General features: G+C 38.1%; 3 protein-coding genes across 5 annotated transcripts; all 3 read right to left on the reverse strand.

The window, feature by feature from the left end:
* Positions 1-10017: 10017 nt before the first annotated feature.
* On the reverse strand, positions 10018-20724 carry LOC132632908 (uncharacterized). Of its 2 annotated transcripts, none has more exons than XM_060349054.1 (2): positions 20509-20724; positions 10018-10773 (listed from the first exon to the last, which is right to left on the reverse strand). In XM_060349054.1, the coding sequence occupies exons 1-2, from the start codon at positions 20620-20622 to the stop codon at positions 10639-10641; spliced, it is 249 nt and encodes an 82-aa protein (XP_060205037.1). In that variant the 5' UTR covers positions 20623-20724; the 3' UTR covers positions 10018-10638. The 2 variants fall into 2 exon arrangements, with proteins under 2 accessions (XP_060205037.1, XP_060205047.1); XM_060349064.1 differs by lacking the exon at positions 20509-20724 and adding an exon at positions 19770-20086.
* Positions 20725-23010: 2286 nt separating this feature from the next.
* On the reverse strand, positions 23011-26527 carry LOC132632482 (LIM domain-containing protein PLIM2b-like). 2 transcript variants are annotated; one of them, XM_060348556.1, is made up of 5 exons: positions 26208-26527; positions 25300-25399; positions 25170-25195; positions 24955-25044; positions 23011-23548 (listed from the first exon to the last, which is right to left on the reverse strand). In XM_060348556.1, the coding sequence occupies exons 1-5, from the start codon at positions 26340-26342 to the stop codon at positions 23246-23248; spliced, it is 654 nt and encodes a 217-aa protein (XP_060204539.1). In that variant the 5' UTR covers positions 26343-26527; the 3' UTR covers positions 23011-23245. The 2 variants fall into 2 exon arrangements, with proteins under 2 accessions (XP_060204539.1, XP_060204459.1); XM_060348476.1 differs by having other exon boundaries at positions 23015-23548; positions 25170-25198.
* Positions 26528-27460: 933 nt separating this feature from the next.
* Positions 27461-30546, reverse strand: LOC132632629 (desmethyl-deoxy-podophyllotoxin synthase-like). The gene is made up of 3 exons (XM_060348667.1): positions 29915-30546; positions 29187-29581; positions 27461-28301 (listed from the first exon to the last, which is right to left on the reverse strand). The coding sequence occupies exons 1-3, from the start codon at positions 30420-30422 to the stop codon at positions 27684-27686; spliced, it is 1521 nt and encodes a 506-aa protein (XP_060204650.1). The 5' UTR covers positions 30423-30546; the 3' UTR covers positions 27461-27683.
* Positions 30547-72089: the final 41543 nt, after the last annotated feature.

The raw sequence follows: 72089 nt of genomic DNA on the forward strand, positions 1-72089 counted from the left end.
GTCCAAACATTCCCCCGGTTCAGGACGGGAGCCTTCATGCACGTTCTTGTTCCTTTCTTCCTTCGATCTTTGATCTCACCGGTTTAACATATATCCGATTTTTACCGTATACAATTTCCACATTGATCATTAATATTCTTCAATTATGTTTTAAACGGCGGTTAAACTTTAAATACTCATCCAAAAAGTGCTAGTCCACCGAATTTTCCCAAAAAATAAAGTTGTGAATTTTTAAGAAGAAGAGAATAAACCATTAGGCGGAACATTTACAATGTCTTTTTTTTTTTTTTTTTATGTTTTTAAGGTATAAGTAGGCATTTATAATATTTTAGGAGTCCATTAAGTTATGTCCGTTAAAATCATAGTCTGTTAAGTTATGTCCGTTAAAATCAACTTAACCATTCTAAAAGACACTTCCAATAGCCACTTCAAATTTTTACTTACATTTTCTTTTGTTCTCAATAACTAACTACAATAACACAAGCCAATAGTCACTTTTAATTTGAGTTTATATTCTCTCTTATTTTTAATGGCTGATTATAATAACACAAATCTAAAGCAATAAGTTCGGTTGGATTCGTAGAATGTGTCTAGATCCCCCTTGCATAGCACATTGTTGTCATGGCCAGTCAAGCAGCAATCTTCAAAAAGGTTAATTACTTACTACATGTTTTAAATTTTAATCATCAATATTGCTTTTTCTTTCCCACGAAATATGGCATATGTGAAATTCCATTTGCCAATTTTAAGTCACTGGATTTTTACCTAGACTCTACAACTCTTATTTTGATTAGTGGAAGAGCCAGCATCCATAGTATTACTAAAAGGAAAACATTTCCACAACATTCATATAAGAGATGTGCCTTTCCTAGATAAGCAACATTCATATACGAGGCATTCCCCCTACGGTACATTTCCCCATAGGTCATACATACGAAAGTTTCTTCTTTTAATTTGTTGTGATAACGACAAATAGGGCCAACTCGAAAGATAATGAGTTTTCCCCTTTACCCTTGTCTACTTAAATATCAAGATTTTGGTCCGAACTCGTGAAATGCATGTAATTTACACATCACATACTGCTCTCTTCACTAATTGAGAGTGTTTGGATTGACTTTTTAAAGAGCCCAAGACTTTTGTAATCCCAAAATAAATTTTTGGAACCAAAATAACCCATTAAAAAAAAAGAACATAAATAGGCTTCACACACAGATTTTGTGCGTAAAAGGACCAAAGTGTAGTTTTACACTAAAGTTCCTTTTACGCACAGAATATGTGCGTAAAAGAGCCAAATACCCCACCCCAGCCTTTATTCTTTGGAAATCAAACTGAAAATTAAGCTTTTTTCCATACTTTGACCGAAAATTAGTCACGTTTCAAAACACCGGAATATAAATAATTTATATAGAACTTAATATCTTTTTTAGCGTACAATAATGTCGGCTCATTACATCAGGTATACCTATATGTTTGGATCGTCGTTTTAGGGGTTGTAAAGTGCTCTGAAGTAAGTTTGGAAACTTGTTATCTTTAAGTTTTTTTTGGTACTTTGACCAAAGATTAGTCACGTTTCAAAACGTCAGAATGTAAATATTTTATATAGAACTTAATATTTTTTTTAGCGTACAATAATGTCATCTCATTACATCAAGTATACATATATGTTTGGATCGTCGTTTTAGGGGTTATAAAGTGCTCCGAAGTAAGTTTGGAAACTTATTATCTTTAAGTTTAATTGTCATATTTTATAGGGTTTTAATTAATCTAGGATATCGCATGAGTTATTAATAATCGACAATAAATACTAAAAGAACTAATTATCATTAAAAAAAAATACCCAAAAATATATATTATATTAACATAAAATGTACATTTTATTTAAAAATACACAATCTCCTAACGCCTAAGGCCAACCCCACCACCCTCACTATCATCAGGATCCTCTCTCCTCTTCTTAATGACAGGATGATCTATGTCATGATCATCCTTTCTTCCCTTCTTCAGGCCCTTGGTGAAAATATGCTTCCAGTGGGAGACGGCGGCGGTCTTCACCTGAGTAGCCTCTGTAGATGCCTCAGGAGATGACTCAATCGGAGGAGACTGGACCACAGGAGCAGAAGAATGAACCTGAAATAACATATAAAAAATTTAATGTTTCATAAACTAAACATGAAATAACATATAAACAATTATTTAATAAATTATTTCTTTGTAAAAAAACAAACCTGTGTGTCGACGGCCTCCTGAGATGGCTGGTCAGAGGGCTCCTTAGCTGACTCCTCAACTGTCTCCTGAGCGCTACCCAGAGTTGCAGCCGGAGGTGGAAATGGGTCAATCTGGACAGGCGGAGACGGGTCCACAGGCGCAGAAGAATGAACCTATAATACATGTAAATAATTTAGTTTAGATTAATAAAATAATTAATTAATACATTATTTTATTGTAAAAAAACAAACCTGTTTGTCGACGGGCTCCTGATATGGCATGTGAGAGGGCTCCTGAGCGGCCCGCGAAGCCGGAGATGCAGATGGTGTCGTAGGCCCAGCTGTAGAACGAAGAAAGTAGTCATCGAAAATAATATCCAAGTCCTCATCTCCGCCTCCCATATGTAGATCACCAACTGGAACCTGCGAAAACGATGCCTAAGGATCATAATGTGGGAACATCTCTGGCGTATATCCAGGTCTCTGTGAAGTCGACGGCCTGGAAGAAGAAGGGTATTTGTAGCCGACGAGCCTGACGGGCTATATCGTCAGGCTCATCTACTAAACCTCTGCCAGCCCGCCCACCTCTATCAGCCCTACCACCCTTAGGAACACCCTCTGGTACATCCTCATCGACATGATGCCACTCCTGTGCCTGTGTCATACCAGTGTCGGTAAGATGAACTATCCGTGCTGCATATGCCGCTATCCCGGGGTCGGTGGACTCCGTAAGGGGAATGCTCTCATGGCATATCATCAGAGTCATCCGTAGCTGCATATATTTGCAAATTTTAAGAATTGAATAAATTCATAAATTAATACATAATAAGACGACGATTGAATAAACTTACCAGCGCCTCGTACGCTCCTGAGAGTGATGAATCTCCTCAGCCATCAGGACGCGGCGTCGAGGGGTTGGAAATCAAGGAGCGAGTGATATGCATGTACCAAGTCATGTACTCATGGACCGGAGTGTCATGTCTGACCGCCGCTAGAGTCGTCATCCTCGCGTTCCATGCATTGACTTCCTGGTGCATACGCGCCCACCATGCCGCATTGTCGATCGAACGCTCGTCCCTGGTGTAGTGGTAGTGTTCCCAATGTGTAGCCGCGGGTATGTTCTGCACATGCCCAAACTGCCGTAATACACGGTCGGGTGTGTGATGCTCAACGATGTCCATATGGATCAATGGACACCGTGCAGTCCACATGTGCTCACCAGCCCTACAAAATTTCGACAGCTGCCCAAAATCTGATCATACGGCGTCCATATGAAAGCCTATAAGAGGATTTCAACTAGTTAACAATAAAAGACTAACAAAAATAACAAACTAATGTTAAATCAAAAAACCTTACCTCGGGCGCCGTCATGCGGTCTAACTGATCCCTAAACGAAAGAATGACATGGTGCGTCTCCACACCTCTGGTACGGCCTCGCGACCATCTCTGCGCGTATGGCATATCCTTAGCAACATAGTCATCGGGAGGATGAGCAGCTATGGGCTGAAAAGGTCTCAATCTAGTCCACACCCATATCTGTCATAGTCAACAAAAAAATTATTTATCAGTCGTCGTTTCGAAAAAATATATTTAGTGTTTTATCTACACACACTTAAATATATTACCTGAAGAAGAGGGCTAAATGCAGCGACCTCCACCCTCTCGCCCATAGAGGCTCGATCAAATCCTCTGTACACGTAAGCCAGGACAGCGGCGCCCCAACTATAACATCCCAGCTACTCTAGGTCCTCAATAAAGAGTAGATACCTAATGCTCATATCCGCACCCGACGTGTTCGGGAACATGATGCCCCCGAATATGATGAGAAGATATAAGCGAGCACGTCGGTCAACATCAGCCTGTAGCGTCGCCTCGCCAATCGGATGCTGCAGATCTACGAGGCGCAAGTGAGCATGGAGGGAGGACTGCAACAATGATGTGGCGTGATTTTACGCCACAGTCGATGCTTTTTAACTATAGGTTTTACTTGTTTTTAAGCAAGTCTATGTTATTTTACGTGGTTTTTAGTATGTTTCAGGTAATACGGGGTCTCTAGAGCCAAAGTGTGGAAAACAAGCAAAAAAACTGCAAAACTGGAAACAACTGGAGGTTCTGGAAATTATTGGCGAAATATTGCTCTGCGCGTTCGCGCATGAATATCACGCGTTCGCGGTCACGCGCGTCCGTGACTCTGCGCGAACGCGCAGTGAACACACGCGTTCGCGCTGAAGTAAGGCGAGTGGAGCTGACGTCATCCACGTGATCGCGCAGACACATGGCGCGATCGCGTTGAAGGAATTTCGGGCCAGACCGAACAGAACTCGGATTTTTACGATTTTTGATATTCCAGTTCCTATAAATAGAAAACTAGGGCAAAACATTAGATATCTTTGGCAGCTTTCACAAGTTGGAGGCTAGGGTTCCTACATAAATGTTCTCTCTTCTATTTAATCCTTGTTGATGGAAATCTCTTGGTGACAATTAAGATTGACACTCTTGTTGTGCTTATTTATTCATTTGCATTATTCTTAATCAAGTAAGTTTTTGCTATTTTAATTATTCTTGTTCTTGAATGTTTTCAATGGATTATCTAACCCTTGAACTCGCCCATTTACTTTGTTTGAAACTCAGAAGAGGAAGAACGGATTTGGGGTAGAATAATTAACATGAATTTGGGGCGTTAACCCGCGTCTAATGGAAATTGACCTAGGAATAGGCAATACCACTTGTAGCCATATTCGGGTGTTCTTAATGCTCCTAATTGCTTGAGGGATCTTCAATTGGGTAGTCTAGTTAATCTTCGGAAGAAGTTAATTTAGAGTCATTATCCGAGGCTAAATAACATAAACTTGCTATTATTTATAATTCGTGAAATAGATTGGATCGTTACTTGAGAAGTAGTTTCCTTTATTCCATTCTTGTTGTCATTGATCAATTTACTTGCTTTCTAGATTAGAATTTATATTTTCATATTTTATCAAAACCTTATCAAAAACCACCATTGATGCGTTCGGGCATAGCTATTGTTAGTGATAATTCCTAATCTGCTTAAATCACCTACATATTGTTCTCTGTGGGATTCGACCCCAACCTTGTTGGGTTACTATATTTGACAACGTCCGCGTTATACCATTAATAGGTGTAATTTGAGCGTATCAAACAACCGACTCTGTCCACACATATCCCCCTGTAGAGGCTCGAAACCAGTGAGCCTAGCCATCTCCTGGCGATACGGCAGCATCTCCGGAGGCTCCACTCTATACAATGCCTGTCCATCAATCTGTAGACCATAAATCACCTCGACATCCTGCAGGGTGATGGTAGCCTCGCCAATGCGGAGATGAAATGTATGGGTCTCCGGTCGCCAGCGCTCAATCATAGCTGTCACTAGAGCCCTATCGTGCACAAGCCGACCAACCTCGATGCACCGGTAGATACCGCCCCGACGTAGTATATCTATGTGTCACACCCGACTTTACTAGGGTGTGATGGGCACCCAACCCCATATTCGGAGCCGAGCGAACCCGCTGACTCTTATTACGTGCATAATATCTTTGGGCTCTTAAATCGAATAAGAATGAAATACATAGTAAGCTTTCAAAATCTTTCCTTTCCCTCGTACTCAAATCAAATGGAATCTGTAATCACATGGACTTTATAACATAACATAAGATGACACATCGGCTGGTGGAGCCGTTTACAATACCGACACTCTATACCCACGACTCTGTCTGCAAAGTCTCTAACATTATTCAGACATCACAGCACACATACTCTGACTCGGCAGCACTCCAGGAACAAGTGGAGCTTGCCAACTCCGCTGGAACGTCTTCTCTAATAGCTTCAGCTCATCTGGGTGTACCTGCGCGGCATGAAACGCAGTCCCCCGAAGAAAGGGGGTCAGTACGAGCAATGTACCGAGTATGTAAGGCATGAATAGTAACATAGTAAGAGATGTAATTATGAACAACAACAGAATAGAGATATAGAGCATATCATGAAATAAAAGGGTAACCTGTACATCTGAGTGCCTCTTAGGGAGGATGCCATGCATGCTTAGCTTTCCTTTGAAAACATTTCTTTTTCATATACATAGAAAATAGAACATGTCATAGCGCCGAACAACGTCGGCTCCCCCACATATATCCCGCGTCCGGGATGATAAATTACGCCAACTGACCAGGTGGCAATGCGTCTATAGCGCAACATATGGCCCTTTTCCCCATATCCCCCATATACATATACATATATCATATACATATATCATATAAGCAGCATGCATGAGAGCCCAAAGAAAGTCATGTATCCATCGGAGTGACGTAAGGTCGGTAACCTCCGATTACATTATGGAATAACCATGGTCGCTTTGTCTCACCTTGAAGGAACAATTATTATAAGATGAGACGAGCAACGAATAACAACGTTAAGACTCGATGGGTACGTACATAAATCGACACATGAAGGCTCCGAAACAAGTTTCGGGTCGATCCGACTTAATATAAGAAAGTTATGAGCGTTTGAAGTACAGAACCTTCTACGAACATTTCGGAAGCTATTTTTGGAGAATCAAAGCAATAATCATATCAAGTACCTTTCGAACATGAAATCATACTTATCATAGTCATCATAGAAATATTCTCATCCTCGACATCATCAATGTCGTTGTAAAACATATCCATCGTTATTGTCATTAAAGCTTACAATACCATAAACCTTTGTTTTGTAAAAAATACGGACATTTTGGAAAAACATCAACAATCAATTCAAGACGCATTCTAACATTAACAACCTTTGTCATACAATTTAACGACATTTCATTTATATTCAATTCAATTCACATTACATTCAAAACGACTCAATCAACATACTACTTCACCCGAAACCTTCCAATTCCAACAAGAACAATAACAACCCATTTCCTTCTTTCAAATTCAATCACAACAACCCAACTTACAATCTTCAAAACAAATGTCTCACTTCCAAATTTATGAATTCCACCAACATTTTACATTAACAACTTCATCTATACAAATATAAGAATTCATGCTAATGTCACATTAACTTCCACAGCGACACCACAATGATTACAACTTTATTTCAAGCCATTAAATCCTCATTTTACACCATGGAATCCACAACACAACAATCAAACTACTAAATAAAATCAATTCATTTGTTCTACACAATGCAACTATATTCGGCCAACACCCCCAACATACCAAATTCATGATTTTCATCCATTTTCACACACTACAACATACACCACCATCCATAACATATGTAAAAGAGGATTGAACACATACCTTTCTCACTCAACTTCTTGGCTTGGCTAAGGTTTCCAACTTGCACAACAAATGCTTTGGTTGCTCCAACAATCACTCCATGTTAATTAGGGCCTTCAAATTGGTTGAATTGCTAGAAGAGAATTATTTTTCTTGACCAATTTTTCATGACCTAAGTTCGGCCATACCATGGCTGAATGACTCCTCTTTTTTTTTCTCTCCTTCAAGCTTTCTTATGTTGTAGAAAATGATGAAATTTCTAGATGATTTTTCTTGCTAACACATCTATATACATAGCTCCTTGAAATAGTAAGTGGACACATGTCCCTTCTCCATTTTTCTTGAAATTTCTTAAAAATAGTCAAAGAAGACTAATTGTCTTCTTAAGCAAGCTTTGGTCCATATATCTTTATAATTTATAATTAGCCCCCACTTAATAAAATATGGCATGTGCCACACGGCCAACATGGCCCCTCCAAGAACCTTCTCGAATATTTTGTGAAATTCCCATTTTGCCCCTGGCCTTCCGCAATTTTACCATGAGTCATTTTGTGAATTTCCCTTTTTACCCTTAACCTTTCTCAATATTTCCTTACTAATAATATTCATAAATAATATTCATAACCAACTTGTACATTAAAATAATTTTGGAAGATGGTCATTCCCTTAACTTACCACGACTACCTTGAAATATCCGAACGTACAAAATACGGAATATAACACTATGACACGGGGATGTGGGGGAATAGCCTCTAGAATATCCCATGCTGACTCCCCCAAACGGGTACGGACCACTCTACTAGAGGATACCGGTGCATCCCATACATACTGGGACCGATGCTCATGCTGCAGATAAAGTACCTCTCTGTTGTCGAAGGGTCCCAGCTCCATGGTGGTGTCCTATCTATTTTAGGCATTTTAAATTAATCATTAATAAATGAAGTAAGGATTAAAGTGGTATATTTTTTACGCATTTTAAATTAATCATTATTTTTTTAATTAATCTGTAATACGTAGTATTAGTTATGTAATCTTTTACCGAGAAATTATATAAAGGATTGAATCCTAAACTAAGGATTTTCAATTTCTAATTAGCAAATAAATAAATTAACAATTAAAGATATAAAGATTAATAATTAACAAATCAAAAAATTAACAATTATCTAGCAAACAATTAGCATATAATTAATAAATAAACAATTAACTAACTAATCAAATAATAAAAAATTAATTAGCATATAATTATTAAATAAATCGAGAAACTAACTAATCAAATAATTAAAAAATTATTAACAAATAAACAATTGGCTTAACAAAAACTAAAAAAATAATTAGCTAGTCTAACAATTGAAATAACTAATCTAACGATTACCAAATACTAAATAAGCAACTAATAAACAATTAACAAATTAACAACAACTAAACAAAAAAAAAAATAAAAAAAATGAAAAAACGCGCTAAAAACAGCCCTTTTGCGCACAAAAAAAGTGCGTAATTTTTTTTTTTTGTCCATATTCACACAATAGTAATGCTTAGGTTAATAAATTAACAACAAATGAAGAAACAAAATTAAAAAAAATTAAAAAAATGAAAAACGGGCTGAAAACAGCCCTTTTACGCACAAAAAAAATGCGTAAAAGTATTTTTTTCGTCCACATAGTAATGCTTAGGTTAATAATGTAATAGAAAAATCGTAGTGAAATACCTAGATTGAAGCTTTGATTTTGAGTTTTTGAATTGAATTATACACTGCTTTATTGCGAAGAAACTTATTCCTAGGCTTCAATATACCACTTTTGGGTTGGAAATCCAACAAGAAAACGATGTTTTTGATCGCATGGGACCTCGGAAAGGGACCTTTAATGGCTGGTTTTCATTTTATTTTTCGAATTCGGGGGGTCCAGTGGGGAAGACGACGGGCCCGATATATTTGGCTCTTTTACGCACATATTATGTGCGTAAAAGGAACTTTAGTGTAAAACTACACTTTGGTCCTTTTACGCACATAATCTGTGCGTGAAACCTATTTACGTTTTTTTTTTTAATGGGTTATTTTGATTCCAAAAATTTATTTTGGAGTTACAAAAGTCTTGGGCTCTTTTTTAAAAGTAATTTATGAGCCTGTTTGGATGGGCTTATGTCTATAAGCTGCAAACAGCTTATAAGCTAAAAAAAATAAGTTGGGGTAGTCTAACTTATTTTTTTTGGCTTATAAGCTGTTTTCAGCTTATAAGTTGCTTTAGATAAGCTAAGTCAAATGGGCCCAATTATTTTTTTGAGCTTATTTTAAGCACAAAATGACTTTAAGCTGGCCAACCAAACACTCAAAAAACTAAAAACAGCTTATAAGCAACTTATAAGTCAATCCAAACGGGCTCTATATTCTAAAAGTTGGAAATACCCAACATCTTTTGACTTACTTTTGTACTTTTTCTTTTTGCCTAAAAGTAAGTGCTTAAAAGCGTTTTTTATCTTTTTCAAACATCACAAGTAAAAAAAAGCTTAAAAGTCAATAAGAACTTAAAACAAGCTAATCCAAACACCCTCTAAACCAAAGCCCCGAAAACAGGTTTACCCAAAGTTGTGATACAAAAATGCTCATTACAGAAACATCATGAATGGTCTGCTATAAGACATATTTCCAGTCTTGCTCTGAGATTGGCCAAAAATGTCTTTCTTTACTAGAATTCAATATTCACAACCACTTATGATGTCTCTATCCTTCGTTGTCGCACTACAGAAGCAATCCGTCCAAGATGGCAATGCACATAATTGATGAAATTTAATCAGCACCTGTTGTACACCCCTAAATGGAAACTGCGCCTCGATTAGACATTAGTAGTCTTTCACCCTTTTAAAGTGAACTTTTCTGAAAGAGGCAACTCATGAGAGCAACAGTTTGAGGTTGAGCTTGTCAGCATATAGACGAAAATTTTAATTCATTCAACTGATAACAGATCCCTGGATATCAAAATAAACATGCTCCGGTATGGATAACATTTACAGCATTGATAACACGCTTAAAGGAGGCGAATCCTAATATTCACATTCACCTTTAGAAGAAAAAGCGTTCAGAAAAGGAAGTAGATAGAGTTCCAGATGTTGGTTAAGTTGTAGTCCTACACTTTACATGCTTGGGCGAGGAAAACTAGTTAGCTGCCGGACTTTTGATGTTTCTCCAAAGAGCTAGGAGCCTGTTTCTCAGCCTCGTGTTCTTGAACACCCTTCTTTGGTCTAAAGATCGACTCTTTGAGAGAATGTTCTGCTGACTGTATTGCATTTTTAATCTGACATTTCAAAAGCAAAACAACACATCAGGAAGTGCTTATTCCAGAGAACTAATATGCAATATATGAAGTAAATCCTTGAAAGGTTACTTGATAATAACTCTCAGAAAAGAGAGTAACTTCACTCCTACAGGAAATGACATTTCTAATACACTATGCTAGTATTTCCCAATGTAGCAGCAACTCAAAGTGATCTTCTCTACCTCACACAAGGTAGGGATAAGGTTTGCGTACACGCCACCCTCCCCAGACCCCAATTGTGGTTTGAATGAGGTTTGCAAGATCTTTTACAGTGTCTTTGGAAGTATTAAAGGCTTCCTTAAAACCTAACAAACCAACCAACCACGTGACAACTGACACCTAAGGGGATCCTACTGATGTCCAAATGATGACTGCACTAGGGTAGGGAAAGAGACTCCACACTACAGTGTCAATTACCCAAAACTATAAAAGCATGGGATTGTAGGAAAGGATATAGATAGTCCAACAGAGCATGAGGAATATTACCAGCACTGAATACAGATGACATATCCATTAAACTGCAACCTACCAAACCCTCAAATGCTTGATAATAAGAAGTCTGTTACAAGACTCAAAGACACTTCCATTTTACTAATTAAACCGCCAAGCTAGTTCAGGCAAAAAAAGAAATATGAATCTTTTTTGTGGGCTCTATAAGAACCAATAAGGAAAATCTCAAACCTCAGAAGTGAGTGCGAAAAAACATGAAGTTGAGATGTTATGCATGCTACGTAATGCTTAGCCAACTATAACCACCATGAGTTTTATAGCTCCAATGGTCAAACACAAAGTTCGGACACAAGTCTTACAAACATTACTTCTGCGGATGTGAAAAAGAGGCCAGCTAATTTCTTGCTGACAAGACACAAGGAAAAAACAAGTCTGCCTTTAGTCTTTACTACTACTTCCAAACATTCAATTTCCACAGAGCATGTGAGTACACCAAGAACTACTACCCAGCGCAGACTAAGGGTGTGTTTGGTAAGAATGGAGAAAATTTTCCATGGAAAATGTTTTCTTGGAAAACAAGTGGGTTTCTTACTTTATTTCTAGTGTTCAGTAAGTAAGCAAAAAGATGTTGTCCCAAGAGCATTTATATGTAATCTAACAAACACTATTGCGTGGGGATGGGGTGACCAACAAACATGGAAAAATTGAAAATGTTTTCCTCCATACTAAACACACCCTAAAAAGTCACTTTATGAGAAATAGACTTCCAACTGCAAAGCCCCACTTCTCCTAACAGGGTTCCATGCATCTGTGCGTAAACAGACTCGAGTATGGGTACTGACAACTGAGTAGTGGGTACAAGTAAAAAAGGTGCATATGGTTGTTGGAGATGGATAGGGGACAACTCCATCAAAACAAAAGATGAAAGGTTCAGATAGTTTAGAATGAAAAAGTATCTGAGTTATAAGACATATCCTATAAAGGACTTTGAGCCATTGCTAGTTCAGTTCTGTTAAATGTATAATTCAATTTTCTAACTTGAAAATCCATAAAGCACTAGAGTATCTTCAATTCTTCATAGACAGATGCAGTTATCTAAAATGCAGGGATTCAAGATGAATCCGAGGTTTTAGAACTGAGCAGGAGCTTTGACAGAGAAAGCTCGAGTTATTCAGTTTAGGTTTTAATGGAGGATAAGAGATGAAGATAGAGATAGAAGTAGAGACCTGTATTATATTTCAATTGATGATTGTAATCTGTTATTGTACAATGATTTATAGAGAATTCTAAAAGAGTCAAGCACATAACTGCCCCTAACTACTTCAACAGATTGTAACTAACATAACAACACTAATTCGTGTATCAGTACTTCCCCCCCTAAAGACACCCTTGTCCTCAAGGGTGTGAAAATAGTGAATTAAATCCTCCCAGATCAAATGAAATTGAGCTAAATCAGATGGAAACTTGTGCTGAACAAGATGCTCATGCCTAGATTTTGTTATATCATCAATCTTATCTTCATAATCTGCTGGCACAGTTCTGTTAATGCTCCCCGAAGTAACTGTTATTTCAATTCTATAACCAAGCATCCCATAGTTTCCAGCAACGTCAAAATCCACCATTGGCTTAACTGACTTGGTGTTACTCTCATAGTTAGCAATCAAGATACCTTCAATGTTGAAAGTATTTTGCCTCTTGGCCATAATGCAAACGGCACTAACCTTCCCTTCTACATTGGCAGGAGCACTATTAAACACACAAGAGAGAGCTATGAATGTCTTTTTAATCTCCATGTCATGTTCATCAAGTTCCATTTTCTTGCTTTCACCTACAACCACTTCTTTATGAATCTTTCCTTCAAGTGATCCAACTGCAAATGCTTCACACTAGTCTAACTCCACTTTCTCTAGCTTTTCTCTCATTCCAATGAAGGAGTTCTCACCATCTCGACTGCTTTTTATTTCCTCCACACTCATAACTGGTAAAGGAATCATATTAACTACTCTATCAAGATTAAATTCATTTCCACCAATTCCACGTGTCTGTTCCAAGCTACTGACTACCAAAGTTTTTTATTCTGCCCGGAAGATGTTGAACTTGTCTTTTCAAGTGAAGGGGAAGAAGACTGTAACAGTAGAAACTGAGAGCATCCATTTCCCTTGAGATCACCCTTGTTCTCAAGGGTCAAATATGAACTAGAGATTTGATAATTGACTGCTTCTAATTGTGCAGCGATGTCACAGTTTACAAAGTACATCACATGGTCATACATTCTCATCTTCAACATTATTGCTTTCTTGTTCCCAATCACACCCCGAGTTGCCAATGATTTCTCAATCTCTTCACATGGGCATGTCTTCTTCTCACTCTCCAATTTTAACCATAAATCACAGGAGGTCATGATGTGGGAGAGATTTGTATCAGAACGAGCTTGCCATGAGAGCACTTCCTTCCAAGCAGCTCTTGAATAAACATCACAAGTTCTGATGTTACATGCATTTTTCACTCCCGGAAATCTAATTCAATCATATTGGAGTTCAAAGAATTGCTGCTGGTCTTTATTAATAACAAATCTTATCCAATTCCCATTTATTAATAACAAACTTATCCAATTCTCAATGTTTTACACCAACTCCTTTATACTTCCCCATATCATTATCCAAAATCCTATTCTCATATTCCAACATGAACCCATTACAAGAATTTACATTAAAATAACCATCCAGAATAGGGTACCAATAAGGCAAGGGTACATAAGCAGATATCATGTTATTCCTTGACATCCCATTTCTCTCAGGCATTTGATTGAGCATATAAGGAGCGACTACATCTCTTCCAAATTTAGAATATACTTTACCTTCATTTTCTGTAAAAAGTGTGGCAAGAAGCATGTCTTCAAGAAGTTCTGGTTCTGTTGAAGCATCTGGATCCAGAAAAGAACTTTCAACATATTCATCACATTGTGGCTGAGATTGTTCCCCCAATTGTTGCTTCAAGATCCATCTACCCATTAATTCCAGTGCACATTTCAAGCCTTCTTCCACATTTTTGAGTTTAATTTCAATGTTTACGAAATGATTTTGAAAAGTTGACATTCTTCTACAGTCCAAGAACTGTAAGGCTCTGATACCAATGTTATCTAAAATGCAGGAATTCAAGATGAATCCGAGGTTTTAGAACTGAGCAGGAGCTTTGACAGAGAAAGCTCTGAGTTATTCAGTTTAGGTTTTAATGGAGGATAAGAGATGATTGTAATCTGTTATTGTACAATGATTTAGAGAGAATTGGAAAAGGGTCAAGCTCATAACTGCCTCTAACTACTTCAACAGAACGTAACTAACATAAGAACACTAATTCATTTATCAATGCATAGAGTAGGGTATTTTCTTAAGTACAAGTGTCAAGCTTTTCATCCCAAAGGAAGTTGCAATTGTCAAGCTACTTATAGTTACCTCAATCAAATTGCTATTACAGGTTCTCAAATTTGTTAAATTCATTTCAATTGCATGCAGTCCTCTTACATCCAAAGACCATATTTGTTTTAGTTATGTTAGTCTGTTTCCATCTTAAGCTTTCTAAGAGTTCTTTGGCCATGTCAGAAAGACATACTAGTAGAAAATAGAGATAACTTGTCATTAAGAGAAAAAAAATAGAGATAACTTGCAGTAATTTTAATTTTGTATAACATTGGACAGATAAGCTTAAATGGAACGACATGACCAGTAAGGACTCATATATCCACCCCAACTTGCTTAGGATTGAGGCATAGTTGTTGTTGTACTACTCCAATATTCTAATTACCAAAGTTTCTCCAATATTCTAATTACCAAAGTTTCTACAGCATGTTCCAGAATAAATCAATCTATTTGCTCACTCCTAGGTTTTTCGACTCTAATATGCTAATTAAGAAACCAATAAGAAAAGGGAATTTCGACGGCGAGTGTGTAACAACCCATCAATTTTTAGAAGAGTTTTGCGCTATAACCGTAACTAAGGTTATTCAATTGACAGGTAATTATGGAATATATTTATTTAATGTGTGTGAATATATTTTATTCGTAGGAATAATATTTGCACACATATAGGATAAAGTTGGTGAATAATGTAATTGACTAAGGGTGTGTTCGGTATGGAGGAATTCTAATTTTCTCAGGTTCGCTTGGTCAGAATTTTTGAAAAACATTTTTTTTAGGAAAATAAGTTCCTTAAAAATGAGGAAAATGACTTCCCCAATGGAAATAGAGAAAACAAGTAACACAAGCAGCATTCCACATTGATTGTCTCCTCCCTACTCTCAAACGCACCTCATCTTCATCCCACCACACCCCGCTGCCTGCCTACCCCGCCCACCACCCAACCCCATAGCATTTGTTTAGATTACATACAAATGCTTTTAGGATAATATTTTTTGCTTGCGCACCGAACACAAGAAAATAAGAAACCCACTTATATTCCTTCCAAGAAACCATTTTCCTTAATCCCGAGCACACCCTAAGTGGGTTAATTTTTACCTTGTACATAATGGTTGGGTAAAATAGTTATTTTGGACACTTAATTTAGTCAGTGGTAAATGGGCGAAGTCCACAATTCATTCAATACCCTATAACACATGGTCCATGTATAAGAATGAATTTAAGTGGGTAAGATTTGACATGTTAAAGGATAACATCAAAAGTTTCAAGCAAAGAATTTCAGGACACGAAATTGCGTCGACTTAGAGCTTCGAAGAGGAGATGCTTAACTAAGCTTTGTTATATTATTGACTTGATTTATTCATATTATTATCTTTCTAATAATGTGGTGGTGGAATGAAATTAGATTCCAAGGGACCATTTACACGGGGTGCCAGTTCCTATGTCTATTAGAATTAGGTGAGAATTTGTGGATCAATATTACAAAATGATATGAGGTGTCAATGATAATGTTATGATGAGCTAATCATTAGGCAATAATGATGAATGGTTAATGGGTTCCTACGTAATTGCTAGGTTTAAAGTTACTGTTTTTGTAACTTAGCTTCAGGTTTCGAGATTTCTCCCATGATTATCATGATGCAATAACAATTTTGATATATGTAATTGAATACAATGGGTTGTATTTACACCTTAGAATTCATGGTATTTGAGATGTGGAAAGTGAGATTTTAATCCTAAGTTAAGAATTTGAATAATTGAAGATTTGATCAATTAATTGGTAGCGAGACTGAAACTTGAATGTATATTCAAACTTGTTGGCTTTTTGGACATGTGGGGGGTTTCGTCCATATTGCGGGTTGACTTTGAGTTTGTCCGGAATGCTAATCTTTGAAAAGTGATTTTTTAAGTGCAATTGACCGTCCCGAACCTGTTTTTGCGTAGATTGGGTTACTTTGGAGGACTAAGGATACTATTTTGGACATTTTGAGCTTATCCGATCGTATATCCAGGTGAGGGAAGATTTGTGTGCCGCTCTTCTGACCTTGGCCTTTGCTTGCTAATCTGTTTTCGACTATTTGGCGCATGTGTGCTCGACAAACTTGTTAATATGGTAATTCATTTCCTCTTCTGGTAAAGTTGCTGCCATGTGACCTGAAGGTCACAGGTTCAAGCCGTGAAAACAACCTCTTGCAGAAATGCAAGGTAAGGCTACATACAATAGACTCTTGTGTCCGGTCATTCCCCGGACCCCGCACGTAGCGGGAGCTTAGTGCACCGGGCTGCCCCCTTTATGCCGTGATTTGAATATTACTCATATTGTATGATTGTTATGGCTTGTTATGGCTCTATAGCCTTATGATTGATGTATTTACTTGATTTCACCTGTTGTCCTTGGCAGTGTTATCAAAGGCGCGCTTAAGCCCTGAAGCGAGGCTCAAAACATGTTGAGCGCTTCGCCTCGCTTATGTGTGCTTCAGTGTCGTCATCAAGGCTCTAAGACATACTTTTCCTTGCCAATGAGCCTCTCTTGAGGAGGTGACACTAGATGATTGATATTTCACTTTATCTTAATATTTTTACAATTTCTTTGTCCATATATTTGTTATTCATGCTTATTATTATTAATCTTGGACTAAACATATATATATTTGTATTTTTGCACCATTGCGATTTTTTTCATTAAAGCCCTCGCTTTATATGCGCTTCGCGCTTAAAGCCCCAACTGACCTTAGAGCTTTTTTCGCGCTTTTCGCTTTTGATAACACTAGTCCTTGGGTGTATAAAATGGTTGGGCTAGAGTCACCCTCTACATCCCGATGAGACCCAGCATAAGGCATCCGACAAGAGTCACCCTTCGCAGCCGGAATGGTAAGACAGTTGGGCCAGAGTTACCCTTTTGCAATTTCGAGGTTTTATTGTTGTGTATTATAGTACTATGCCAGCTTGCATATAATCATCTCATCTTTCTTGACATAACTTCTATCCTCTTTTACACTCTGTATATTATTTCTGCTTGGCATATTAATATTCAGTTCACATTATATATATCCGCTGCTCCAAGTACGAGGTGGAGAACGGATCTAGACCACTTAATCTTTGTGACTAACCCTATCCGCTACACATACGGTGCTTTAGCTGACGCTTCGATTGAAGAGTAAGTCACCCGACACCGAGTCCTTACCAGCATTGAGGTGAGCCATCCATCGGATCCACGGAGCCCACCCGTCTACTATCTTTCTATCTCCTTAGGTTTAGTGCAGTTTACATACCCGACATCCTATACTTGTTCTGATATTTGTAGATGTTCCAGACTTAGTTTATTTTGGCTCTCGTTGGGTTTGTTGAGATATTTGCTCTTTCACTATTTGCATTGACTTCGTTATCTATGATATGGGTTATTTGAGAACTAGTGCAAGCAAAGGCCAAGCTCGGAAGAGCAGCACTCAAATCTTCCCTTACCATATGTAACTCAATTAAGCTCAAATGTCCAAAACGGTATCCTTAGGCCTCCAAAGCAACTCAATCTACACAAAAGTGGGTTCGGAATGGTCAATTACACTAAATAAACCACTTTTCAAAGATTAGCGTTCCAGACAAACTCAAAGTCAACACGCAATACGGACATCCTGAAACCCGACACATGTCCGGAAAGCCAACGTCTATGAAGTTTTAATCTACACTCAAACTCCAATGTTGCTACCAAATAATTGGTCAAATCTTCAATTAATCACAATCTTAACTTAGGATTAAAATTTCACTTTCCACATCTCAAATACCATGAATTTGAAGTTGTAAATATAACCCAATTCGCCTAATATTCAATTACATATACCCAATCTATGTTGCTCGGACTCTCCAAAAATATTGTCATACCGTGTCAGATCCTCCAAAATACACTACTTAAGGAAGATCCTACACGCACCCGTCCCCATTTTTGAAAAATCCGAGCAACATAGTACCCAATATATCAAAATTGTCGTTGCAACATGATAATCATAGGAGAAATCTCGAAACCTAAAGCTAAGTTACGAAAACAGTAACTTTAAGCCTAGCAGTTACATAGGAACCCATTAACCATACATGCATTCATCATTATTGCTTAATGATTAGCTTATCATAACATTATCATTAGTACCTCATATCATTTTGTCATACTGATCCACAAATTCTCACCTAATTCTAACAAGCATAGGAATCGGCACCTATGTAAACGGTCTCTTGGAATCTAATTTCATTCCACCACCACATTGTTAGAAAGATAATAATATGAATAAATCAACTCAATAATATAGCAAAGCATATATCCTGAAGGTTAGTTAAGCATCTCCTCTTAAATGAATTGTGGACTTGGCCCATTAACCTCCAACTAAATTTTTGTCCAAAATAACCTTTTTACTCAACCATTATGTATGCGGTTAAAATTGACCCACTTGGTCAATTACATTATTCACCAACTTATACCTTATATATGTGCAAATAATATTCCTACGAATAAAATATTCACACACATGAAATAAATATATTCCAATAATTACCCGTCAGTTGAATAATTGTAGTCACGGTCAGAGCCCAAAATTATTCCAAAATGGATGGGTTGTTACAAAGAGCAGGTAATAATTCCAAAGATCCCCAAAAAACGTCAGGACCAATCGAAACCAGTAAGGCTAAATTCTTCACAAGCAGGAAACTTTATGTAAGAGAAGGCATCTTATTCAGAGACATATGTGGCTATTAACGGTAGATAATTTTAATCTCCACAGAGTGGGCTTTTTATGTATCAACTCAAGCCAAATTGATCCATTATTTGTTCAAAGTCTTTGATTCCTAACACTCTGTTTGGATGGTTGTTACGTAATGTTTCATAATGTATGGTATTATATTGTACTGTACCGTATTATATTGTTTTGATGAATTGACTCTCGGGAAGCGAAAAGTGTCACATAAATTGGGACAGAGTAATTTCTTACATTCAAAAACAAAATATTGCTTTCACGATCAACTACTGACACACAAAATGACGAACTAAGAACCAAAAGGGTAAAATTCAAGATTAAAACAACAAGATGCAATTGAAGGAAAAATTCAAGGACGCAATTAGAAAAAAATTACCGGGTCACGAACATTTGGTTCAGGGCCATAATCAGCAGTAAGAAGGAAATAAGAAGCAGTAACAGTAGCCACCATCGTTGTCCTTCTAACGAGTTTATCAGTTCTGGAGTTCATTTTTCTTTGTGGATTTTGCACACTTAGTGAAACTATTGGGGCTAAAAAAAAGAAGAAGAGGAGAAAATGTTTGGTATGACAGAAAATGTTTTCCTATTCTCTCTTGTTTGGTTGTACTAAATATCTTGGAAAATATTTTCCAATGGAAACCATTTTCCTCAATACAGGAGAAAATGTTTTCCTTAAAAATTTGACGGTTTCCGAATCAATAAAAAAACACCAATACATCCCCCAACCCACCCCCCACACTATCCACCCCACCACCCCCTTTTCACCCCAGCCCCAAGCCCACCTCCACAACCCACCACCCCCATCCTACCACCCCCACTCCCACAGCCCCCCAACCCCACCCCACCCCACCAAAAACCGCACGTGTTTTGCTTTGAATATATGCAAATGCTCTTAAAATAATATTTTCCAACTTGCGTACCAAACACGAAAAAATATTATCTTCAAAACATTTACCGAGAAAATATTTTCCCGTCATACCAAACACACACTAAAAACACAATATTACTCCAGATCAACAACTCAGACATCAAAATGACGAACTAAGAGCCAAAAAGGTTAAATTCAAGATTAAAACATCAACATACCATTGAAGGACACAATTAGAAAAAATTACCGGGTCAAGAACATTGGGTTCAGGGCCATAATCAGCAGTAAGAAGGAAATAAGAAGCAGTTACAGTAGCCACCATTGTTGTTCTTCTAACGAGTTTATCAGTTCTAGGGTTCATCTTTCTGAGTTCTGGAGAGTGAAAGTATTGGGGGTAGAAAAAAGAAGAAAATGAAAGTAATGGAAGCGATTAGAAGAGTTAAGAAAGTATTTTGGGTATTACGGAATGTTCCCTTACTCTTTGCGAAATAACTTTGAGGCCCCACATAATTAGACTTCTTGCATTTTTCACTTGAAGAAAGGAATACAAGAAATTGTAACTACAGAAAGATCTCGTATAATGTCTTTCATGGGTCAAATTTGAAATCAAATAGATTTGCCCCTCAGTTAGTAGTTGGGGTTAACTATGCCCTCATCGTTACTAGTTGGGGGTCAAAGTTGCCCTAAACTATGCAAAAGGAAACAAGTTTGCTCTTATTTTTAAACAGTGAAAGCTAACCACCCAGAGTTGTCACTTGTCACATGCTTAAGTTTAACTTATTTAAATGGAGGGTATATCTGTAGATTTTGCATAGTGTGGGGGCAAATTTGAACCTTTCGCACAATTCAAAGGAAATTTGACCCTTCCCCCTAATTTTGAGTTTTTTTATTGTTCTTGTTCCTCCTTGCCCTTTTCACGCCAGTGCCCCTAACACCAATCACCCTCTCTCCTTACCACCATTGTCAACACCACTACCTCTACCACCATATTCTCTTTCACTTTCCTTTCTCTTTCTCTCTCCTCGTTACCCCACAACTACCTACATCACTAGGAGGGAATGCGTTAAACGACTTGAACATGCAATATATAATACTTCCACCGTTAAGGTATGTGAACCATTAGACTTGACATAAGTTTACGAAGAAAAAAAAGACTTTTGAAATTTATGGTCTAAAACAAGTCTTGGTTTGTGTGGATATAAATCATTTTTGTAAGGGTAAAATGGAATTTTAAAGTTAAGTAGTTTCCAATTAAGGAAATGTAACATTATTTCTGGAACAAACTAATAAAGAAAGAGTGTCACATATATTGGGACAAAAGGGATACTATTTTAATGCAGGTATACAGCCGCATATGGGACAAAGAAGGAAGAAAGTGTGATTGGCGGTAGAGATAGTGGCGTGGAGAGAGAAAATAGGAATAAAAAAAATATAAACTCAAAATTAGGGAGAAAGGTCAAATTTACCTCAGTTTTAAGAAGTTAAATTCCCTCCGTCATTAATTGCGTGACATGTGGATCACCGAGTGCTAAGCTTCTACCATTTAAAAATAAGGGTAAATTTGTTCCTTTTCGCATAGTTCAGGGGCAAATTTGACCCCTCATTAGTGATGACGAGGGCATAATTTGGCCCAACTATTAATGGAGGGAAGAACTGTTCCATTTCGCATAGTTCAGGGGCAATTTGACTCTTAGCCCTTCATTGTGCTAAGCTTGTGCCGTTTAAAAATAATACAACATGGTGGTGAATTTTCTCGCAAAATAGAACGAAGCAAGTTAGTGAATTATCAACAGGTCAAAACAATACTACAATTATCCTTGCCCCACGATGGCCGCCAAACTGTTTACCCTCAAATCAATACAGTTGAATTTGTTAACGTGACTCAAGGACACGCAGATTGAAATGACAATCAGATTGCTAATGCTAATGCTAAATTGCTCGTTGAACGTAATGAAGTTTAACGAGGGATAAAGGACAATAAGTAAGATGACAATATATAGATATTGAACTAGATTGAGCCTGATCTCCGACGTAGCTGCCCAACAACGTTGCCGGAAAAGAAAGAAATCACAGTGTCTCCAAGCTTGCTAGTTGCAGATTACACAGCCTGAAAGTAATATCTTGTGAATAAAGAAATTGTGATGATTTACAAATGAGGGATGAGAATCTATTTAAAGCTGAAATCCTCAGAAACGTTTTCTGCAAATTTCACCCCCATAATGATCCTCACTCTCAGGTTACTTCCCTTACGTGTTGGGTTGTGTAAGGCCTGGGAGAGATCCCAAATTCTTTGGGAACGGTTGAGCTCCTGACCTTAGCTTGACCGGCCATTGATTCGCTCCCAGTGTCATAATTCCGGAGCTAAACGGGTTACCGGGGTGGCCGCGGGCTTATTCAACCACGAGTTTGCTGCACCCTGTCTGATCTTACATGCTTTGCCAAGTGTCACCTTATGATTCGTTCACCCGTCTAAGTTAGTTTTTATCCCATACAAGCAGTGACGGAGCAAAAATTTTCACCAAAGGGTGTCAAAATATAAAGAAGTAAACATACCGAAAAGACAAGGGTAGTCAACATATAGTATATATCTTATATTTTTATCTAACTATGCAGTATAGATTTCCTGCGAAGGGGTGTCAATCGATACCCCTTTGCAAAGAGTGGCAGAAGTACTCAAACTCAAATAAAATAAAATTGTGCTATAGATCGAGAGAGGGGGTGGGATGCATATATAAGTGAACTTGCTACTATCTAACATGATTAAAGTTATATGGTGTATATCTTCTTAACATGTTTACAAGCTCAACAAGAAAGAAAAATTCCAGGCAAGAAATTTGATTAGAATAAGAGGGATTGTCTATTGATCATCAAAAGAAAAGGAAAAAACTTTATTTACTGATCAGAACACATAAACAATTTGGATTTTTTTTAGAAAAAAAAATCAATTGATCAACAATCCAATATATATATATATATATATTTTTTTAGGATTCTTGTGACTCTTCCTCATCAGGCTCCTTTTCTGGCTGCTCATCTGTTTTTTCCTTATTAGCAGCCTCTTCTTCTTCTTCAGGTACTTCAGTAGCTGCTGCTTGATCAGCATTCTTTTTGTTATTTGCAGCCTCAAGGACATGTTGATAAGTGCCTTTCTCCATAAAGAGTTGTGAAAAATGGTGCTTGCAATAGAGGATTCCATCAAGTGATGCATAAGTTGCATGTGTGAGTGGACACCCTCCATGAGCACACTTGAAACATGACTTGTGGAATGATTCTCCTTCCATTGTCACCTAACATAAATTTCAACATCCATTTTATCAATCATATATTTATTTTTTCCTTATAATTGTTGCACTAGCAGTGGTTTATGTAGAATTTTCGGTATGCAATGTCAACATTTGAAGAAATGAACAAATGAATAAATCACTGCAGTAACAAAGGGTGCCTTTTTCATATTTATACCAATATAGACATATCTAGTAAAAGGTATTCGACGAAGTGGTTTCTCATAACACCGCTTGGGGCAATGTGTATCTGCCCTGGGCAGTAGTGTGTTTGGTACGACGAAGGTGAGGAAATATTTTCTAGACAATGTCATTTTCTGGTGTTTGGTTACTCGAAAATATTACCCAAAGAAAACAGTTTTCTTCGAAAAGGGAAATATCACTTCCCTCACTTATGGCGGAATTCATTTTCTTTACAACTATTCTAATTTTTACAGTAATTAGATACTATTTGCTCCAACTAACACTTAAACATTATTATTAATCTTAAGTACTCAAGAATTTCATAAAAACTCTCTCATTGTTGTCATTATTATTATTATTATTATTATTATTATTATTATTATTAATCTTTAGTATATATTTTTGAAGGACAATTATTTTCACTCAACTAGGGGTGACAATTTTGGCCCAAGTCCAATTGACCCGCCCAGATTTTCATGGGTTTGGGCATGACATACAATTATGATGGGCTAAGTTTGGGCTAGCCCAACTTGACCCATTTATCCAAGGTAGCCCAAAGCAGTCCATTACTTTAGACCAAATTGACCCCATCATTATTGGGAAAATGACATAAACTACCTACTTAAGACTTTTTACTACAAAACATAACGTTATTTTTTCTTATTTACAAAACATAACACTACAAAATATAAGAATCTTCATTTTTCATTTTTTTGAATTATTTTTTAAATTTTTATTTTTTTTAAAAATATTATTATTTTTATGTTTTATTTTTTTAATTTGCTCAATGCTTTAAAAAATCAGTCAAAATTTTGTGTATGAAAAATTAAGGATGCATTGTGTCAAAATTTGAGTATAGCTTGAAAAAATAAATTTATAATTTGTTTTTAAAAAATATTGAAATTTTATTTGTTTAAAAGTTATGAATATTATAAAGAATTGAGTCAACATGGGCGGGTTGGGTTACGTCCCATTATTTAGCTCATTCTGGCCCAAATACTCTTTGGGCAGGGTTGGGTATTAGCCATCTATCTATTCAGCCCATCTTAATTAGTCCAACTTCAGCCCAAATGACCCATTTGCCACCCTTACACTCAACCAACAGATCATCAAAAAATATTTTCCAGAAAAAACGTCTTTCATAGAAAATGATTTCAGTCATTCCAAACACACTGTAACTAGTCAATGGGCTTTTTTTTTTTTTTTTTCTTTAAATTAATGAATTTAACCTTTTCAAGTGGATAGACAGTTTTGGTGCAAGCTGCGCATTTGTCTTGGGTTCCAGAGAACATGGCAGAGAGTTTGCTTGGAGTCCTTGTCTGCACAAAAATTTGCAGTGAGGTTTTCTTTTTTCAAGGAAACATAAAATAAAAATGCTTGCATTTACAATTTTATTGTAGAATCAAAATTAATTTAAACGGACTCAATTACAAGCAGAACGTACCAGTGCATTTTCCTTGTCAGGCTTACCTGCTGAAATGTTAAATTACAAGGAAATTAATGATGAATAAATTGATTGGTAAAGAAGCTTAATAAAGTATTATATAAGTTATAGGAAATGGATATTGTCTCACAATTCTGAAAGTTCTTGCTAAAATTTCCAGATTCCTTAAAAAGCTGTTCGAAATGAGTCTTGCAATAGAGGACTCCATCCATGGAGGAGTAGTTGCTCATCTACATATAACGTTATTATTAAATATCAGATTATTCCAGGTGACAACAATAAAACGAAAAAACGGAAAAAAAAAACACAAAACATAACAAGGGTGATGTTGATCTCATGATCAATTGAGCAACCATTTGAATTCTTTAGCATAAGCCTGAATAAACGAGAAGGCTTGAGGTAGATTGACAAACATTATACAACTAATCAATTTGTGATGAATCCTCACAATAAAAATATGTGACGCTTTTAAATGGAGCGACATAGATAGTGAAGATTCATATAACCAATTCTGGCAAGTTGCCTGAAATTGAGGCATAGTATTTATTGTTGTTATTTTGAGGTGAGAAAGATGGATTCCTTGAGAACTTTGACTAGGAGGATTGAGGTAGATTGGCGAACATTATAAAAATAGTCAATTTGCGATGAGTCCTCACAATAAAAAATAGGTAACACTTTTAAATGATGTGACATAACTATGGAAGATTCATATAAGCAATTCTCATAAGTTGCCTGAAATTGAGGCGTAGTATTTCTTCTTGTTATTTTGAGGAGGAGGAAGGATACCTTGGTGACTTAGACTGAGAGAGAAGGTAAAATAAAGAGGAAAAGAAAGAAGTCTTTGAGATGAAAGGACAAATTTCTTAAAAAGTGGACGTGGAGTGTTGCAACTAGAACAACAACAATAATAATAACCACACCTTGGTTCCAAGTAAATTACGCCCCAGTATTATAAATTATCACTTTCCATGTCGCAACAAGAACAAATTAAAAGAAATGAAAGGAACAAAAAATAAAAGGTAAAAAAGATGCACCAACCACAAGAGTGCCTTTGCAATGGGTGCATTTGAAGCAAGCTTTATGATAAGTTACTCCATCAGCAGACAACAAATCAACAAAATAAACAGTTTTATCACAAGCTTTGCATTTATCCAGTGTTCCTGTGAATGCCATTGTTCTCTATATTTTTTTTCTCTTTATTTTTGTTGAAAGCCTGAAATCCAATCTCAATAACTTTTTTTTCAGAGTTAGAAATGGCAGAGAAAAAATTCAACAAGAAAGCTCTTCTGCCTTCTTTAATATCTAACTTCTTGGTTATTGAGATTAAACAAACAACAAAGAAAGTTAACCCCGTGTTTCCACCAGTAATAGAAAAATCATTAACCTTTCTTGTGGAAAATAATTAGTTGAGTTATGCTATTACAACCGATAAATTTAGGACACGTGATAGGGAGATCCAAATATTAGGAGGTACACTTTGCCGCTCATTCTCTTGAATTTGAGTGAAATTAGGCCCTTCTTTGAATCTTTCCCTTTATTACAAGATTGTAATTTAATCCATTCTAGGTAGTTAAGTTAGTTCAAACTTGGCATTTTCCTGTCTTTTTGTAGAAAAAACAAAACAGAAGGGCTAAAATGTCGTATTTCTAAAAATTATGAGCCCGTTTGGCTTAGTTTGAAAAAGAAAAGGAAAAATTATGCGACGTGACAAACATTTAGATTGTATATACGATGCGTAGCTATAGTTTCAAAAATTACGAAACGTAATTACATTTTGCCTTTTGTAGCAAATACACAATACACACGCATAACTGTATGCGTTGATACAATTCTTTCACACGATTTCAGTTGATACATTATGCACTGATACAGTTGATACCCATCGCCTAATACAGCTCTCCTGCCTGATACAACAATTGTAGCTACGTTTCATAAATACACAAACTATAGCTAAGTTTCGTAATTACACTCTAAACTATAGCTGTTTATGAAATTTTCTAAAAAACGAAGCATCCAAAACTAAGATCGGCTTTCAAAAGTTACCAATATGGATTAGACACATGTTCAATAAACTGGGGTAACGAACACAAACCTTCCGGAAAAAAATAGACTGAACACCTTGATTTATTGGCTTGTCCAACCTAGCAACATTCATGAGTTGTTAGTTCAACTGTCTAGCATTATTGATTGTCAGACATAGAAATTAGTTCAATTTCACCATTTGAGTACACAATACATGTTTAAAAGTAGAAAGTAGAGGCATTTGACAAAGAATATTAGGGAGAAACAGTAGGTAGCGACCTCTTTTATTAATTTCTTCCTAATTTTCCCATATGGGATAAACCCATGAGTCCAACAACGGATCATAAAGTACTGGTCTTACAAAAAGCCATAAAAGAAAAGATCGAAGAGAACAAAACGCACGTACTAATTATTACAGCGATACCTTCTTTAACGACTTTTTTACATTGTGATATTCACTCTTATTCCTTTTCTCCGAGTTGAGGCCATAACTCAGGATTTGGACATATAAGGAATTCCAATTACATGCAAGTTGGCTTTCTTCCTTACTGTCTCTCCAAAAGCCTCTGTCATGTCAAGGTTGTTTGGTTCAATACCGTTCGGGAGTTTCCAATCAAAATGGAATAAAAGCTGAGCAAGTGGAAGTTCAAGATTTGATATCCCAAACAAAATTCCTGGACATGCCCTTCTACCAGCACCAAAAGGTATAAACTCAAAGTTATTCCCTTTGAAATCAAGTGTCGAATTTCGGTGTCTTTCTGGTTCAAAGCATTCAGCATTTTCCCAATACTTGGGATCCCTGCATATTGCCCATGCATTAACCATTAACCTTGTATTGGCTTGTATCTCATATCCACCAAGTTCACATCTTTGTCTAGCTACTCTTGGTACTAACAAAGGCACGGGCGCATGCAATCTCAGTGTTTCTTTGATAACCAATCTCAAGTAGTCAAGTTGTTGCACCTCAGACTCTGAGATTATACTTTTTCCTTTGAATGCTCGTCTGACCTCGGCTTGCGCCTGCTGCATTACCTGTGGATTCTTCATCAGTTCTGCCATTGCCCACTCTAAGGCTGTCGATGAAGTATCAGTCCCCGCAATAAATGTTTCCTGAGAATGCAATTATAGTTAATACTCTATCTGGTCCATATAATAGTTTTGTAAGGTTTTTGCATACTAATAATGACAGTGTTTGTGTAAACTATACTTTGTCTCGCCTTGAATTTCTAACGTAATCAGCATTCCACTAATTGGAACAGGAAGGGCTTATATGAGAAGAAGTATAATAAACGATTTCTTGTTTTCCTAAAACGACAAATATTTTGAAACAAATTCAGTTTGCCAAAAAATTTCAGCCTGCAATCCCTTGAAACAGAATACTTGAATGACATATATACAATAGCTAGAATGAAGTATAACCTTTGTAGCTTGTAGATGAATGAATTAGAAATAAATAAGTTGTAGCAATATAATTATTCTTCACTGGTCAAGCTGCTTGATGTATTAGATCTGTTCGGGCTTTAATATTTCTTAAGGACTTAAACTTATAAACACTGGCAAGGGCAGCCCGGTGCACTAAGCTCCCGCTATGTGCGGGGTCCGGGGAAGGGACGGACCACAAGGGTCTATTGTACGCAGCCTTATCTTGCATTTCTGCAAGAGACTGCACGGCTCGAACTTATAAACTTATAAACACTATCCATATATTTTATCCTATTCTAACAAGCAAGTTAACTTTTTTTAGGTTACTAATCTCACTTTATATTTATTATTACCTATAATTATATTTTAGATGACCTTATAGTGTAAAAAGCTTTTTTGCACTATCAGTAGATAGAAGTTAAACTCGATTTCTAAGCTTTTTAAAGCATTAAATTTCTAATCTTAAGGTTTAGCTATATTCAGGTTACTCTTTTAAAAGTTGGAACCCTGTTTCTATTTTCTTCTTTACCTTTTAACATAATTTTTCTTTTGCAATTTGTTGTAGGAACATACCAAAATGACAGCTTTGATTGTGTCAGTTGTAATAGGAACTTCAAGGTCACCACTTTCTTGAACTCTCAATAGTACATCCACAAGATCTTCCTTGTGCATTTTGTCCTTACCACTGATTGTTCTCCTTGCAACTTTATGCTCTTGGAGAACGCTTTCTAAAATTTCGTCGATTTGGTGATGTATTTTCAACATTGCAGCCTTTGCTCCAGTTAAAGGATGGAGAAATTTGAGTGAAGGAAATGTGTCTGGCAAGTCAAATCCGCCTGCCAGATCGACAATTTTCCTCAAGGTAGCGATAAATTCATCTTGGCTCTCGAGTTTCCTACCGAATGCAGCCCTGGATATAATGTTGTTCGTCAGCGTAAATATCATCTGGCTGAGATTGATGGTAGTACCTGTTGGGATCAAAATAGTAGGGCATCATGCGGAAGCTAACAATCTCAAATCCTGAATGACGATAAATCAGAAACAAAGAAAGGTATTCTAAAAGAGGCATAATACCTTAGTATAGTTTGGTCAATTAAGCTATGCTCTCCCCGTAAACGTGACTCTTGTAATGACTACATTGTGGATGTATTGTGTTATTGCTTGAAGGAAATATTCTCAATTTTTAGAAGTCTATAGCTTTTTTCTTCTAAGAAAAAGGTTTAGTTTTCCTTATTAAAGTAAAAGATAATTATGGTAAAATCCAAATGAGATATGAGATTCAGGGCAAATGCTAACAGTACCAGCAGGATTCGATGAAATCATTTTGATGAGATCTTCGACTTCCTCTTGTCTTATCGACTCAAAGGACTGTACGCGTTTGACATTAAGGAGCTCTGCTACACAAATTTTTCTAAGTTGTCTCCAATGATCACCATAAGGAGAGAATGTAATCTGAGTGCTATTGTATCCAATTATATCTGCAACAAGAATTTTCGGCCTATCTGCAAAAACAAGATCATGTGTCTTCATAACTTCTTTCGCCGCTTCAGCTGAGGATACAATAACAGTAGGAACTTCACCAAATCTTAGGTGCATTATCGGTCCGTATTCTTTAGCCATGTCTCTCAAAGTATGATGAGGCAATGATCCCATTAACTGGTGTAAGTTCCCAACAAGAGGAAGTTTTCGTGGGCCGGGGGGCAAATTTGGCCCTTTTCCTTTCTTGGATTCTCTCAGAAGCTTAATAGCTATGACTAGAAAGAGTAGAAAGCTGAGAAGTATAGAGAACTGGGAGAATGGAAGCTCCATTTCAGTGAGATTTAGTTAGGTGAATGCAAGTATGACAATGTTAACTTTTATAGAAGAGTTTCAAGAATTAAATAATATCTCAATTTCTTGTTCTCTAATGCAAAGTTGTTCCTGTATACTGCTTTCTTTTAGTCAGCATTGGAACGGTTTCTGCCTGATGAGGATATCAAATTGATCAATCACTAATCAGTTTTGGGATTTACCTCCTTAAATCTTAAAATATATATATCTTCATGTGAGATTATTTCGATTTAGACCAATCATGCATATATCTTTTAGTCATGCATTAATAGACAGGATAGGATAAATTTAACTATGTCTAGATGAGTGTTGCATTGTTGTTTCTAAATAGGAGGATTGCGGTAGGTTGTTGAATTGACATAAAATAAACCATGATGATAAGATATGATATCTTAGGATAATTTATGATTTATCAATTGATTTTTGTGTGTGTGTGTGGGGGGTGGGGGGGGGGGGGGGGGAGGGGGCATACGTAGCCTCTCTTTCTCTTTTGATCAACTACATGATGAAAATTATCTAAAACTATTCTTAATATGATGTGATATTAGTTTTCTGATCGAACCTGCACGCCGTGCACGGTTTTCTCTAAAACACCTGGCACCATTAAGAATATTTTTACACTTTATATGTAGCTTCATTTTGTTGTAAATTATAATTTTCTATGAATGTCCACTACACAAATATAACTCTCAGTACCCTTCTCCATTATGCACATAATCCCCCACTAGTCCTAACCATTGTGTTTGTAACTCTCATACCTTCATAATCTCCTTCTTGAACTTAGTAGTTAATGTAGTATTTATGACTACCTTTTTGTAATCCTCTATGTAATAGTGTAAATAGAGATATTAGAAGTGATATAAGATACACTTGAAAGAAATAAGAAAAATTATCCTGTCTTGTGTGATGACCCACCACATCATCATGCCACCTAGGTGCCACTTGGCACATATTTAATCCATGTGGATGCTTACATGGAAAAAAAAATTGAGGCTAGCCTTTGTGGGAAAATTCTAGATCTATGGAGATTTCCATGGAAATCTATATCTATATATATACATTAAATCTAGGCATAGACAAGGTGATGTGGCACCTTTCTATGGCCACCAATCGCATTTATTTTTTTCTCCTTTTTTTTGACTTTATTTTCCTGTTTCTCAAATACTAGTAAACAAAACTGCGTTTCGCACGGTGAGACATTTCTTTTATAAATTTAGTTACAAAATTTAATAATATTGAAAAATAAAAATAAAAATTATAAATGATATACAGATACCTGTGTCTTGGTCCCAGCAAATCGAGAGAAGATACAAACTAAAATTATAAATCAAATGTTTAAGGATAAAAATACATTAAAAAAAAGCGTTAATGAACAACCCTTTTAATTGGATGGAAATTTGTTTGTAACGCCCCTTCCTATTTTATTGTTGTTCATAAATAATCTATTAGTTATTGAAAATTAAAGCTTAATGTACACATTAAGCTTCTATTCCACAAGTCTGCCAAGTTTTAAGAAATACCTCATCCATAGATCACAACACAAGTACAACACCAACAAGAATCTGATAAGATAATATATGATGCGATAATGCCAGATGCAATGTGTAAGGACCCAACCGGAGGGCCGCGACGGGCACCCGGTACTAACCCACCCGGGCACCTCTTATCATACTTTCACATTTACATCTAGGTGAGCCACATAGCTAAATCATACTTTCCATCCATTATTCATACTAATTCCATTGGGCAACAATGCATATATATCATCATCAATAACAATGCCCATATGGATGTACATAAGCCGACGAGACTAACAAAATGATATCCAAAATATAGGCCGACAAGGCCAAACACATCTAACCATATACATATGTCTACAAGCCTCTAAGGAGAGTGTGTCATATCATATAGGCGGGACAGGACCCCGCCATGCCCGTAAATATGTACACAAAAGAATAAATACCAAAAGCTGTAATTCCGAATGAAATGGAGCTCCGCTATGTAGCCCCTGAGTAATAAAGCTATGGATCAAGTCTGTCTCCCTGGCCATCTGCGGGGATGACGCAGCGTCCACAAACAAAAGGACGTTAGTACAAAGAATGTACTGAGTATGTAAAGCATGATCAACATCACTATGAAAGCATAATAGACAACATAAGAAATAGCATAGAATGGGAGATAGTAGTATCATCTTTATAAACACTTACTTGCTTTTCATAGGGACTTTCCATTTCTAATGCGTGATTGTGTACATACATCCATATCCGTATCCGTATCCGTATTCATATCCGTACTCATTTACATTTCGTATCCATTTTCGTATTCATAGCATATTCGTATTTATATTCATATTCATATCTTATACATATCCATATCATGTACATAGCATACCCGAACATGAAGGTTCTGTGTTTCACATACCCGGCGATGGCAAGGCTCGGTGAGTATACATACCTGGCCCTACCAGGGCTCAGGGTTATCCGCACCCAACTGCAGTGGTGCGTGCGAAGTATGTATGTGTATATATATATATATATATTCTACCCGGCCATATAAGCTCGGGGTTTCATAATAGCCATACATAGACACATTTACATAAAAGCTCATAAGCATCTTTAGCATCATTACTATCGTCGTTCATTACATCTATCCCCAGAGGATTACTCATCATAGGAGGAATTTTAGTACAATCGTAACATATTGAGATTCATGAGCTTAGTAGATTTTAAAGATAGAATCATTTGGAGGACATCATAGGCTCATAGAAAATTAGCTATTTGGCCAAGGAACCATGCCTTATGAAAGAAGGGTTAGCCTTACATACCTCTCCGTTCAACTATTCTATTACTTGTACGTTCTCCTTCAATGCTCTCGTTTCTACCTTCATTAGAGTTATACTATCATTAGAAAATCGATATCTTAGCATACATGACTAAAGTTAGAGAAACTTGGACAGCATCTCCTTTATTTATACGACTTCCTCCATATCATATATTAACTCCCAAACATCAATAATAACATTCACAACATCATAACAATAGTCTTTATTCACCTACATTATCCTTACTTTTCAATTCACTTCCAATCATCCATGTCCATGGTCATAGCACACGATTACATTCATTCATATACAATGTCTATCCCATGTTCTTAACATCATTTATAACATAACCATAATCTCAACATATCAAGAATCATGATTCAATCCTAGCTATTACTAAAACATGACACTATTCCCACATTCATGACCCATTTTCTATATCCTTCTACAATCCAAGTGTTTCAACTTGTCAATACCTTAAACAACATGGAAATACCATAAAACTTACCTTAGATGGTGTAGGAATGAACCTCGGGTGGAAACACTTCACTTGAGCAAAACCCTAGTTTCACCTTCACTTGGATTCCTTGTCTTGGATGAACTTTAATGAGTTTCTTACACTTGATTCTCTTGGTTTGATGAAGTTGATCACTAATATCCCTTGAATTTTTGTGGGAGAAGTGTAGAGAAATGTTGTAGAGAGTTCTAGAGAGAAGGGGTGTGAAGGGGAAATGAAATTAAATAACTTGGACCCTTGTTAATAATACTCAAATCTGTCCCGACCATTTTTACGAACCAACATACGGTCCGTATAAATTTCACTGACCGTATGTCTGGCCGTAGATTTAGTCCAGTGAGGCTGGCCATCTGGGCTGATTATACGGCCAAACATACGACCAGTATAATTTATACGACCAGTATGTTAGGCCGTATAATGCTCAGTTCTTCCGAACTCATTCTCGTCGACTCGTTTGATCTGCAATCCTTATGGAACCTTCTTGACACTTGTTTATCACCTCATTAACAATCTAAGGGACGTTATAACTCTTCTCCAAAGCATCATTAAATCATCATTAACTTGTTACTCGTAAAACCTTTCCGATACATATTGTATGCCTTGCCTTCTCTTGGCAAACTTTCTCCTTTTACCTCGAATGTCTTTGAAATCTTAATTGGGGCCATCAAATGTCATTCCTTACTTATTGAAATACCATATACTTCGTGCTATTCATTAGTCTATTCGCTGTGCATCAACGGAAAATTTTCCGAGGTGTAACATTCTTCTCCCCTTAAGAACATTCGTCCTCGAATGTTAAGTCCTCGGGGATTCTATAAAAATTTCGCCAAAGTTCCCCCTGTAATATGGCACTACCATCCTATCACAACAACCTATAATAACAATGCCTCACAGGGCCACAACATAATAGCAATAGAGTTTGTCCACACACGACCCAAATGCATAAAAGGGAAAACATACATACCTCATGATCTTGATGTCTTATCTTGGATCTCCTCCGGGGGCTGAAATAAGTGCGGGTACTTGGATTTCATAATTTCTTCCACTTTCCATGTCATTTCTTCTCGGTTATTGTTTCTCCATAAAACCTTAACTGAGCCCACTTCTTTGTTTCTAAGCCTCCATACTTGCCTATCTAATATGACAATGGGTACCTTTTCATAAGTCAAATTTTCTGTCACTTGAACATCATTTACTGGCACGATCCTAGTAGGATGTCTAACACATTTACTGTCACACCCTAACCTTATTAGGGTGTGATGGGCACTCGACCCCACATACAGAGCCGAGCGAACCCGCAGACTCTGAATGCACACCTATTTTCTTAGAATTCTGAAAACCAATTACAAATAAAATACATGTTGAGCTTTCAAAATTTTCTTCTTACTATTTCGAAAATTTAACAAATCTGTAATTATGTCAAACTGACTACATAACACAAAATGACGTATCGGCTGATGGAGCCGCTTACAGACTGACAACCGTTACCCACGACGCTGTCTGCAAAGTCTCTAATACTGATCAGACATCACAGCATACATACTCTGACTCGGCAGCACTCCTGGAGGGAATGGAGCCCGCCAATCCACTGGATCATCTTCGGCTACTTCATCTATCAACCTGTGGGTACCTGCGCGGCATGAGACGCAGCCCCCGAAGAAAGAGGGTCAGTACGGAATATGTACTGAGTATGTAAAGCATGGAATACAGAAAACAGAACCATAACGGAACAGACAGTACGAAAGTAAGTACGTTGCCCAGAGTACCAAAATTCTTATTTTCCAGACACAAATCATGTATACCAATGTCATCTGTCAGAAGGAGTACAGAAAGTACAGGATACCAAACTGATTACTTTCCAAACACAGGTAATGTCATATGTCAGAAGGGATACAGAACGTACAGACTGTCCAAACGCTGACTTTCCAAACACAGATCATGCATGTCAAAATCATGTATCACATATGCATATAACGTGCCCCGGCCCTCCCGTGAGGGACGCGGTAAATCATATATCATATAAACATATAACGTGCCCCAGCCCTCAGTGAGGGGCGCGGTGAATAGAATCATGTACATCATCATCGTATATCACATATGCATAACGTGTCCCAGCCCTCGGTGAGGGACTCGGTGAATAGAACCATGTATATCACATCAAATGTCATGTATGCATGTAACGTGTCCCGGCCCGCCAGTGAGGGACTCGGTGGATAACGTGTCCCGGCCCTTCAGTAAGGGACTCGGTAGAGGGGATCCGGTCCGGATCTGGCGCCATCATCATATAACGTGTCCCGGCCCTCTACTGGTGGGTCTCGGTGAATAATGCAGTGGAGTACGCACGAGAACATGTCCTGGCCCGGGACTCAGTGAACAGACATACAGAGATTTGCACGAACAGAGTAGTACGAAACCATATGCACACAATTCAAGACTCGATAGGTACGTACATTTACTGACATCTGAAGGCTCAGAAACAAGTTTCAGGTCAATCCGACGTCGTATGAGAAAGTTACCAACGTTTGAAGTACAGAACGTCCTATAAGCGTTTTAAAGCAAATCTGAGATCTTTTTCGAAGGTTAGGGACATTAAGACTCACATAACTCTTTCAGAAACAAAACTCTTTATACTTATCTCGTTAACCAATCGTATAACAACTCATTCATATCAGACAGACTTATATCAGAGGTGAATCAGAATCATAGGCAGACTCAGAAACATATTAAATAGAACTTCAGAACAAATCTCTTCCGGATATCGTAAGGATCAAATCAAATATAACTTTTAGAATCATATGTACATATTAAAATACATTAAAGACTCAATGGAATAGTTAAACGTATTATCATTTGGAAATCAAAATGTTAATCATACCAATTGTCTTTCAAATGCTGTTCAAAAACATATCAAACAAAACTTTGAACATTTACGCATACGGAACTCTTTAGGGACAAAACTCAGAATTCTAGAGTAGAATTTCCCCAAAGCGCATATTATATCATACCTTATGTGGCTCTAGGACATGCCAAAGAAAGAAAGGATAAGCCTTACATACCTACGCCGCGACCAACTAGTTACGCTTGTGCCTCCAACTTGTTTGTCTACATGCAAGAGAGTTCGTCCATTCATTAGTTTCATTATCAAATACTTGCTTTAACCCTTCAAACACATTCACTTATATCCTGCCGGAATTTCGGCAGCACCTCCCCTGTAAACATACCAACCCCGAGAATATGGCTCGGCTCCAAATCAACAACAACAACAATCCGGGAATTTAACCCGGCCACAATATCAAGAGCAACGACAACAAACATTCTAACATTAAGCGCTCCTACACAATTCAACAACATAACTCCTATTCAATTCAACTACTTACATTCAAACCAACATCAACGTTCATACATTCAATCACCAATCCGAAACCATTCAAAACAATATTCAAAACCCTTTAAACAATTCACACAATATTTCAAACAACCCAACCAACACTCCAATATACCCGAATTCATCTCCAAACTCGAGAACAACACCACACATTCTTTCCTTCCAAGTTCACACATACATACATTTATAACTTCTTTTCATAAATTCAAGAAACCATATCAAGACTACATTTCCTTCCAATTCGGCCCATACGATTATAATCTTAACTTGGATTATTAAAACTTCATTGTCCATCATAAAATTCACAACGGCGACAACCAACATGCTAGACAACATTAGCTCATTCATTACACACCAATCCGCCCTTAGTCACGGCCCAACATCTACACACATAGTCTCATGGATTTCATTTATTTTCTACACATTACAACAACACATAAACATGCTAAATTCACTTAACTCTCCCCTCCTACACAACAACACACACACGGCCAACACATATACACACACGGCCACACTTCAATCTCCACATTTTCATGAATACCATCCATTTTCATACACTATAGCACGTCCAAACATCTATAAAACATGCAAGAGAGGATTGAACCATACCTTTCCATTCATCTTCTTCCACTTCTCGGCTAAGCCATATTTTTGCAAGAATGAGTGCTCTACTTGATCCAACAACTCCACCATGTTAAAAAGCATCATCCAATTAGTATAAAAGCATGAAGAAAATAATTTCTCCATGATCACAACTAGGGGCTGGTTCGGCCAGCCCCTCTTGGCCGTTTCTCTCCCTCTCTTTTTCTCTCCCTTTTCTCTTGAATTTTCTAGAACTTAAAATGATGGATTGTCTTGTTCTTTCAAGACTTACATGTATATATATATATATATATATATAATTATAGAGGCATGTGAGGGGCACATGCCTCTCTCTAGAGTTTTCTCTTATTTTTCCATTTTCTTTTCTAGAGCTTTCTTGAATTTTTTTAAAAAAGGATGACTTAATTATTCTTGCCTTGCAAGCTTTGACCACATGCACAATTTCCCTTCCATTTTCGGCCAATGTGGCCTTTTATGCATGCCTTGTGAAATTACCATGTTGCCCCTAAGTTCCCACATTATTTCCATTGATCGTTTTGCGGATTTTCTCCTTTTGCCCTTATTCTTTCCGCAATATTTCCATAAACCATTTTTACGAATTTCCTTTTTCACCCTCAACCCTTCTCAACATTTCCATGCAATAATATTCATGAATAATATTTATAACCAACTTGCACATTACAACCCTTTTTGAAGATAGTCTCGTCCTCAACTTTCCCCGGCGACTTTAGAATTTCCAAACGTGCAATATACGGGCTATAACATTTACGAAGCATCGAGTCATGAAAAACTGGGTGAACTGACTCTAGATCAGGAGGTAGATCTAACTTGTAAGCCACTTTGCCTACCTTGCGCGTAATCTCATAAGGCCCAATGTACCGGGGACTAAGCTTCCCCTTCTTGCCAAATCTAACACCCTTCATTGGCGACACCTTTAGGAATACCCAATCTTTAACTTGGAACTCTAAGTCCCTTCGACGATTATCCGCATAGGACTTTTGACGAATTTGGGCTGCTAATAGCAGACCTTGTATGAGCTTAAATTTTTCTATGGCCTGCTGGACCAAGTCTGACCCTATCACTTTAGTCTCTCCTACTTCAAACCACCCAATTGGGGATCTACACTTTCGCCCATATAAAGCCTCATACGGTGCCATTTGGATGCTAGAATGGTAACTATTATTATAAGCAAATTCAATAAGGGGTAAGTGATCATCCTAATTTCCTCCGAAATCTAACATACATGCCCGTAACATATCCTCAAGAGTCTGAATGGTACGTTCAGCTTGTCCGTCAGTCTGTAGGTGAAATGCCGTGCTAAGGCTCACATGAGTCCCCAAACCCTCTTGGAAGGACTTCTAAAAATTAGCTGTAAACTGAGTTCCTATATATGAGATAATAGATACTAGAACACCATGAAGTCGCACTATCTCTTTAACATAAAGCTTGGCATAATCTTCTGCCATATATGTAGTTCTGACGGGTAAGAAATGAGCTGACTTCGTGAGTCTATCCACAATCACCCATATAGAGTCATACTTACGTCGAGAACGAGGCAAGCCTGTAATGAAGTCTATGTTAATTATTTCCCACTTCCAAGTTGGAATTTCTATAGCTTGCAACAATCCGCCCGACTTTTGGTGCTCGATTTTCACTTCTTGACAGTTGGGACATTGAGCTACGAATTTCGCTATATCTTTTTTCATCCCATTCCACCAATATATAGATTTAAGATCATGGTACATTTTCGTTGCTCCGGGGTGGACGGAATAGCGGGAGCGATGGGCTTCCCTCAATATTTGGTGGCGTAACCCTGCCACATCAGGAACACATAATCTGCCTCGGCATCGGAGAACTCCGTCTCCCGCAATCTCAAATGACGACTTCTCCTTCTGAGGGAGTGTATCTCTGTAATGCATTAGCATGGGATCTTCGTATTGTCGCTCTTTCACTTCTACTACTAGCGACGAGACTGCTTAATTCTGAATGGTAGTTCCCCTGCTACCTGAGTCCACTACTCGAACTCCTAGGTTAGCTAACTGCTGGAGCTCACGAGCCATTTCTCTTTTCTCTGGTCGTACATTATACAAACTTCCCATGGATCTTCGGCTAAGAGCATCAACCACAACATTTGCCTTTCCGGGGTGATATAGGATATCAACATCGTAATCTTTAGCAATTCTAACCATCGTCGTTGCCACAAATTCAACTCTTTTTGCTTAAAGATATACTGAAGGCTCTTATGATCTGTGTAAATATCCACATGAACACCATACAAGTAATGTCTCCACATCTTTAATGCATGAATTACTGTAGCCAATTCAAGGTCATGGGTTGGATAATTTTTCTCATGTTTTCGTAATTGCCTTGAAGCATACGCAATCACCTTACCATGTTGCATCAACACACAGCCTAGCCCGATGCCTGAAGCATCGCAATAAATAACATAACCTTCCAATCCCTCTGGAAGTGTCAGGACTGGGGCAGAAGTTAATCTATTATTTAGCTCTTGGAAACTACGTTCACAAGCATCTGTCCATTGAAACTTTGCTGATTTCTGGGCCAGCTTTGTGAGTGGTACAGAAATAGAAGAAAAACCTTCTACAAATCTCCTGTAATAAGCTGCTAAGCCCAGGAAGCTACGAACCTCCATAGGAGTTGTGGGCCTTGGCCAAGTCTTCACGGCCTCAATCTTTTGGCTATCTACCCGAATACCATCGGCTGAAATAATATGCCCAAAAAATGTCACTGAATTCAACCAAAACTCACACTTAGAAAATTTGGCAAACAACTCTCGAGTTTGAAGAACTCTAAGGACAGTACGCAAATGATCCGCATGCTCTGCCTCGGATCTAGAATACACCAAGATATCATCGATGAATACAATCACAAATAGATCTAGGAAGGGCCTGAACACATTGTTCATCAAATCCATAAACACTGCCGGTGCATTAGTTAGCCCAAATGACATTACTCGGAACTCAAAATGGCCATATCTTGTTCTGAAGGTTGTCTTAGGGATATCTTTCTCCCTAACTCTCACTTGATGATACCCGGACCTCAAATCTATCTTTGAAAACCATTTGGCACCTTGTAATTGATCAAACAAGTCATCAATCCTCGGAAGAGGATATTTATTCTTAATCATTACCTTATTCAGTTGCCGATAGTCAATGCACATTCACAGGGAGCTATCTTTCTTTCGGACAAACAATACGGGTGCTCCCCACGGGGATGAACCAGGCCTAATAAAGCCTTTCTCAAGCAAGTTTTTCAATTGCTCCTTCAATTCTTTCAACTCTGCCGGAGCCATTCTATAAGGTGGAATAGATATAGGCTTGGTGTCTGGCAACACATCAATAGAAAAATCAATCTCCCGCTCGGGAGGGAGGCCTGGAAGCTCTTCCGGGAACACATCCGGAAATTCATTCACTACGGGAACTGATTGAAGAGTTGGCGGTTCAGCTTCTACATCTTGAACCCGAACTAGATGATAAATGCAAGCTTTTGTGATCATTTTCCTTGCCTTAAGATAGAAAATAAACCTACCTTTTGGCAACGCAGTATTTCCTTTCCATTCTAAAATTGGTTCTCCCTGAAATTAGAAACGAACCATTTTCATCCTACAATCAACATTGGCATAACAAGACGTCAACCAATCCATGCCCATAATAACATCAAAATCCACCATTTTTAACTGATGTAAGTCAACCATAGTATGATGGTCACAAATCACAACTACACAATTTCTATACACTCGGCTGGCTATTACCGATTCACCAACGGGTGTAGACATCTCAAAAGGTTTGATCGACTCCGGTTGGACTCTAAACCGACCCGTAATATATGGAGTAACATATGACAATGTGGAGCCCGGATCTATCAAAACATATACATCATGAGAAAATACCGTTAATATACATGTGACAACATCAGGAGAAGACTCAAGATCTTGGCGTCCAGCCAAAGCATAAATACGGTGCTGAGGACCGCTAGAACTGGGGACTCTCCCTCTGCCTCTACCATGGCCGACTGGTGCATGTGAACCTGGCCCCATAAGGCGTATAGATGATGAAGATTCGGCTACCGACCGTGAAGGCTGGGCCCTACCTCTACCACCAACTGAGGGGCAATCGCGCATAATATGGCCTGGCCGACCACATGAATAGTAAACCTCTGAACCTAATCGGCACTGACCCCAATGTAACTTCCCACACTGGGAACATTGTGGCACGGGTGGCCTCGCCTGACCCGAATCACCCATGAACTGAGATCCCGAAAAGCTATAACTCGGCCCGGAATGAGCAGACCTATCAAATCTCTGGCTTGAAAACCGTGGAGGAGCACCAGTCATGGAATGTCCTGAATGCCTAGAAAACTGCTGTCTGTGCTCGCCTCTAAACTCACTCATCGGACCCGAAGACCTAGCCCTCTTGTTATACCATCTATCATGCTCACTCTCACTCCTTTGTTGTTGTTGGCTTTCTTCTAAATTCTGGGCATCAGCCTGAATGCGTGAAGTATCCATGTTGTCCTGAAGGGACGCAGTCAAGCACCTATCCATCAAATGTGGCCCTAGGCCTTTCACAAATCGGTGCACTCGGTTACCCATATCCGCTACCATGGCCGAAGCATACCTAGCCAAAGAATTGAAGCGGAGACTATACTCTAAAGCACTCATGCTTCCTTGCCTCAAATTCAAGAACTTATCGGCTCTAGCTCGCCGAACCTTTGGAGGCAAATAATGTCGGAGGAAGGCATCTACAAATTCTTGCCATACCGGGGTAAGCGCATTGGCTCCCCGTGAAGCCATCCAAGCTGTGTACCAATGAACCGCAACATCCCTCAATCTATAGGATGCTAACTCCACTGATTCGGTGTCCGAAGCATGTATCAACCGAAGTGTCCTCAACATACCATCAATAAAGTTCTGAGGGTCCTTATCCGGCTTTGATCCAAAGAATTTCGGAGGGTTCAAGCTAATAAAATCACGGGCCCTTGCATTAACAGCCCTATCACCTTGCCCTGTACCCTGCCGCTGAGTCTGGGCAGCAACCAATTGAGTAAGCAAATGAATGACCTCTTTTACATCTTGGCCTGAAGCATCCGGTGGAGGAGCCGGAGGTGCTGGAGCTGGAGTTGAGGCTCCCTCACGCTCCTCAGAGATAGGCACTGAATGGGAGGACTGAGATTGAACCGCATTCTGAGACTTACTTTCCTCTACAACCGTTGGCGGTGCTTTTTCAGCCCGCTTTTCTGCCACTGTCTTGCACTTTTGGGCTGCCGTAGCCTTTCTCTTTACAGGCATCTCTGAAATACAAAACACACGGTTAAGGAAAAAGAAGTTCTTATGTCATAGCTCTATCACACGATCTCATGAAGAAAGAAGGTCATTAATTCCTAAAATGCCCGTAGCCTCTTGTTTATAAGTGTGGCGCGCAACACACTCATAACCAAGACTCTACTGGACACGGCTCGTAGACACACCCTATGACAGAACTGCTCTGATACCACTTTTGTCGCGACCCAACCGGAGGGCCGCGACGGGCACCCGGTGCTAACCCACCCGGGCACCTCTTATCATACTTTCACATTTACATCTAGGTGAGCCATATAGCTAAATCATACTTTCCATCTATTATTCATACTAATTCCATTGGGCAACAATACATATATATATCATCAATAACAATGCCCATATGGATGTACATAAGTCGACGAGGCAAACAAAATGATATCCAAAATATAGGCCGACAAGGCCAAACACATCTAACCATATACACATGTCTACGAGCCTCTAAGGAGAGTATTTCATATCATATAGGCGGGACAGGACCCCGCCATGCCCGTAAATATGTACACAAAAGAATAAATACCAAAAGCTGTAACTCCGAATGAAATGGAGCTTCGCTATGTAGCCCCTGAGTAATAAAGCTATGGATCAAGTCTGTCTCCCTGGCCATCTGCGGGGATGACGCAGCGTCCACAAACAAAAGGACGTTAGTACAAAGAATGTACTGAGTATGTAAAGCATGATCAACATCACTATGAAAGCATAATAGACAACATAAGAAATAACATAGAATGGGAGATAGTAGTATCATCGTTATAAACACTTACTTGCTTTTCATAGGGACTTTCCATTTCTAATGTGTGATTGTGTACATACATCCATATCCGTATCCGTATTCATATCCGTACTCATTTACATTTCGTATCCATTTTCGTATTCATAGCATATTCGTATTTATATTCATATTCATATCTTATACATATCCATATCATGTACATAGCATACCCGACCATAAAGGTTCTGTGTTTCAGATACCCGGCTATGGCAAGGCTCGGTGAGTATACATACCTGGCCCTACCAGGGCTCAGGGTTATCCGTACCCAACTGCAGTGGTGCGTGGTAAGTATATATATATATATATATATATATATACAACAACAGCCCAGTGAAATCCCAAATCTTGGGGTCTGGGGAGGGTATAATGTACGCAGACCTTACTCCTACCAAGGTAAGATGGCTGTTTCCGAGATATATATATATATATATATATATATATATATATTCTACTCGGCCATATAAGCTCGGGGTTTCATAATAGCCATACATAGACACATATACATAAAAGCTCATAAGAATCTTTAGCATCATTACTATCGTCGTTCATTACATCTATCCCCAAAGGACTACTCATCATAGGAGGAATTTTAGTACAATCGTAACATATCGAGATTCATGAGCTTAGTAGCTTTTAAAGATAGAATCATTTGGAGGACATCAGAGGCTCATAGAAAATTAGATATTTGGCCAAGGAACCATGCCTTATGAAAGAAGGGATAGCCTTACATACCTTTCCGTTCAACTATTCTATCACTTGCACGTTCTCCTTCAATGCTCACGTTTCTACCTTCATTAGAGTTATACTATCATTAGAAAATCGATAGCTTAGCATACATGACTAAAGCTAGAGAAAATTGGACAGCATCTCCTTTATTAATACGACTTCCTCCATATCATATATTAACTCCCAAACATCAATAATAACATTCACAACATCATAACAATAGTCTTTATTCACCTACATTATCCTTACTTCTCAATTCACTTCTAATCATCCATATCCATGGTAATAGCACACGATTACATTCATTCATATACAATGTCTATCCCATGTTCTTAACATCATTTATAACATAACCATAATCGTAACATATCAAGAATCATGACTCAATCCTAGCTATTACTAAAAAATGACACTATTCCCACATTCATGACCCATTTTCTATATCCTTCAACAATCCAAGTGTTTCAACTTGTCAATACCTTAAACAACATGGAAATACCATAAAACGTACCTTAGATGGTGTAGGAATGAACCTCGGGTGGAAACACTTCACTTGAGCAAAACCCTAGTTTCACCTTCACTTGGATTCCTTGTCTTGGATGAACTTTAATGGGTTTCTTACACTTGATTCTCTTGGTTTAATGAAGTTGATCACTAATATCCCTTGAATTTTTGTGGGAGAAATGTAGAGAAATGTTCTAGAGAGTTCTAGAGAGAAGGGGTGTGAAGGGGAAATGAAATGAAATAACTTGGACCCCTTATTAATAATACTCAAATCTGTCCCGACCATTTTCTACGGACCAACATACGGTCCGTATAAATTTCACTGACCGTATGTCTGGCCATAGATTTGGTCCAGTGAGGCTGGCCCTCTGGGCTGATTATACGGCCAAACATACGACTAGTATAATTTATATGGCCAGTATATTGGGCCGTATAATGCCCAGTTCTTCCGAACTCATTCTCGTAAACTCGTTTGATCTGCAATCCTTATGGAACCTTCTTGACACTTGTTTATCACCTCATTAACAATCTAAGGGACGTTATAACTATTCTCCAAAGCATTATTAAATCATCATTAACTTGTTACTCATAAATCCTTTCCGATACATATCGTATGCCTATCCTTCTGTTGGCAAACTTTCTCCTCTTACCTCGAATGTCTTTGAAATCTTAATTAGGGTCATCAAATGTCATTCCTTTCTGATTGAAATACCATATACTTTGTGCTCTTCGTTAGTCTATTCACTGTGCATCAACAGAAAATTTTTCGAGGTGTAACACAATGCAAATGAGATGCAATGCAATGGCCAATACCTCAAATCTGTATACACATGCTATAAGAATTTGTCACTTCAATTGTCCTGACCCACGGGGGACACGTGGAGTCCATGTACTAGCCACCTCGGACGGCCTACAGGCTGTGGCTTTATCAACAGATCCAGTATAAACCTCGGATCATAGTAATAATCTATTTCATACCATTTCCATAACTCTTTCAATTCCGAATCCATTTCCATAACTCTTTCATCATGTATGAATGTATGAATGCAAGAATGAAGTATCACATGTAGCAATGCCAATAAGTATGATGCGGAATTCACAAACACAATAAGCCAATTCAATCCTTGCACGAATTATCAAGACTATCATGGACACGTATCATGAAATCTATCCCATTACAATAAATAGAGCCAACACATCCCGCATCACCATAAACACATAGTCAAGTACACCACATAGTCAAGTACACCAAGAACGGCAACAAGCCCACATAATCAGACATCATACCAACCTAGTGGATTTAACACCACAACCATGCTCGAAGACCTATCATGCTTTCCCCGTCAACAACTACATAACACATGCAATTCTCCAATCAAAGTTGTAGGCACTGAAATTTAGTCGGACTTAAATTCAAAAATTAATTTGGATCATATTATAAATTCAAGATATATTCGTCTAAACAAATATTATGGGCTAATATAATTGGATTAATTGCTTAAGTCCAATTGGTATGGATTTAATTGAAAGACCGATTCAATCGGGCTAGTCGATCTTGTCAGACTTCACGTGATGGGCCCACTCTATTAGCCCAAGGTCCTTGCCACATATCAAGTGACGCGGCATGCCTAGTCAAGTCGAGGACCAATCAAATCGTGCCATGTACATAAGTGACACAACATGCCAAGTCAATAGAAGAACCAATCAAATGTCGCCATGTGTTCAAATGACATGGTTCAACCAATGATATACATACCCTAGCTCTCCCATTCAACTATAAATAGGTCTTCATAAAGCCAAAAGGCATCAAGAAGAGAAAATACATAGAGAAGCTCTCATCCCCAAAGGTGATCCACAAGTCTTCCGCATACTAAGAGGTCTTCGCTCCAAGTGGTGAGCCGCAAGTTTCCATACCTCTGTGTTTGTGATATAAGCTCGGCTCTGTATTCGTAGTGAAATCTCGACAACAAGTATTCCATCCATTTAAGAACAAGCAAAGCCCTTTGATTGACGGTCGTGAGGAGAAGAATCAGATGATTACATCTTTTTATTTAAGATTTCGTAAAGATTATAACCCCCACACAAATTCTTGAAATCAAATATTATTCTTTGTCACTATTTTTCTTGTCTTGATTATTATTTTTCAGGAACGAAAACTTAGTCGTTACAAATTGGGCATGCCCAGTGGGACAATCTTTACCTCTCATATCTTCTCTCCAACAATCGAAGTTCAACACCATTAGATGGCTTCCAAGAGGGTCAACTCGAAATCTGCATCCGCAAAACCTATCAGATGCAAATTCTTCATTGCTGTGGAAAACATCCTCGATGTTACTGAAGGGAGCATGGACCTGTCACAAGGAACCAAGCCAAATTTCTAAGAAAACGAGCTTCGTAAGCACAGTCTGAATCTGCTATCGTCTTTGGTTTGTCTTCAAAAGGCATAAGATCTCCCGCAAACATCGCAAAAGAAGGGGAGGATGTCGCCAAAATGGTCGAGAGGGTTCTTGCCCAACTTAGTTTATCTAAGTCTAAGAATTCCTTCACACAAGCTGATGACGATGTCTTGAGCACTGGATCTACTCCGCATAACATGTCTGCATCCTATGTTCGCGAAACTTTATGTTATTCTCCATCATATACAATGGTGATGCATGCGATGATGACTAATGCTTCAACCATAGAAGAACAACTTGAGAAATTGACAAAAGTAGTTGAAGGCCTATCAAAGTACGTTAAAGATCAAGATGCTAAAATCACCAAGTTAACAAATAAATTGGAGAGCATGGCCAAATGAGAATCTACCTAAGCACATGTGAAGCTTTATGAAACACAACAGGAAGGAGAGTCCTCTGCAAAACAAAGCAACAATCAAGGAGGTCCAAGTCACTGCCAAAGGTCTGATTCCTGTTAGCCAATTGAAAAACTTCATCATGGAGGCTTTCAAGCATAAACCTGAGTTCGCATCCAAATCTTCTCTTACATATACAAAGCCTTATATGCAAAGGATTGATAACTTGAAGATGCTTGCTGGCTATCAACCTCCTAAGTTGCAGCAATTTAACAGCGAGTGAAATTTGAAACAACATGTAGCACACTTTGTTGAAACTTGCAACAATGCTGGAATATATGGTGATTACCTTGTCAAACAATTCGTTCGATCCCTCAAACTGAATGCCTTTGATTGGTACATACACCTTGAACCTAATTCCATTAATAGGTGGGAGCAACTAGAGCAAGAATTCCTCAATAGCTTCTACAGCACAAGGCGTGTTATGAGCATGATACAGCTTATAAATGCCCGCCAAAGAAACAGTGAGCAAGTTATTGACTTTATCAATCGGTGGAAGAGCTTGAGCCTTAATTGCAAAGATCGCCTTAGTGAAACTTTTGAGATCAAAATTTGCATCCAAGGTATGCTTTGTTGTCTTCGTTGCATATTACATGGAATAAAGCCCAAGACATTTGAAGAGTTGGAAACCCGTGCATATGATATGGAATTAAGTATTGATACAAGTGGAGATCAATGGTTTCATGTCCGTGAGCCTCACGAAGATGAAGCTATAGAAGACTTCCATAGTGGGGGCTAGTTTGAATTTGAAGATGAAATAGAAGAGTCCATGTATGTTACAGTGCTCCTCGACACAATAGCCTAAATTGCAAGTTGAAATGCTCCTTGGCGCATGAGCCTAGACTGCCAGTTGAAATGCTCCTTGATTTACGAGTCTAAACTATATGTCGTAAGCTCTTCAAATCGGGCTAAATCCTCAAGTCATCAAGCTCATCGAATTCGACCTAAATCTTCTTATGAAAAAGCTCTTCAAATTCGAGCTAAATCTACAAGTTGTGACGCTCTTCAAATACAAGTCGAGTCTTTGAGTTACAATGCTCTTCAAAATACGAGCCGAGTCTTCTAGTTGCAAATCTCTTCAAAATACGAGCTAAGTGTTCAATTTGCAAAGCTCTTCAAATACAAGCCGAGTCTTCAAGTTGCAAAGCTCTTCAAAATACGAGCCGAGTCTTCAAGTTACAAAGCTCTTCAAAATACGAGGTGAGTCTTTGATTCTCAGAGTGACAAAGCTCTTTAAAATCGAGCAGAGTCTTGAAGTTACAAAAGCTCCATCTTCAAGTTGAATACTTCTGGCCTACCTGAGTTCAAACTGTGTATGGCACAACAACAAAGAAATGACCGCTAGGTTGAAGACCTCAAATGAGGTGGCCTAGGAAGAAGTTAGGACGTAAAAAAAATCACTCTTTTGAACTACGTTATGACTTGATCCTCTTCACCGAGGTACGTAGGAGCTTAGAGTTATATTTTAAGTTCAGTCACATAAGTTTAACAAAAAAAGCGTGGCAAGGTGTGGTAACCAAAATTAAAGTTGGGGGCATCACATTAATTTTTTCAAATACAAAGATATAAAGGATCAAGGCAATTTGCGTCAAAGTGAAAGGGGCATTTCATTGCTTCAATATTACATTACAAGAATTTGATACATCCGAAAAATGGCGCAACGAGGAAAATAGATAGACAACATCCTATACAAAGAGCTTAAAGTCATGTAAATGATTGAAAGCTATGGTACATTGTCAATTTATTTGGAATGCCTAGCCTAAATTCGTTAGATTTCTCAACATTTGATGAATCACCTTCAACGTCATGCGTTTGCATTCAATAGCTGTATTGATTGCTTGAGCATCAGTCTCTTTGTTAAGCCATGAGCATAGTGGTTTATTTTGTTTGTGAAAGGTTTTTTTTGAAGGTTCATACATAAGACGTTGTCTCCCTTAAAAAAAATGAACCTCCAATCATTGGAGAGCCACCTTTGATGAGCTTCAAGAACACAAAAACTAATCAAGTATACGCAGAAGAAGGAGCAGCTTTGCGGGATGATCTACTGCAACAAATCTTTCTTTTGCATTGAGATGTTGCTTGCTACTTGATACTCGAAACTTCAGTATATCCACATCTTGTGTATCTTCTTGGTTTGATACCCTCGGCATTCCATTGCAAACTTGCAAGAGAAGCAAGAAGAAAGGAAGTGAACGCTTGTAAATCATGGTATGAAAAGTAGCCATGTGTCGTATTGTAGAATCAATTTCAAAACAAAAATCGTGTGGTTCAATCCAAGATAAGTTCAGTCTCCAACGTCCGTGTGACCGTAGCTTTTGAAGACTAGAAGCTGAAGAATCAAACAGATTGCAATTCAGACTCTGCAAACATATGATATGATTACTGTTTTTGGCCGAAAGCATGCAAATCTGAAGCTTCATTACAGTTAGATCAACTTCAAGAATTTGTTGCAGCTAACCTGGAAGGGGATTCATCACAAAATTTGAGTATGTTGCAGGTCCCTGTGTTTACTTCCTAATGGCGCAAATGACTTATGATATGGACGCTCTGGGCACGAGATATGAATTTTTCGACGAGAGTGTGCAAAGCTGAAAATCAAGCGATATGACAAGCGCCTGGACCGACTTCAAGAAACTACTGCGGCTATTCTGGAAGAAATTCTACCACGAAATCTTTAGGCTTTGTAGATATATAAGTTTTCTTTCCAATGGAGCAGACGACTTGCTATTAGGACACTCCGATATCAAGATACATACGTTTTGGAGAGAGTGCATAAAGTTGTAAAATCTGGATTCCACGACGTGTAATCAAATTGAAAAATTAATTACTGTCAATCCGGGATGAATTTTACTATGAACTTTGGATATGTTGCAGACGTTTGAATTAAATTGTGCATGATCAATATTCTAAAAATTTGAACACTTCTAACCCGAAATATGAATTTTTTCGCCATAGCAGTCAAATCTGAAAAATCAAAATGATAGATGTTTTGTTCAATTTCAGAAATTTATTCCAGCTTGTCCTTAAGGAATTTTGATGTAGATTTTTGATATGTTTCTACCCTTCGAGATCTAGCTTTTTAGAAACAAGAAGCTTGTGCTTTCATCACTCCTACATCAAGAAACAAATATTTTTGCGGAGATGCACCACATGCTCGCTCACAAAGAATGGAAAACAGTCGAAGTGTCGCCAATGATGGAATACAGTTGATGAGTCGCTAATGATGGAATACGGCTGCTGTGCCACTAATAAGGGAGTACGTTCGGTGTGTCGCCAAATTATGGAATACGATTATCATGTGGCCAATGGAATAAAGCTTCTTGGTTCTATATAGATCGTCGCGTTCAATGCTAATTACACGAAACTTCTTGGTTCTATACGGATCGATGCCCATGGTGCTAACTGCACGAAGTTTTTTTGGTTCTATACGGATCGACACCAATGGTATGAAGCTTCAATTTGGCATGACGGACATCAGGAGAAGCACAACAGTCTAGTTTGACGTGGTAGATATAGGTGCTGACAACACGAAGCTATGACTAGCAGCCTAGTTCGGTCTTGAACATCAATCTCCATTGCTTAAGAAACATGCGCAACACAGAGTAAATGATGCAGCGGCAACCAGAACTTGTAGATGAAGCAATCAAACAGATAGCTCTCTATCAAGCGAGAAGGTGCCAATCACTGGAGGTTGAACCTCCAAGGCAAGGACTTTGGCGTTCGAATTTCGTTTGTCGCTCAGTATCTCCGGATGAGGACGTGGCGTATTACAGTGATGAAAGTGCATCATCTTTGTGGTAGGTTAAAGTCATATAGATGTGCCCGACAACCTACAAAAGAAATTAAAAAAGGAAAGGAAAGGTTTGTAGAGCATGTCCAAGCCAAGAAAGCAAATTCAGATTTTGCGGCCGATTAAAAAAAATATATACCTGAGCCAACATATAAGAAATTTGATTGTAGTTTTCGTATATGACATAGCTCTATGAGTCTGATTTCTGACGCCGTAAACCGTTCGTGATTCCTATATTCCTAAGGCAAGATACAAGATTTTTCGTGAGGCCATGCAAAATAGATACAAGCAGTGAATTAGATTTAGAAGGCTGGGAAAAAATATACCTGTGCTAAAATAGAAGCAATCTGAATGTGGTTTTCGTATATGACGTAGCCCTATGAGTCTGATTTCCGATGCCGCAAACCAGTCACGATTCCGATGTTCCTAAGTCAAGATATAAGATTTTTCGTCAGGACGCGCAAGACCGATAAACCAGCGAACCAGATTTTGAAGGCTAGTTCCCGAGCAATATCTGAGAAAATACAGATTTAATTTGGTCACGGTTTTTGCGTATGATGTTGCTCTATGAGTCTAGTTGCCGAAATATCAAACGGATCATGATTTCGATGTTTCTACATCAATATATGAATTTTCTACCACAGACATGCAGAGCTGTGCAGAAAGTGACGTAAATACATATGGGAGAAGAAAATTACCTGATAGAGATGGGTTCAAACCACCTCGACGATGCTGCAAATTGATGTTCAACCACCATGAGAAGGCGAGGTATTAATAAATGTCAAAAAACAGGCTCCTACATGAACTACACAAAAAAATCTTTGTTCTAGTACGAATCAAATTATAGAAAATTTAGGCTTATATATGAAAATTCTGGACTTATGAAAAGTCCATGTTTCTCCTAATAAATAATAAAGGAATTCCATGTAAATATGGAAGGTTTGGAAAATATGGGAAGTATGGAAAGTTTGGAAAATATGGGAAGTATGAAAATATGGACGTCTGGGCTGTTTGAAAAAAATCATAACTTGAGCTGCCCAAACTAGCAAAGGTAAAACAAAAGAAAGGAAGCTACAGGGATTTTGTTTTTAATACAAATTTTTCCTGTTGTGTAGTTTATGACCCAGAAACAATTATGATACTTCTAAAGTCTCGATAACTTTGTTGATAAAAGATTTAGATTTCCTCAGCTATCAAATGATAAAGGAATACGATATGATATTTCTCCTGAGCTGGAAACGCCTCAAAGTGGGAAATGAGTTGACAAACGATCGAAAGTCGCGTGGACATCTTGCAAATAAGAGAGTGCCATCACAGAAAAACTTGTTGACGATCAAGTTACGGCACCATTGAAGAACTTGAGCATAATTATTTCTTGTCAAATTTCAAATGTTTTGCGGGAAATCAACTACGTGGAGTAAAAAAAAAAAAAACCATTTGTTTCACGAATGCTTCAAGTCTCGTCTCTAAAAGGCCCAACAAGTCATGCACCTCAACAAACCTTGAAGCAGGGGGCATTTGTAGGCACTGAAATTTAGTCGGACTTAAATCCACAAATTAATTTAGATCATATTCTAAATTCAAGATGTATTGGTCCTAACAAATATTATGGGCTATTATAATCGTGTTAATTTCTTAAGTCCAATTGGTATGGATTTAATTGGAAGACCGATTCAATCGGGCTAGTCGATCTTGTCGGACTTCACATGATGAGCCCACACTATTAGCCCAAGGTCCATGCCACGTATCAAGTGATGTGGCACGCCTAGTCAAGTCGAGGACCAATAAAATCGAACCACATGCACAAGTGACACAACATGCCAAGTCAATAGAAGAACCAATCAAATGTCGCCAAGTGTTCAAATGACATGGTTCAACCAATAATATATATACCCCAGCTCTCCCCTGCACCTATAAATAGGGGTCTTCATAAATCCAAAAGGCATCAAGAAGAGAAAATACATAGAGAAGCTCTCATCTCCAAAGGTGATCCGCAAGTCTTCCGCATATTAAGAAGTCTTTGCTCCAAGTGGTGAGCCGCAGGTTTCCATACCTCTACATTTGTGATCAAAGCTCGGCTTCACATTCGTAGTGAAATTTCGACAACAAGTAATCCGTCCATTCAAGAACAAGCAAAGCCCCTTGATTGACGGTCGTGAGGAGAAGAATTTGAGGATTACATCTTTTTATTTTTAAGATTTCATAAAGATTCTAACCCCCACACAAATTCTTGAAATCAAATATTATTCTTTGTCACTATTTTTCTTGTCTTGATTATTAATTTTCAGGAACAAAAACTTAGTTGTTACAGAAGTCTAAGAAGGTAAGCCGTAACCTACCTCGAAGGCCGAACATGTGCTACAAACTAATCCACTTGAGCCCTTCCCTTTCTGAATCACCTCAAAACGATTGAGTTTATCAATTAATTAATATACATTAGATGACAAAGGTAATGATACCCATATTGCCATAATACCGTTCGAAATCATAAATGACCCTTAAAAAGGGAAACCTGAGCCCACAAGGGAAAAATAGGAATTTCAAGTTGGAAATGGTTTACCAAAGGCTTATGAAGTTCAAAGAATAATTATCAACACAAATTAACCCCAAAATCAGTCTCAATGTCATCATTAATTGAAAACCCCCAATTTTATAGTAAACCCTAACTTTTCATAATAAAAAACTTAACTGGAATAGAGATTCAAGCTCAGTATGTAGTTATACCCATGATTCCATGACTAGATTTAATAAGATTCCTCAACAAACCCATTTACATAGCACAAGATTCATAAAATCAATACTAGGGTTTATAACCCACCTTCCCCAACTAAAACAATAAAATTAGCTTGGGTTTCATAACTAATACCATAAAATAATCATAAATAGAGTGAAGGGACTTACCCAAGGAAGAATCACCCCAAAGCTCTTCAGAAGTCCCCCCAATATCTCTCTAAGTCTTCAATTTAGTGAATGAGGCAAATGGGTTCGGAATTGAGAATTTAAGGTTTCTGATTCAGCGATCTCGCCTACACGGAACTTGTGTTCTCTTAAGAGATCCCACATCTGTAGAGAAGTGTCGACAGATGCGGACTCATTAAATGACGCGACATTTCGCCGAAACGGAATACCACTCGCTATAGTACACCGTTCATGCTGAATAAACTTCGAAGGTGAGAGTTTTCCCAACTCAACACAATCTCGCATTTGCAGACTAGCCCCCAGAGGCGGGCACCCAGATGCGGCCAAACCTCCGCATACGTGACACACCAGACTATCCTCAAAACCAGACATCCATCCAAGACCTCCCTGATACAACCAAACATGCAGACCCATGTAAAAACACACTACGAACTCAACTGTGGCCTCAGTATTCCCAACAGAGGTCACCTTGACCCGGTCAACCGCCAAACGGCCAAAAACAAGTTACCAACCGTAGGCCTAAACATCTCTCGAGTGCCTCGATAACCGAACCAATACCCTACCAAGTTATCGACCCTCCGGACTTATGGTGTCGACAAAATTCCCAAACCAGCTCGTTTACCCAAAAGTCCACTATTGGTCAAAGGTTTTTCACTTTAAGCCTCTAATTTCCTCAAACACCACCAATACCCGCCCGATCACCTTGTGAATCGTGTCACCCATCCCCGCAGGTCAAAATCACTATAACAAAGCTAGGGGAAGAGTCAATGGGATAAAAGGGTCAAAAGCCTAAACGACCAAATGGGTCGTTACATCTAAATAACATGTAAATAGGTGGTTTATTTCCATCCTCTATGTAGGTCTCTATATATTCCAACCAACAATATTATAAATACAGGCTAAGAATGAATTAGTTTTTCTACATCCCTGTAAGCATTTGCTGCATTTAGTGTTTTTTGTTTATGGCATCATTTACTCTTAACTTCACAAGGATTATTACATGATATTATTTGTTCTTTTTGTTATCTCAATTCAAATTATTTTTTTCTTCTTGGCAATTTTTTTTTTCTTTATCTTAAATCATTTATCTTCCTTAATTTATGTTTTCTAACTGTTTGACTTAATTTCTGTTTTCTAACTGTTTGACTTAATTTCTGTTTTCTAACTGTTTGACTTTTCATATGGTGTTACTAATAGTATTGTAAATTTTCAAGTGAAGGCGTTGTTTGACGCACATACTCCCTCCTCCCCAATTTATGTGCTGATGGCCGGTTGGATTTCGAGAATTAAATGAATTTATCTTTGACCACAATTTTCTTGTATTTCTTTTAAATTACACATTATTGTGAGTGACAGTACCTTTTACGCATTTTTTAAATATTTAATTTTTATTCCAAAAAGTTTAAAATTTATCTTCGAATTTACTGTTAAAATTAAGAAGTTTGACTTTAAAAGTTCGAACTATGACACATAAATTGAGACAGTGAAAGTACTATTTTGAGTGATGACTGTAAAAGGCTAGAAGCTTGTCAGATTTTGGATGTTCATCTAAAATCAAGTTATATGAGGTATGTGTTTTTACCATGCAGTTTACTCCGCAATGCAATATATACATAGTTATTTTAATATTTAATTTGACTCATGTTTGCTTGTAATTTTCCGGGGAAATAAAGGAAAACGAGACTTAAGATAAGTTGTTCAGTTAAGAGAGGTAAGTTTTTTCATCAAAAATGATTCATTGTGGTAGCTTTTATGAACCTCTACGAGAAAGTTCACTTGAATGTAGATTCATATTTTTCTATTATTAGCACATTAGTTGTATCAATTCTAATCGTTTCAAATTAATGTTCATAGTCCAATTGGTAAAACGTATTTTGACATTTTTTTGAAAGTTAAAGATTTTTTTTTATGCTCGATATCCGAATATTGTATATATATCTTTTTTTGAATTAGGCTGCAAGCAACGGCTATTGTTCTCCGAATGGGTACTTGAATTGGAGTTAGTTTAGCAAAATCGTATTTAAAATTGAAAAAAAAAAGGTTCATAGTCCATTTGGTGGGAGGCATTTGGCGTTTTCTCGAAGGTTAAAGATTCTTTTACACTCGAAATTCAAATATTGTACATAATACATATATCTTTCTTTAAATCAAGCCAGCGGACAACTGATATTATACATATATCTATAAATGAGCATTTGAGTTGAAGTTTATTTATAAAAATATATTTGAAATTGAAGCACAAAAATTGTAAGTTTTTTTTGTTGTTAAATGGACATTTTATTAAAGGCAAAATACATAACAGACCCTCAAACTTGGCCTCAAATGACAAGTATGCCTTCCAACTTTGAGTGTCAACAATTAGGCACCTCAAATTGTCTCCACTTTGTCAGTTGAACACTCCAACTTAAAAATGATCATCTAAACACCTCCAAAATTTATGTGTCACATCAGCATTTGTGTTTACGTGTTCAACTTTATACAAGTTAAGGTGCCTACTACTGCACAACAAAAGTTTGAACGACACACTTGCTAGCTGAGGCCAAATTTGAGGGTCTGTTTATGTATTATGCCTTTATTAAACGTTAAACTGTTACATGCGATATATACTTCTCTTGGCAGGAAAATATTCTGAAATTTCAAGACATGAGTGAATAAAACCAACAACAAGTTGGTTGTTTTGTTTTGTTTTTAGTTTTGCTAGTTTTTGCTTGAGTTTCTTTTATCTGAATTGTAAAATTAGTTGTCTTTAGTAGAAAATTAATAAAAAATACAGTTAATCTAAACTCTAATTAATTCCAATAAGAGTATCCTCTTTGTGATATAATTAATATACTAAAATTAAAATTGATCCATTCTATTTCAACTGAATTAATAAAATTATTATTTCTAAAATTATTAATATTTTTTATAACCGCCCGAAGCGCGGACAAAAACTTGTGCTCTATATATTTAAGGACTCGCTAGAAGATTTCTTAGGAAGATCTTGGTATATTCTAGCCTAATGGATAATTCTAGAGAAGGGGCTTATTTGGGAATATGTAGGAACTTGTACAATTATTATTATTTGCATTTTAATCCCTAGGTGAGTAATATAAATAGAGTGACATTCATTTGTAAAATCATCAAGCAAAACAATCAAGCTCTCTACAATACAAAAGCTTCCTAACAAATTTCTCTTGCCTTCGTATCTACTATTCACTTAGCGATCTTGTGTAGTAATCTAGGTTGACTTGGCATAGCAAGATCGTGAGCAATTTGTGCAAGAACGTGAGCGAGTTGTTAAGTGCTGCACGTGCGCTTAGTTGATGTCTAAGGACGTGCCAACGTGGTATCAGAGTGAAGGTTTCAACTAAGGGAATGGGAACAACGGAGAAATCAGCGCTGCTAACACTCAAGCCAGCATCACCTAGGATGCCGGTAGCAAGAAGTGTCATAACAAAAAGAGAAATTCCACCAACAAGAGCCAGGAGGTGCCACCAGAGGTTGATCCAAATGAAACGCTTACATCCTAAGAACTATCTACTACTGAGGCGAGCAAGGATGATGTAGAGGTCCTGTCCGAGGATGCCTCGCTCGGTAAAGAGTGGCTTATGAAGGTTAATGTGGGGATGGACACCGTAGACATCTTTGGCCAATGACTGGGGAAGGTGGAGGGCACCCTTAGCGTTCTTTAGGGGCACATTATTGAAGAGATTGAAAGCATCCGAAATGGCTTGGAAGAGTGTATACAGGCCGAGATTGAGGTAAGGCAAACCATAATTGCTTTACAGTGCAGACTCATAGAGACGTTGAGCACTATTGATGCCATGAAGGCAAAAATAGTGGCACTCGAGGAATAGGTCGACTCTGGTGTGACCAAGGCAGCCAACAATGTTATTGTGACTAGGGAGGCCAAGATCGCGGCTCCCAAGCCACCAGTGTTTACTGGGGTTCGTGATGCACAAGAAGTTGAGAACTTTCTGTGGCACATGGAGAACTATTTCAGGTAAGGAAAAGTGAGGGATGATGATGGCAAGATCAACACCGATGTGTTGTAGCTATCCGATACTGCCATCATATGATGGAGAGGGAAGGTGGCCGATGCTGAGAGAGGTTTATGCGCTATTAGCGCCTGGGATCAGCTCAAGGCCGAATTCAAGCGATAATTCTTCCCAAATAATTTCTTATACAAGGAAAGGCGCAAACTTAGGGTGTTGAAGCAGACAGGGACCATACACAACTAAGTCAAGGAGTTCACCAACCTTATGCTTCAAATTCCTAACCTCAGCAGCAATGACTCATTGTTTCACTTCATGGGCGGATTGCAAAACTGGCTAAGCAGGAGTTGTAACACTGACAGGTCATCGATATAGACCAAGCCATAGTGGAAGTTAAGTCCTTGATGTATTTTAGGCATGACAGGTATGATAAAGGAAAAGGCAAATGGTCAAAGGGGGAAATGCTAAAGGTGGGGAGACTGTGGCAAAGACAAAGAGACCTACCGGCAACACTCCAAGACTCAAGATACCAACAAGTCCGATGGCAAGAAGTTAAGTGGTTGTCAAGGCTATGCTGAGAAGAAGGCGCAAGTCGAGAAGAAGGGATACTACATATGCGGAGGGCCGCACGACTTTAGAAATTGTCCCAACTTAAAGAGCCTTAATGCAATGATCCGTGAAACAAAGGAGCAGATGCAAGGAGAGAGTTCGGGTGTAACATAGTTGGGCACGATCAGACTATGTGGTGCTTTCAATAAGCAAGACATCCAGCCTGATGATAATGACAATTTGTACGTGGAACTCACTATCAATAACAAGCTCGTTCGTGCTTTGGTGGACACTGGAGCACTACAAAAAAAAGGGTAATTTGCGGAGGTTGAAAGTTGCAATTTGTGGGGGTTTTTAGCCTCCACTAATTGCTTGAGGAGGCTAAAACCCCCGTAAATTACAACTTTCAACCTCCGCAAATTACCCTTTTTTTTGTAGTGAGTGACTCACAATTTTGTGACTAAGGCTGTAGCGATGAGACCAGAATTGAAGCTCGCTCCAACTAACTCCAGCATCAAGACCGTGAATGTCAAGCCCCAAAGTGCCTGTGGTGTATCCAATGGTGTTGGTAATCAAGCAAAACAATCAAGTTCTCTACAATACATAAGCTTCCTTTAGCAAATTTCTCTCGTCTTTCTTATCTACTATTCATTTAGTGATCTTGTATAGTAATCTGGGATGACTTGACATAGCAAGATCGTGAGTAAGTTGCAAGAACGTGAGTGAGTTGTCAAGTGTCGCACGTACGCTTAGTTGAAGACTAGGGGGGTGACACTTGTCTCTCTATCTCTCTTCATTTTTTCTTTCATCTTTTGATAGTTACTTTTTTAGCTTTTTTCGCACACTAACAATCTCCTTATCCAACTAAGTTCCACATGACCCATCAACAAGCCCCTCGTATGAAGTTCCACATGAACGATCACCTCATAGATTATATAGATATTTAATCTGCGCCACCACACTGTCAGAGTATTTATGACCACACAAAAGCTCAAAAGCTAGCTTTGTTAGTATGTATGCGTCTCCAATCTACTTTGACCTGGTAAAGGTAGTAATCGGGTTCCACGTCATCTCACTCTGTCATATTTATATTCGTTCGTCCCTACTGATAGACTCTGCTATCAATTGTTGAGCTAAGTCAACTTAAAAATACTCTTAACATGGTGTTATATTGTTGGCGTTGGACCAAACTCCTATGATTTTCTCCAAAAAATAAAAATAAAAATAAAATTATACCACTAAGAATATCTCTACACTTTTCAGCTATCAATATAGGCTTTTGTCCGCACAGCAACGAACCCTTTATCTTGAGATAAACTATCTTGTCGCCCTGAGATGATACAATGGGATCATTGTCATTTTTTAATAATGTTATATATCAAACATGGCGATGGGTCTTCGGTCCTCCCTCTCGTCATTTTTTTTTTGTTTTAGAAAAGATTGTGACATTTGTTTTTTTCACCTTATGGATTGGACATGTTTGTTTTTTGGGTAATGTACTCATACAAGCTGCCAAACCGTGGCAATAAATACTAGTGAAAGCATCACCAGTCATATATTCTATTAATTTTCCAGATTTTAAATACTTTTTGCAAGATATGATAATATTAGAATAAGTTCGTCTTACAGTCTTATAAAAACATATGTTCCATCAGTATCTGTAGCAACAATAATTATAAACATAAACCGTTGCTTTATTAGGTATGTTGGGCCGCCTTCTACTAGAACTACAAAAATTTGAAAGGTTTTTATATTGGAAGAATATTGTATGATAATTATTTATGAACACGTCTCCAGGTAAAATTGTCATATTGTCAATACCTACAAATTAATAGATCCCAAAAAGATTGCCATATGGATCATGTGAATTGCGATCGTATTAGTTTCTAATTACTCCAATTAATTACGAGGTCCTGAGGATCAATATATATGAAATAAGAATGAGAGTCAAGCAATGTACCACTAAAATATCAAATTTTAATAACTTTAAGTATATAAGATATAGCATTTACTTTTAACAAAATTTATAACAGTTTCATAGAACTAATGCATTTTATGATTGAATTTAAGTTATATAATGAAAAACAAGTGTCTTGTTCTAATTCCATAAAAAAATCTTAAAATATACCTTTTTTTTTGTTTCCACCCGGTGTCCGGTATCTGCACTGGAGTCCGACTATCTGGATTCGCACCGTGTGGGGCTCCATTCGGGGGAAGCGCTCCCTACTAAGAATTTTTTTTATACCCAGGACTCGAACCCGAGACCTCATAATTTTACCCTTATTTTTAAAGTAAGCAATTACAAAGAAGGTATAATGAAGGATTTTTTAAAATTATTTTTTAGGTGTTTTACGCAAGGATCGCTGACAAGGTCTTTTATGACATGAAAGAACACAAAGAATAATCAATCATCTGTAGCGTGTTAAAGCTAACTCCTCCGGTTATTTTACATATTTGGCCTGTCTGCAAAAAATAATTACATTCGTTAGCTAAATATATGAAAATATATATTATTATGTATCAAGAATGTATATTTTATGTATAACTTTTTTATGTATATTATACATTAATATACAAATAAAATATACATTTACTAGCTATTATTTTAGTAGGCGGCTATTTATGCTTTCTCTTTTTGTTTTTTTCAGTCCTTGATAGGTGCTGGAAATTGAAAATAGGGAACGGTATTGTCCCTTTTGCCCAAATCCTAAATCAGTGCACACAACATCAACCAATTGCAATGATGTGTACTGAAGATTACCAGAAGATCACGTGCATAGAAGAGCAGTACCGTAGGCTTCTGGAGGAGTACTTAATTAATGGGAGAGGGTTATAGTTAGTCTGAATAGTCAGTTAGTTAACAAGTAGTGTATTTTATAGTTTAGTCCTGATATGTTTTTAAGTATATGTTAGGTTAATAAAACATTAGCCCGCTTCATATTTCTATGATGAGTTATGAGTTTTGATGATCGACATATGCATCAGGGACCAGGTCCTTTATCAGGTCCCCTGGGCACTGTACGAACGTGACAACTGTAAAGCTGTGGCACTGTTCCAACTTGCAGAGCCACAGCGGGACAGACGGATCATTGCAATGTCTGTATCTATATCACATGCTACTCACATGATCCTCACATGCTCGCATTGGTCCCCTAGATAAACAACATGTTGGCATTTGTTTGACCTAGCACTTGAAACATATTATTCTCATTGTTGAAAAGAGCAGCCGCCACTGTTTTCTCTGAGCTTTCAAGATCAAGACTAAATAACTCCAAGGACCAAATTCCATGACTGAAGATGTCTTAAGTCCTAGGTTTTTTTAGTCGTTGTCTTTTGGTCTAAATATTGTAAACCTACACTTCTTTTAAGAAAGGGCTTTTGTCGGTGTTTGGTTCATTAAGCTTTTTGTGTAGATGCCTAACTATAGTTAGTTATGGTGAGTTGAAGTTCAGCTAGAGGTAGTTGACTTAGTTTGGTTCTTGGCTAGAGGTAGTCAAGTGAGTGCTTGCAATAGAGTTATTGTAAGGGAAGAGATTAGTGGACTAATTCCTTTGTTGCAAAAGACTTGTAATATGAAAAACGTTGCTCTGTTAGTGAAGTTGGAAATCCTATCAGTGTAGGTCGTGGTTTTTAATCCCTTGAGCAAGGAGTTTTCCACGTAAACATTGTGTCTTGTTTACTTTCTGTTTTTGCTTCAGGGAACAGATAAGGTATCTGATCCCTTATCTATTTTGGTGCACGCTTAGTTTCTATCAATTGGTATCAGAGCGGGTTCTTTATAAAAGGGTAACAGCTAGAAAGGATCTCTCATTGTGGCTGCTCTACCAAACTTCAAGGAAGGACAGTCGATCACGGGACCTCCAAGGTTTAATGGAAAGTATTATGGCTGGTGGAAAACTAAAATGCATGACTATTTAATGGGTAAATACTCTGAACTCTGGGACATCATTCTCGATGGTCCTTTTGTCCCTATAAAGACTGATGCTGAGTCTGGAAAGCTAGAGGTAAAACCCAGAAAAGAATATACCGAAGCTGATAGAAAAGCCATGGAAAAGGGGTTCAAGGCAAAGAAGATTTTAATGTGTGGTATTGGACCAGATGAGTACAATCGTGTCTCATGTTGTGAAACTGTCAAAGAAATATGGGAAGCCCTCTTGACGGCTCATGAATGAATCTCTCAAGTCAAGAAGTCCAAAATAGACATGCTCACCACTGAGTATGGACTATTTAGAATGAAGGATGATGAGTCAATCCAGGATATGCACACTCGTTTCACCTCCATTATCAGTGAGCTTCATTCTCTTGGGGAGGTCATTCCAATCAACAAGCGAGTTCGAAAAATACTTGTCGTTCTAATAGGGTCTTGGGAGAGTAAAGTTAATGCTATAACTGAAGCCAAAGATCTGGAGAAAATGACCATTGATGATTTAATTGGAAATCTCAAAACCTATGAGGTGAAGAAAAAAAAAGAGCTTGAAAAAATGGAGCTAAGGAAAGAGAATAACCTGGTCCTTAAAGCGGCTAAAAGTGACTTAAGTGGTGATGAATCTGATATGGCCTACATTACAAAAAGTTTCCATAAGATGATTCACAAAAATGGTGAGTTCTCCAAGATAGGAAGCTCCAGCAAGAACTTAAAAAAGAATGACTTATGTCACAAATGTGGGAAGCATGGTCACTATGTTAAGGAATGCCTTCTTCACAAGAAAGATTACTACAAGAATGCTGACAAGGGAGTGAAGAGGAACCAGGTCCCTGATAAGAAGTTCAACAGAAGAGATGTGGCTGACAACTTGGTAAAGCAGGCTCTAACTACTTGGGGAGACTCCTCTAGTGAGTCTGAAGAGGAAGATACAGAGGATACCTCCATGATAGCTGTTGAAGATGAACCTGCGAAGTATAAGTCCATCTTTGCACTCATGGCCAAGTCGGAAGATGAAGATGACAATGAGAATGAAGAGGTATATTTCTTTGACGTTCAAAAAAATCTGAAAAGTTATTCTCAAAAGAAATTAATATCTCTTGCAAATGTACTGATTGATGCCTATCATAGCCTTATAAATGAGAAAAATGTCTTAAATGAAGAGATTGATGGGTTAGAATATGTAAGGGATGATATGGTAGTAAACATTGTGGATCTAAAGGAACAAGTTGAAGTGTTAACTAGGGATAATACTTTGTTGATTAGTCAGATGAACAAATGGGTGAAAACCCCTTCTAAGGGAAAACAAATGGGTAGTGAGACTTATTTTGAGCTTGATAGTGAATCAAAAAGGCTAAAATTAATCTCTCTTTTGAGCTAGAAAGAAATAGGAAACTTCAAGAGGATATAAGCTGTGTGAAATGTGAAATTGATAAGTCTCTTCGCTGAACCTGCTCCTCTAACAAAATGGCTGCTATGTGCAAGGGTAATGATGGTAGACAGGGCATTGGTTATAAAAAGGCCAAGACCCTGTTCAATCCTCACATAAAATATGTTTCTGTGACTGATAATTGGCTTTGCACCCACTGTGGCAACACTGGTTATTACAAAAACTCCTGCAAAGTAAAATTTCAGTCTATGCACAGAAACAGAGCTTATGTTGAAAACAAACCCAAGAATGTGGGACCTGGTCCCCACAAAATGAAATCTGTGCTACTTGCATAGGTGAATAGATCTCTTATTCACCCATTCTATGATTACAAGGGACCCAAGTTAGCTTGGGTTCCTAAGACTGACAAATAACTTTGTTTGTAGGCTTGAGTGAGAGGGAGCAGTCAAAAATGGTTTGTGGATAGTGGCTGCTCAAAGCACATGACTGGAATGATAGAAAATCTTCTCTCACTCAAGGCCTTGAAAGGTGGGAGCGTTTCCTTTGGTAATGGGAAGAAAGGATATATTCTTGGTATTGGAAAATTTGGCAAAACACTCTTCCATGCTATTGAAAATATTTACTATGTGAAGGGTTTAAGCTGCAGTCTGCTGAGCGTGTCCCAAATATGCGACAAAGGAAACAAAGTGGAGTTCTTGTCTCATGTGTGCACTATCACTAATCTCAAAACTGGAGAAGTGGTACTAACTGCAAAAAGATACAAGAACATCTATGCAACAGATTTTGGCTCTTCTGATAATGGTGATTTGACTTGTCTCAGTGCTGTGGATGATAATGCTGAGCTGTGGCACAGGAGACTGGGACATGCAAGTTTCACCTTACTGAACAAACTAGTGGCAAAGGACCTGGTCCATGAGCTACCAAATGTAAAGTTCAAAGATCACAAGGTGTGTGATGCATGCATAAAAGGGAAGCAAGCCAGGACCTCTTTTAAGCCAAAGAAAGAAGTAAGCACCTCTAGGCCACTTGAGCTTCTTCATATGGATCTTTGTTGGCCTATGAGGATTCAAAGTAGAGGTGGAAAGAAATACAATTTTGTGATTGTTGATGACTTTTCAAGAATCACTTGGACCTTATTTCTAAGAACCAAGGATGAAACATTCCCTATGTTTGTAGCCTTTGTGAAAGTAATTAAAGTAAAGTTAGTACACCAAGTTGTAAGTATAAGATCTAATCATGGCATTGAATTTGATAAAGCAAACTTTAATGAATTTTGTGCTGAAAATGGGATTAGTCACAATTTATATGCTCCCAGAACACCTCAGAAAAATGGTTTTGTGGAAAGGAAAAATAGGACACTTGAAGACATGGCAAGAACAATGCTGATTGCAAGTGATGTGGCCAAAAGCTTCTGGGTAGAGGCTGTCAACACCACTTGTCATTTGATCAACAGGTGCATGATCAGATCCTTGCTTGAAAAGACACCCTACGAGCTGCTAAATGGAAAGAAACCCAAGCTGACTTGGCTTAAGGCCTTTGGATGCAAATGCTTTATTCTTAACAATGGTAAGGAAGCCTTAGGAAAGTTTGATGCTAAAAGTTATGAAGGAATCTTTCTTGGGCACTCCTCTCACAGCAAGACATATAAAGTTTTCAACAAGAGAACTCAAATTGTGGAAAAAAGTGTGCATGTGATATTCGATGAGACAGATGAGTTGGGAAGCAAAGGGACACAAAGTGGTGAAGCAGATAATGGAGACCTCTCAATTCCAAATGAGGTTGTGGAGATCACAAATGGAAAAGCTGAAACAATGAATCAAGTTGAAGCAAGCAATGAAAAAGATGTAGCATAATATCCAAATAATGCTAAGGTACCTGGTCCCTCCATCACTCCACTTGAGGCTGAAGATCGAGTAGTTGATGCTGTGTCAGGCACTCTTGGTGCTGATCAGAGAAGTGGAGATCATGTATCTCTAGATGTGAATGATGAATCAAATGCGGAGGCACCTGGTCCCTCAAGCAGTGAGATTCAAGTATCTAACTGGAAACACAAAAAATCTCTCCCTCTTGAAAATATAATCACTCTCTTAAACTCCGACATCCAAACCATATCTAAGGTAAGAAATATGTTTGCCTCCCAAATTGAGCCTAAGAATATCAAGAAGGCATTGAAAGATGATGACTGGATTAGTGCTATGCAAGAAGAGCTTCATCAATTTGAAAGGAACAAGGTGTGGCACCTGGTCCCTAGACCAACAGACAGAACAGTGATTGGGACCTACGTGGGTGTTTCGCAACAAGCTTGATGAGTTTGGAAACACTACCAGAAATAAGGCGAGGTTGGTAGTTCAAGGATATAATCAAGAAGAGAGTATTGACTATGATGAGACTTTTGCACCAGTAGCAAGGATGGAGGCAATCAGGATTCTAATTGCTTTTGCATCACATATGTAATTTAAATTGTTCCAAATGGATGTCAAAAGTGCATTTCTCAATGGATACTTGAAGGAAGAGGTTTTTGTGAAGAAACCTCTTGGCTTTGAAAGTCATGATCATCCTGATCATGTCTTCAAGCTTGACAAAGCTCATTATGGCTTAAAGCAGGCTTCTCGAGAATGGTATGAAAGATTGTCAAAGTTTCTTCTAGCAAATGGGTTTACAAGAGGAAGGATTGACAACACTCTGTTTCTAAAGAAAAGAGGGTAGAATCTGCAGATTGTGCAAGTATATGTTTATGACATCATTTTTGGTGCTACTCTTTATTCCCTATGTGAAGAATTTTCTAAGCTCATGAGAAATGAATTTGAAATGAGCATGATGGGTGAGCTAAACTTGTTCCTGGGACTACAAGTCAAGCAATCTCAAAAGGGCACCATGATTAGTCAACAAAAGTATATCAAGGAAGTTTTTAAAAGGTTTGAAATGGAAAATGGGAAGCCTATTGATACTTCTATATGAACCGTTACTAAGCTGGACATGGATGAACTTGGTCCCTATGTGAATGAAACCATGTATAGAGGTATCATTGTGTCACTGCTATACCTAACTGCTAGCAGGCCTGACATTGTGTTCAGTGTAGGGCTGTGTGCTAGGTTCCAATCAAGTCCTAATTAGTCTCATTTGAAAGCTGCTAAAAGAATATTGAGGTATCTTAAAGGTTCACAGGGCTTGGTCCTCTTCTATCCCTCTAGAGATAATTTTGACTTGGTTAGTTATGCTGATGCTGATTATGCTGGTTACTTGGTGGATATAAAAAGTACCTCCGGTATGTCACATTTTCTGGGGTCATACTTAATCTCATGGGGTACAAGGAAATAGAACTCTGTGGCTCTCTCTACTGCTGAGGCTGAGTATGTGGCTGCTGCCTCTTGTTGTACTCAATTTCCATGGATCAAACAACAACTTGAGGACTTTGGTGTCTTTACTGCTTGTGTGCCTCTAATGTGTGACAATACTAGTGCCCTGAATATGGCAAAAAATCCAGTGCGCCACAAAAGAACCAAGCACATTGATTTGAGGCATCATTTCTTAAGGGATAATGTGGAAAAATGTTTGATCTGCATGAAGTTCTGCAACACAGAAGATCAGATTGCAGATATTTTCACCAAGGCACTGGGCAGAGAATATTTTGAAAGGAATCGCTTAGAGTTGGGTTGGATCAAGCTAAACTAATTATCTCCCAATGACTGGCTATGTCAAGAGAAAAGGTATAATGCTCAAAGTGTTTTTTGGGGACATCTAACTCACTTTTATACTGTTACATGTATACTCACATGGCACTCTCAGGACAGCACAAGCACTGAAGACATTGCATATTTCAGGGTTTTTGCCTAGGCTTTATAAAAAATTAGTTAAGGGACCTGGTCCCACTGACTCAAGTTAGTAGTCAATTCAATACTTATATACTCTTAAATTGTCAAAGTGCTATGTCATCATTTGGTTCCGCCCCCTTTCAAAATTCCAACGTCGAATCATCACACTTTTTCAGAAATGAGCCGACTTAAATGACACAGTTTGTTTGCTAATGGGAACCAATTCCTTCACCCACTTTTAAAACCCAGCTATAAATTTCTCTCTCTCTTACTTTACTCTTAACACTCAAGTTTTCATCGTTCATATCTTCTCACATTAAATCGACCATGTCAAACAAAGAAACTTTATTTCCTAGTGTTTCAGAAGTCAATCCTTCTCATTCCTCTCCCAAAAAACTTACTTCAACCAACCCACAAACAAGTTCATCATCTCCAACAATTTCCCTTTTTAAAGAACCAAACCCTAAAACGTCTTCCCCAAAACCTGCTGGTTTCACTAGAACTCGTAAACGCCAAATCCTAAAGAAGTTTGTGCCTACTTCCACACCCTATGAGAAATCCAATTCGGAAGGAAGCACTCATACTATGACAATCTCTCAATATCTTTAGGCGTCTGTGGAAACTACTGAGAAGGACGGCGGTATGGAAGTGACAAATCAAGGAGTAGAAACAGAGACTGCAATTGAAAAGAGTAACTTAAGGGAAGTTCCTCCAAACTCAGATAATCCAACTTCTCTTGCAAATGTGGATATTTCTGGTGCTTTGGGTAAAACTGTGGTAATGGGTGGTGAAACAAAGGATAGCGTAGAAAATGTTGTTGCTAATGTACCTAGTAACAGTGGGGAGATACAGATTGAGGAAGTGGGTGTTTCAAATTAGGGGGAACATAGTAGTTTAGGTGATACTTTGGTAAATGAGGGACCTGTTCCCTTTAAAACAGTTTCTGCCTATAAATTGGTGTCTACAATCGCAGTTCCTTGGAAAGAACCCATACCTGAAAGGAAAGCCTCTTCAGAGGAGGAACTCGCTCCTTTAACCATTCTGAGAAGGTTAACTCTGAAGGTAATGAAATAAACTCTGATGATGATGTTATATTGAGAACTATATATAGACAGAGGTCTGGGGGTGCTAAGCAGATGAGAAAGGGGGAAAGCAGGAGAAAACATCTTGCAGATAGGAAGCCTGCTTCTAAACAAAGAAGGAGACCTCCTACCACAAGGCAGAAGTCACAGGCAAGATTAGACACTGCCTTATTGATTAACAAAGCAAAGACTACTGTAAGAGGCGGAGGAGAGTACATTTAGCAAATTTGAGTAAGTTGAGAGATAAAGAGGAAAAAGTGATTGTGATGTCTGATGGAGAAGAAGAGGAGAAGGAAGCCACCTTGGTTAGAAAAAACTCCAAAAGTACAGGAACGTCAGTGGCTGTTGAGAAGAAAATTGTGGCTGAAGGAGGTGATGAAAGTGAAAAGGAAGAAGTAGTGGCAGAGGGGAAGAAAGCGTTAAAATCTTCAGTGAATAGAAAAAGTGGTTTTAGTAAGGAGAGAGGCTCTTCCAAAACAAGAAGAGTCTGTATCAAAGGGCTTGGTTCCTCAAGGAAAAGAAAGCAAGCCCTAGAGGAGGAAAGACAACACAATCTACAAGGGCAGAAAGTTTTACTGGGAAGAGTAATTGATCCAGAGCTTGTTGGACACAAAGAATTAGAGAAATTAATGAAAGTGCCCAAATCTCAACAATGGGAGCACCTAATGGAAGGTCCTGCAGTGTCTTATGAGAACGAAGTAGCCGATTTCTTTGTAAATATTCAGTACACTGATGACTAATCATTGGTTTGCCAAGTTGATGCAGTGGAGTTCACCCTCAATGAAGAGCTGCTGCGGAAAATTCTTGGTGTTCCAATTCATGGAGTAAGTAGACTGGAGGAAGGTGACAAAGCTACTGCGAACTTCAAGCTTTACCTATTTAAAAGGGGACAACATGTTACCACTGAGACTATATGTAAGAAACAAATAAAGTCTCATTATCAGTTACTCTTTGAGTTTGTGAACAAGTTCATTCTTCCTCGGACTGAGAAAAGGTATATTTCTTCCAAGACGGACCTGGTCCTTATGGAAACTTTGGATGGTGGCCACTCGATCAGTTTTCCTGGAATAATGTTACCGCACATGATAAAGGTGGTGGATGTCAAGGATGGTAAGCATGGTCTACCCTATGGCTTTCTCCTTACAAAAGTGTTTGAGCATTTCAAAGTGCCTCTTGGTAAAGCCTCCAAAGGGACCAAGAAGAAAATGTTCTCTATGTCCACCCTGGAGGAGTGTGAATGTGTCATAAAGAAGGGAGGAGCAGGGACCACATCCACTATATCCGGTCTGATTGAAACGAATGAGAAAATCTTGGTTGATGTTGAGGTTACAGGTTGAGAACACCCTGCTGAAGGCAGAAATCACCAAACTGAAGTTGGAGGGATCTGGTCCCAGTGGTGATACAACGAATGAATTTGTAGAGTTGCGAGACGTTAATTCTAGTCTCATGAATAAAGTTTCCGAGCTCCAGGAGAAAATCCTGGCTAATCACAAAGCTGCGGACGCTAGACTAGACATGATTTTCAAATCTTTCAACACTGTCAGCTCTTCTAACCCTACCCAACCCTGATCTTCTATTCCATCCTATTCCTAAACTTTTTCTTTGATATTGGCATTTTAACAGTTAATTTAGTATGTTTGTGTTGAATTGATTACTATGTTTTTATACTAACATACCGTTCTGCTTGGCACATTCTTTGATTTTTGCATATGTTTTTCTTTATGTTGCTTTGCTATCTCCGTTGGTACTCATGCTGAGTTGCCCAAGTGTCTTGAGTTAATGTTTCTGAACTTCTTATTGCTTATGTCAACATTTATCTCTTTTCAATGATGCCAAAATGGGGAAGGTGTTTCGTATTCGCAAAGGAACCTTGGTTCTCTGAATGAAAATGAGAATATAAATCCCATCAGTTTTCAAGTAGATAAAGAAGTTAAGGCTAGTGACATCAGCTATCGGCTATTGGCCTTTGTGAAAGCTCCTCCTCAATATGTTTGATCCCTTTCCAAGCCTTCCTCTTCGTCAATGATTATGGGGCGCTCCTGCCCTTTACCCAAAGAGTACAAGAATAGCAATCCACCTATTGGTGTGCTGCTGCCCTCAACCGACCTGATCGTCCCAATCCGGTTGTCCTCACTAAGAACAGATCCACAATCTCTTATCTAATGAATATGAAATTGCTATATAATATTCCTTTGCCTAGCTGCCCATTGCTAGAACTTCCAGCGCTAAGGTGGTTGGTGTGGTAAGGTAAGCAACTCCTCTTTCCGTAGAAGAGTGCCTGCCCGAGCTATCTTAAACTAAAGCTTTCTAGGTTAGCTATAGGTAATGTACTCCCAGAGCCGGAGACACCGGCCGCTACTCCTTCAGAAAGCAGGAATCCGGAAGGAAGGATAGGACACATAATAAAGACCTAAAGTTGTTCGTCGGATGAGACCGAGAACCGAAAGATATCTATCAAAGAGTGAGAGGGACTGACTAGACGACTGTCAACCAGGTCTGAAGGTTGCAAAGCCTTTAGAGTGCCCCTGAACGGAAAGAAGGAAGTATATTTCGAAATCTTTCCTAGCTACCGGGGAAGGGGAGAGGAGGACATAAGTAACCATGAAACTATAGAGCCTCACTTCAAACAAAGGCTTCTAATCGTTAATCCGGGTTCACCTTGGCCCT

Source organism: Lycium barbarum, chromosome 1, assembly GCF_019175385.1.
Source record: "Lycium barbarum isolate Lr01 chromosome 1, ASM1917538v2, whole genome shotgun sequence".
Lineage (NCBI taxonomy): Eukaryota > Viridiplantae > Streptophyta > Magnoliopsida > Solanales > Solanaceae > Lycium > Lycium barbarum.

What these genes read in the sequence shown, in the direction of transcription:
- LOC132632908 (XM_060349054.1), bottom strand. Translation starts at nt 20,622, where the DNA reads ATGAACCCTAGAACTGATAAACTCGTTAGAAGAACAACAATGGTGGCT. An exon ending in AACCCAATGTTCTTGACCCG is followed by an intron (nt 10,774 to 20,508) that starts GTAATTTTTTCT and finishes TTGAAATGTCAG; the next exon opens with ATTAAAAATGCAATACAGTC.
- LOC132632482 (XM_060348476.1), bottom strand. Translation starts at nt 26,342, where the DNA reads ATGGCATTCACAGGAACACTGGATAAATGCAAAGCTTGTGATAAAACT. An exon ending in TAGCAAGAACTTTCAGAATT is followed by an intron (nt 25,199 to 25,299) that starts GTGAGACAATAT and finishes TTAACATTTCAG; the next exon opens with CAGGTAAGCCTGACAAGGAA. An exon ending in CTGACAAGGAAAATGCACTG is followed by an intron (nt 25,045 to 25,169) that starts GTACGTTCTGCT and finishes ATTTTTGTGCAG; the next exon opens with ACAAGGACTCCAAGCAAACT.
- LOC132632629 (XM_060348667.1), bottom strand. Translation starts at nt 30,422, where the DNA reads ATGGAGCTTCCATTCTCCCAGTTCTCTATACTTCTCAGCTTTCTACTC. An exon ending in GATTTCATCGAATCCTGCTG is followed by an intron (nt 29,582 to 29,914) that starts GTACTGTTAGCA and finishes TGATCCCAACAG; the next exon opens with GTACTACCATCAATCTCAGC. An exon ending in CAATCAAAGCTGTCATTTTG is followed by an intron (nt 28,302 to 29,186) that starts GTATGTTCCTAC and finishes TTGCATTCTCAG; the next exon opens with GAAACATTTATTGCGGGGAC.